We start from the raw sequence: 72089 nt of genomic DNA on the forward strand, positions 1-72089 counted from the left end.
TCCTACATTGCTGTTGAATTCGACATATAAGTAAGTAATTATTCTGTTAATTCGAATTACATGGATCTTGGTTTGGGTTTTTAGATAAATTTTTGAAATTCCGCTGCGTTATAAACCTATAAAACCCAACATCTGCTTCATTGGTAGAGCTGGATACTCTAACTCAATTATGTTCGTTAACACTCCATAAAAGTCATTTTCACCCTCAACATATTATGTTCCCCTTACGCAGACACCGCTATTCATTGTAAGTTGATCCTGCCCATATTTCTGAGTAAGAAATTTGAAGCCGTTTACATAGTATCCCTTATATGTGGTGACCTTTCTACATGGTCCCTTTGCGAGACGCGGAATAAACGGATTAGTACAGACAGTTGGATCTTTCACCTGTGGGGAGTTAGAAATTTGTAAGATTTATAAACCTTATTATAAAAATGAAAGTCCATTGTTATAAGTACATACATATTGTTCGAACCAAGAGGCGAAATCACTTTCCAGCACTCTCAATTTCTGTTTCACTTATGCCACTGTTCCTTTCGCGCAACCGGCCACAAAAACCCTTTAAATGGAAGAGGCCCAAACTACATCAAATTCTAGCAAATATGTGAAATATTACACTATATTTAAATGCTTACTTTCGATGATCTTCGATTTCGGAACAATTTAGAAGAACATAGGTCCGAGCAGCGATGATCTCATCGTCTTCAAGATATCTCCTACCGCTACCACGTAACGGCTTTCCCTTAGGTTTAAAAATTCCCAGTCTGTCGGCATCGTCATCGATATCCATATCACAAGTTTCATTTCTTCCCAAACGCACGGGTAACATCGGATCACCTTCAGCAAAATAATAGGATGCAAATTTAGCGATTTCTTCTTGCAGATATCCACTACTAATGCTCCCTTCCACCCTGCCTTTATTAGTGACCCTTTTTTTCAATTTCCTCAAATATTTGTAACCAGATATTAATATTAGTAAGCATTTCCTATAATCATATATGTATTGAACAGATGGATTCGAGAAAAAACCATGACTAATTGATTACCTTTCAAATGGATACATCCAGCGATACTGAACCGGTCCTGCCATCATAGCTTCATACGGAAGATGCAAGGGGAGATGCTCCATAGAGTCAAAAAAGCTGGGTGGAAATATACGTTCCAACTTACACAAGATTTTTGGGATCTCAGTTTCCATACGGTTTAGATCTTTCTGTGACAGTGACGTGGAAGTCAACTCCCTGAAGAAGATACTTAACTCTGTTAGAGGCTCCCACACGTTTTTCGGAAGTAGCTCCCGAAGGGCGATTGGCAAAAGTCGTTGCATAAAAACATGGCAGTCATGACTTTTCATTCCATGCATTTTCAGCCCCTTTAGATCAACACATCTAGACAAGTTTGACGCGTACCCGTATGAAAACTTTATTTTCTGAATCCACTCAAGCAAAACTCGTTTTGAATCCCTATCCAAAGCATACATTACCTTTGGAAATCTCCCAGTTGCCGGATCTTTAGCTAACCCTGGCCGATCACAGATGTCGTTCAACTCTTCACGAGATTTTGCATGGTCTTTTGTTTTTCCGGGGAAATTGAGAACGATATTAAAAATGTTATCGAAGACATTTTTTTCAATGTGCATGACATCGAGATTGTGACGTATTACATTCGTTCTCCAATAAGGCAAATCCTAAAAGATACTTTTTTTTATTCCACCTATGATCTTTTGACAGTAAAGCATTAGTAACTTTTGCACCAGGCTCAGATGCCTTCTTAAACCCCAGTCGATCAATCTCTGCTAACAGTTCATCTCCAGTTCTCACCCCTGCAAACCTTTTGCCGATCTCTCGTTTCCCCTTACGGAAATCAGTAACATTTCGACGAAATTGGTGATTCGGATGCAAAAACTTGCGATGGCAATCAAACCACAATTGTTTACCGCTTTTATCCAGTGTGAATGCATCAGTGTTATCCATGCAGTACGGGCATGCTTTTCTACCAGCATTGCTCTAACCAAACAACATAGAATAAGCGGGAAAGTCATTTATTGTCCACATAAGAGCCGCTTTTAGTTGAAAATTCTGACGCTTATGAACGTCATATGTCTGGACTCCACACTCCCACAGTTGGTTCAACTCTGCAATCAGCGGCTGTAGGAAGATATCCATTAGGTGTTTCGGGTTTCTAGGCCCCGGTACCAAAACCGTTAAAAACATAAACTCATCCTTCATGCACATGCCTGGGGGGAGATTGTACAACGTCAAAATAACCGGCCACGAGGAATACTGCTGCCCAAAATTGGTAAATGGCTGAAACCCATCGGAGCATAAGCCTAATCTAATATTTCTCCCTTCATCGGCAAACTCAGAATGCAGTTCACTAAAACGTTTCCAAGCCGGAGAGTCGGACAGGTGGCACATCTTATCACCATCCATCTCGTGGTCTGCGTGCCACGTCATATGCCGAGCAGTGGCTTTCGAATCGTACAACCTCTGTAGCCTCGAAGTTATTGGAAAATAGAACATTTTACTATATGGCACGTTAGCCTTTCTTTTTGTGGATTTTTCGTGGGTCACAGGTTTCCACCGCGCATAATTACAAACTTTGCAGTGCGTTAGATCCGTGTCCTCCCCCCAATAAATCATACAGTTATAGAAACAACAGTCAATAACCTCAACCGGCAACCCCAAACCTTTGACCAGCTTCTTAATTTTAGCAAAATTCGTTGGCATCTTGTTGTCCTCCAGGAGCAGCTCCTGTATCAATCCGCAGACGTCGTCAACTAAAGCTACTGAACCCTTATGTCGACACTTGATCTCCATCACTTTAGCAGATGCAGAAAATGGAGAGTGTCTGCTATTCCCAGGCCATATGTCTTCTTCAGCCGCACGCATCATATCATAAAATTTTTGAGCTTCAGCATTCGGGAGCTCATCTTCAGGAAACGTTATTTCTGGACCGGCCGCATCAAGAATCATTCTTTGAGCGGAACTGAACTCACCTGGCCCCTCATTTTCATAGTCGAACTCAACATCCTGCTCTGATAACTGTGGAAGGGGAGGGGGTTTCAAAACGCTCCCCTCGCCATGAAAAACTCATACTTGGTAACCTTTCCCAAACCCATTCTTCAATAGATGGAATTCCACCTCATCGACATCCCGATAGCTTGTATTTCGACAACCTCTCTTAGGGAAGGGGCATTTTTCTGTACTCCACTCATACAAGACGGATGCCGTAATGCAAACCGGACAAATTCCTTCACATGCTCTTTATACCCTGTGGTTAGCAGCCCGTTTGTGTGGCTCCTGTACATCCAACTGCGGTCTGTCTCCATTTCTGTAGCGCGGATAATTAGAGGTGGGGTTTTCACTCGAGATAAGCAAAGTCAATGTAATTGACTGCTGAAAAGGTAGGGCCATATCCCATTCGCAAAACAGGCGCCCCGTAACTCGACCACGATATATGCCTAGCAACGGAGAAAAATATTTGGCAGCCTTCCGGCGTCGTTCTCCTTTAGTGCGATATTTAGTATATGTGTTGTAACGCTAATTATATATTCCACGAGGAATAAGCGTTACAAAACATATACTATACATCCACCCGGAGAACAAACGCTGGAAAACAACCGAATATTTTTCTACCACTACTAGACATATATGGTTTTTCGTGATCGAGTTACGGAAGCACCAGTTTTGCGAACTGTACAAACTGTACAATCCCGTGTTGTTCAATCTCTTGCACTCACGGGACGGGAACTCTATGGCTAGGTTTACAATTTTATTCGGTGCGAATAAAAGCGAGGTTTATTTAGGTTGAATATTGTAAATAAAAGCTATTTCAATTAAAATAAATCAAAATAAGCGATAAAACCTACTTGTTGAAGGGCAGAACCGCAAATAGAAGGTGAAACGCCCGGATCACTCAGAACAATGGTGCGCGGCTATCAAGGGCTATCAGCGACTGTCAAACCTATATATATCATAGTAAATCAAAACACGTATTAAAAAAAAATTAATAAAAATTCGGCAGCACTTCCCCTAAAAATGAGCATCACCCATTTTTCAGGGAAGTCCTGCAATCAAATCACAATACACAAAACCACAAATTTTAACGCAAATAATATAAACAGTAATTTATTAGCTTAAATTATTATCTAATCCAATTAACTAATATTAAATAACAAACTAATAAAATTGTTAAAATTAAACAACATATAATTAATACATTTATCAAATGAATCTAATTTAATCAACCAATATTTATAAAAATATTAACAATCTACTTTATTCAACAAATTAAACAATTAAATCTAGAAATATCTAACTAACAATTTTAATCAAATATTAAAAAACTCCTTAAAAAATAATATAATATCACTAAAATCAATATATTTTATTATAATAATTCAACTTAATTCAAATATTATTTTTAAAATATAAAATTAACCATATTAACCTAAAATAAAAAAATTAACCCTAAAACTAAAATAACCAAATTTATCATAAACCTATAATTAATTTAATAATTGACTTAACCTATAATAAATCTAAAAAACAATAAAACCGAAATTTAACCAAATATATTAAATAAATTCAATAAATCATCCAAATTTATAATAAACAATAGAACTGAAATTTACCAAAAATAGGAGCGGAGACAGCGGAGCGGAGCGGAGGCAGCGGTGGAGCGAGGCTGTTTTTCAAGTTATTTAATTTATATTAGTTAATATATAAAAAACTGAAATTAAATTTAAATATAAAAAAAAGATCAAAAAACTTACCGGGGAGGAGAGGAACGGACGGCGGCTGGGAGAACTGAACGGCGGCGGCGGTTGCTCTGAACGGCGGCAGTTGGCACCGGAAACAGCACAGAGAAAAACGGCGGGGAAGGAGGGAAACGGCGGGGGAGGAGGGAAGCGGCGGGGGAAGGAGAAACGGCGGGGGAAGGAGGGAAAAGATGGGGAGGAGGCGGAAAAAAATTAAGAAGAGAAAGTGGGAGAAGAAACTGCGATTCAGGTTTTCATTTAACACAATTTTTGCGACGGACTTTATTGTCCGTCGCAAATATTGTGTTAAATGAAACGAACCGCTTTGGTTATCACAATTAGCGACGGATTGTACTTTCCGTCGCTAATTGTGATAACCAAAACGCTGCGTTTTGGTGCAGACTCTTATTTTGCGACGGATGGTTTTCATCCGTCGTAAAATATTTGGCGGTCTTATTTCCCTCCATTTCCCTCCTTATTCCCGCCAATTTAGTGACGGATTTGCGATGGAACGTCCGTTGCTAAATTGGCGGGAGCTATCCCGCCTAAAAAATGGCGTTTTGGCGACAGAATAAAATTTTGTCGCCAAATCCGTCGCTATATATTGTAATTTGCGACGGAATTTGCGTCCGTCGCAAATATCCGTCGCAATAAGTGATTTTTCTAGTAGTGCTTGTGGAGCAATTAAACAATGTGCTTGTGAGTAAGGAAAAAGTATTGCTGAGTATAATTCTCAAGATAAACTGGTACAGTTTCTAATGGGGTTGGACAAAGACTATGAGTACACCATAAACCAAATACTACTTCTGGATCCGTTGTCTAATGAAAACAGAGCTTATTCTATGATTTTATCTGTGGAGAAACAGAAACAAATTATCTACACACATAAATTGCATTGGAGTTGAATATAGGCTTGATTCTTTAAAATATTTGCATTCAGTAAACTTGAATAGTTGCAAAACTGCCGAAACCAATATAATCTGCAACAAACAAATTGAAACCATAACAAAAAAATTGAATAAATCAAGAAGACTCCATAATATAGAATTCACCAAAAATCAAAACGTGATCGCCCATAATAATAAAATCTTGAGCGAATCCGAGAAAACAGCAACACAACAAAATTATTTTCATAGAGACAATAGAACATAATCAAACACACCAAAAACAAACATAAGCTCCATAACAGGGTATTTTATTGAAAGCAAAACAATAAATAAAAATACAAACGGGTGAAAACGGTGATTTTTGGCTTTCACCGTCCTCACCTTTAAGAGTTAGGTGGAAACGGAATCTATGAACGTGCAAAGTTGAGAGAGCACCGGTTGATGCATTTTATAATAGTTATTCATCATAAATTTTAATAATAAATTTTTAAATAATTTTACTATTACTTTTCAATTTAATTAGTAGTCAAAAAATATTTATTAATAATTTAATTTTTAAAATATTTATATAAAATTATTTTTCATTTAAATTAAAATTTAATAATTTTTTTAAATGTGACTTTTTTTTAAAAAAAAATTATTAAAAGAACATAAATTTAGAAAGAAAAAAAAAAGAACTTGCAAAAAACAACTCAAATCTACTTGTTGCAATTTAATCCAAATCTTTTAATTTTTATAATAATAGTCAAATTATATTTTTATGTTGCAATAATAATCAAATTGCTGATCAAATTTGTTATTTTTAATTAGACTATTAGGTTATTATTATTTTTTGATGAATAATGATATATTAAAAGTCACAAGAAGTAGTGACAAAAAAACTCAAAACTATTTATAACATTCGCATAAAAAGTGCAATTTGACTAATATTTTAACGAAAAAAGTACAATTTGTCTATTATTATAAAAATTATAAAGTTTAAATTAAATTATAAAAATTCTTAAAGGTTTGATTTTTTTAAGGATAATGTCAAAAAAAATCACGAACTTTACATGTTTTTTCATTTTAATCACGCAATTTAATTTTTGTCATTTTCATGCACGAACTATCATTTTTTTTAAATTCATACACGGTACTCAAGTGTCACGGCTCTATTATTGTAATTTGCTGAGGTAGAAGTCATTTTATACCAATGAATGAGTGCCACCTCAGCGCCGTGTATAAAGTTGAAAAAAATGGTATTATAAATATGAAAATGACAAAATTTAAACTGTATAATTAAAATGAAAAAATATGTAAACATTAACTCATTTTTTTATAATAATTATTAAAAAAAAAAACATAGGCAACAGATTCCAAGTTTTGGTTTGTAAATGGATATAACAATTCTTGCTGGGAAATGTGAATCGTCGGAATTTGAAGATTTGCTTACAAATATTGCCTATCTACACATACATTTTGTCTCTTTTGCGTGTCTTCGAATATCAATTCTTAACTCAATTGCAATGTTTTTAAAACCGGACCGGAATGGAAACCGGCTTCGTCGAGGGTTCATGGTTCAACCGGTTCAACCGGGTTGGATCGGATTTTTTAATTTTGATAAATATAAATTATTTAAATAAAAAATATATAATATTATAACTAGAAATATGATAAAATATTTAAATAATACTATTTTTTAGATTTTTATATATAAAAATTAAAATATAATTATAAATAATTAATGTTTAAGAGTATATAAAATAATTAGTCTATATAAAAAAATCAATTTTAGTAAAAATAATTATTAAAACAAAATTATAATTTTTTTAAAATTTACAACCATAATATAAAAGTTTAATACTAAATATTAGGATGATATGTTTTAATGAAAAAAATATTATTAAACTTGATTTAGTTAAATATAATTATAATTGGTTAATTTTTAAAAATATTTACAATAATGCTTTTTATAAAAAAAATAGACAGCTTTTAAAAAAAAAATTAATTAATAATTATTTAACTGATAATTAATAATTTTTTAACTGATAATTAATAAGTATATTGTTTTTTAGAATAAAAATACTAAGTGATCAAACTTTAATGAATATTTCGTATTGAAATTTTTTATTATTCTAAGTATAATTTAAACAATAGCTATATACCTCTAAAAAAAACAATAGCTATGTAAAATAAAAAGTGTGCTGAAAAAAATATTAAAGTGTAATTTAGAAAAAAGTGTGCTTATAGGTTGTAGACTTGTAGTGTCTTGAGAAAATAAAAGAGAAAGAAAAAGAGTTAAAAACATCACATGAAAGAAAATATAAGACCTGGGCAACACTTATATTTTGGCTTAATTACTTAAAATCCACTCACCTTGAACTTTTTTTTCGTTTATACCCTGACCTAGGAAAAAATTCATTTATACCCTGACGTATGTATTTATGTTTCACCTCTACCCCGAGACACTAAATTAACCTCTTTTCATTTGAAAAAAAAATTAAAATAGTTCTTCATTTTTAACCTAAGCTAATTAGAGTTTAATTAAAAATGAATTTTTCTCTAAATGAAGGACTATTTTAAACTTTTTTCTAAATGAAAAGAGGTTAATTTAGTGCCTCGGGGTAGAGGTGAAACATAAACACATACGTCGGGGTATAAATGAATTTTTTTCTAGGTCAGGGTATAAACGAAAAAAAAGTTCAAGGTGGGTGGTTTTTAAATAATTAAGCTCTTATATTTTTGGGACAAAACAATGTTATTTTTGATCAGTTTATTCAAAAACCGGATTCTACCGGTTTGAATGGAAAACCGGATTTTACCGGTTTAACCCGTTTTTAACCGATTTTTAGTATATAGGAGTTTTAAGATATAACCGGACCGGACCGAGTGCCGGTTCCCGATTAATCCGGTCCGACCGTCCGGTCCGGTCCGGTTTTCAAAACATTGCTCAATTGACCCCGAATAATCTAGTAAAAAGTAAAATCTACAAATATGTGAATTAATAGATTGATTCCAGATTACAATTTTTAAACTTATCGATTTGAATAAATTTTAAAAATTAAACATATCAACAGTTATTGATCCAGGTAAATCAAAATATTAATAAAAAATGTTTATTAAAATCTCAGATTTACATTTGAAGTTGGTAACAAATTGTAGCAAATTCTCATTAACTGAATTAGAAGTCTCAGCTAGCTTTTATACTAAGCTGATTACAAGAAGAAAAGATTACTTCTACACTAAGCAATCTACTCTAATTCTGTTACAATTAACTAAGTAATAAACTCATGAAAAAGGCGTGACTATCCAGCTAATATCCAGCTCAGCAATCTAAGTGACTCTTCTCAGAATCCAATCAGAGGATAGCAAGATAGTTGACAGCAGAAAATACTTATGCTGATAAATATCAAAAATAATAAAATTTTAAACCGAAATTAAAGAAATTTTTATGTAAAAATAATTAATAATAAATATAAATTGGTGTTTCGGAAGGCAAAACGATTGCATTTGATTCAAAAGCAACATACAACACGAACAAAGCTCATACGTACCGATTTTTAGCTCATTTTTAATGAAATCTGGCCCAAAAAATGTCTAAATCGCATGCTTTGAATTTGAGCAAAATTATAAAACTGGCACTATCCAGATTTTAGATCAAATTCATCAGGAATTCCAATTCTGCAAACATACCTGCATCAAATGATGGAATTTTAAATCATTTATGACATGTCTATGGTCAGACCACACCCTGTACTCTCCTTTCTTTGTCTTAATAATGTCACATCCCTTGTACCTCTCCCTTATATTTCCAACTACCCCACTCATAATAATAATGAAATTCCACATGGTGAATTAATCTAAAATGTGTTTGTACTGTAACTAACGTACGTAATATTGAAAAAATTAATCTAAAATGTCTAGTGGAAGTTGATATATATGATGAGATGGATGAATAATTGTACATACCAAAAACCAAAAGAAAAAATGGAGATTGAGAGAATTTCAGAAAGCTTCATCAAACCCTCTTCACCAACACCTATTCAACTCAAAACCTATAATATTTGTCTAATAGATCAATTTCTCATGTACGGTGTCGACATTCCATTGCTTTTCTTTTACTCCATTAATGAAGATTCCATTTCCGAAAGCTCTCATTTGCTCAAACAATCTTTATCCGAGACCCTAACGCATTATTACCCGCTTGCCGGAAGGATTAAAGACCATCTTTCTGTCGATTGTAACGACGAAGGCGTATATTACGCAGAGGCTCGAGCTAATATTCGTCTTTCTGAATATTTTAGCAGATCTGATTTCATTGTACTAATGGATAGCTTCATGCCGAGAGAGGTAAGTTGTCGCGAATCATCCCCCGGATCGTTTGTCGTTACGATTCAGGTAACTACCTTTGCTTGTGGTAGCATTGCTATCGGTTTGTTTTGCTCTCACATGGTCATGGATGCAGCTTCATTGACTTCATTCATAAAAGCTTGGGCTGCTTCAACCTTATCCAACCCTAACCCAAATACTAAAGAAGCTATCACAGATACTCCCAATTTTGACGGCGCCGCTATTTTTCCCCATTATGATGCGTTTCCGAGAGAAGCAACCATGTCGTCTTTCGACGGACCTTTTCTGAAACCGGGGAAGCTTGCTTCAAGGTCATTTGTGTTTGACGAGTCGAGTCTTTCTTTACTTAAGGCGCAAGCAATCAATTCAAGAGTTGAAAACCCTACACGGATTGAAGCAGTTACTTCATTTCTTTTCGAATGCATCTCGGAAATTCTAACAGAAAAATCAGGTATTAGTAAGCCATTTGCATTTACATATCTTGTGAGTTGGAAACGAAAAGTTATACCGCGGCTACCGGAAAATTTATTCGGAAATTTTATTTGGATGGCGTCTGGTTTATCTCCTCCTGAGGAAACTAAACTGAGTAGCTTAGTATGCAAAGTGAGGGAAGCGATTTGGAAAATCAACTCCGATTTTGTGAAGGATAACATACAGAGCGACGGAGCATTCTCGAAGCTGGCCAAGACGATTAAAGAAACACGGAAAGAATTTACGAGCTCGGAGTTTCCGAACGGAGTGAATTTTGTTATGGTTAGTAGTTTATGCAACTTGGGACTATACGAAGTTGATTTCGGATGGGGAAAGCCTGTATGGGTGACTTGCGTGGATGTGCCGATAGATGATTCAAGTAATGTGCTGTTGAATTCAATGGTGATTATGGATTCAAGAATTGGGAAAGGAATTGAAGCATGGGTTTTCATGGATGAACAAGAATTGAGATTACTGGAGAAATATGAAAAGCTGATTGCACTTGCTTCTGTTAATCCAAGTCCTCTAAAAATCAGACCTGCTAGTTTATGAGATCATCCATGACCTACAACTCGGCAGAAGACATGATAATCCGCTTTTGTTTCAGTGTTAATGGTTGGAGTTTCCTAAATGAATATTTGCTATATTGTCTTGCAATGTCCTCTTTAGTTTTTGGCTTGTAATGTCATAATGATTTGTTACTATTTTCATATTGATAATTATCATATTATTATTTTCAATTTAATTATTTATAACAAAATTATGAGCTTAATCATTAAAAGTAAAATATCACTTCTTTCCGACTTTATCCTTTAAAAGACGTCAATTTTGACCTAATTTCAATAAGTGCATTTTAATTTTAGCCAACCATTCCTATTAACCAATAAAAAAAAGTCAAATCTTTTCAATTTGTTTCATTTATGACTAAATCTAAAAAAAAAAATCAATCGCTACATATTTATTAAAATTAGACTATAGTTGACGAAATCAAAAAAGTTTGTTCATAAATTTAAATAATTTAATCGAAAAAGTTTGTGATTTTAAATATTAACTTAAATATTAAATATAATAAATAATCAAATCTATTAATATATAAACATATAAAATTATTTATAAATTGATAATTTAATGGTTCAGTTTGTTTATTAATATTTTTAATTTAAAAAAAATAACTGAACCGAATAGAAACGTAAATTGAAATCCCAACTTGTTCGATGTGGTAATTGCACCTGCGTCTCTCTGTTAACTCACACAATTGCATACCATGAAAAGTGAAAACATAATCTTTGGCTAGTCGAACCTGAGAGCAGGAGAGCACACCGTTGAAACCTCAGAAAAGGAGACTACAAACAACAGCTTCGACACAAAGAAAAGTGATTCCTGGAACTTTTAAGGCTTACATATATTCAGGTACGAGTTGTATAAATAAATCTGCATCGAATAGCACATCAGAGGGCAACCGAACCGTAGAACACAACTTCAGCCGGTCCAGTCATATATACATGATTATCTTCCTCTCTCCACTCAATTTGTAATGGTCCCCCAGGCAGATCAACTGTGCAATTCTGTTTCATGATCATCCACAAGTATTAGATAAAAAAAATACAGGCGAACTCTAAATAAGTTGATCAAGCAAACTGTACAAAAATATGCAGTTCCATTCAACGGAAACCTCGAGGAATACAAAAGAAGTTTACAGACTTGCTAAATTATCATTTAATTGGGAATAAATTATTTTAATTGCCTAACTGTAAACTGTTTCCTAAATTCTTCAAAAATGAATTACCCAAAAAAAGGAACAAAATTAACTTGAAAAAGTTTATATATTCAGCACAGATATTTATTCGGAACTAGACGTTGCTCATCCTTATCAGAGTCCGATCATATTTTACAGACTTGTTACAACTTACCCTCCCAGCACGACCCTCAAGAACAGCAGCGACAACTGTTGCACATGCTCCAGTTCCACAGGCCAAAGTTGCTCCTGAAGCATAAAATAACTGATTAGCTCGCCACACAATTTCTTGGAAAGGATCAGGACATGCAACAAAATCTTGTCCAGCTAACCATTAGCTATGAAATATCTTCAAGAAAATAAAATTTTCATATATGAAAACGAACCTGCTCCGCGCTCCCACACTCGCATTTTGAGATGTGAGTGGGAGTGAACTTGCACAAATTCTGCATGATAAAATCCAAAAGGAAAGATTAACCATAAATCTAATAATAAATGATTGTAAAAGTGGACAACGGCAGAGCACAGTCAACAGCAAAGAACCAAAGTTGTTTAAGATGGATATTCGCAATAAAATTTTACTGTTTCATACACTTCGTTGTTGCATATCCAATACAGGTCTTCTTAGCCAAAAATTCTGTTTATAAAAATTGCAGAAGAATACTTGTACAGTTTTGCCAGATAATGCCTAAAAAAAAATATTTGCAAATGACTGCTCGTAGCACCAGGCACAAGCTTGAAATAATACAAGGCGTTAAAAAAAATCATAAGATCTGACAAGCATATCTTATGAATTAGAGCATAACCATTAACAAGTGAAGATGAACGTAGGTATGCATGTTTGTATGAGCATGCATAGGCCACAATGACAATGTATTATGCAACCTCTGGCTAAAAATGTTGAATGTTATTGAAATTGAAGCATATTAGATGATGCTTATTTTTTTCTGGACCATCACCAATACCTATCCATAATTTTTGTAATTTTCTTTATGGAAAATAAGTTAATACGGAGTACTTTTTATGAAAATTGTCACTGCAGGATCTAGATACAATAATAATGAACTAATTACTGACATCATTTTATGGACTCCAAACTAAAAGAAAATGCAGAAATTTCAAGCAGTCGTCACGTCTACACTTACATCAGGATAAATATATAAGGAAATTTTTGAATATTTTGCACCATAAAACTTTTTAACGCATAAAAATACAAGAGAGAATGGCAAGTTGTTCAAGTTGCATGACATTGATCACATAAAAGATGAAACTAACCTGTGTTTGTTCGTGCTGGGAACACCGCATGATGCTCAAACTTGGGGCCAATTTCAGCCAAGTTTAGTTCATCAACCTGCAAATCCTGTTCAAAATATAGACATGATGAAAAGTAAGAACATGAAAAACAAAGTGACAGCTCAGCAAACAATAAAGTGTCTTGCAAATGACCAGCTTAAATTTTTCAAGTCGTCTTGCTTTAATTTGCCCTTTGGAGCCCAAGCCATCAGGTTCAGTAAAACCATAATGAAAAGCCATACACATGAAGGTATTTCATTTTACTCAGCAGTAAACTATTCTCTAAGAAATGGTGTGCGTTCTCTAAGCTAACGCTTTTCGGATTGGTGCGCGTAAATCGTAGTCTTTAAATATTCAGAACAACAAACTAATAATTACAGCTAGAACTTGTTGGATACTAAGCCTTATACAATAAGATCAATTACTTCCAACATAAATACTAGTCCCATCAAATGTGAAACAAAAGATTGCGAAAACACTCACCTGATTATCTTTGCTTCCAAAAGTTATACAATGAGGATTTCCCATACTAACACAAGTCAGATTCCAAGCTACACCATCAACATTCAGTTCCGCTTTAACAACAGCATCACCTTGATTCGCCGCCAACGTCGTAGGCACATCCGACGCTTTAAGTATAGGCTCACCCATATCAACCTTAACCTTCTTATCCTCCTGAATTTCAGGAACAATCAAACCAGCACCAGTATGCACAGTAAAACTCTGTTTCCCTTCCAAATTCTCCAACTCCGCGACGAACCTAGCAAAACACCGAACGCCATTACCGCACATCTCCGGTTCACTACCGTCCGAGTTAAATATCCTCATGGTATAATCAGTGCCGTTTGTCCCTGGCATTACAAATATCACTCCATCTGCACCAATTCCAAAGTTCCTATGGCAAAGCCTCGCCGCCTGTTCCGGCGTAACCCTAGGTTCCATTGAATCCCTATTATCAACCTAATCAAAAACAATATTTCAAAAGTTAATAATTATTACTGAAAAAATAATCAAAAACGATTATATTCAAATTATTTACCAAAATAAAGTCATTGCCGAGTCCTTGATATTTGACAAAGTGAAGAACTCCGCTCTCTCGTTTATCAAGAAAAGAAGCGGTTGACACTTTCTCGGAAATTTCAGTTCTCATAGAAACGGCCGCAGCAGATACTGATAATAATAACCTATAATTAGGTTTAAGAGAACACAGTTTCAGAGACGAGACAGACCGGAAACCGGCGATGGAGGATAACGAGTTACGAGTTGACGGCGTTAATGTGTTAGAAATGGCGGCGGCTGCTGCTATTGCCATGGCTGCTAAGTTTGTTCAGTTTTTTTTTGACAGTGCGCTGACGTTAGATATGGCTCACGCTTTTTAGGGTTTTATTTTGTACCAATGTAGTGAGCGGGTCACTGGTTAGACCCGCCCAAGAAAGGAAAAAAACCGCCAAAAGCTGACATGAAAAACTATAGATTGTCTCTGTCTCTTGCTTTACGCAGAAATACTCACAGTATAGCTTGGGGAAATGTCGATAGACCCGAATTTTCGCCTATTTCATCGGACATTTCATTACAGAATTTGGAAATTAGCTTCACGAAGAATGTTCATAAACTATTCGACGAAATGCCTGACCAAGATGTTTTATCGGTCACGACTTTAATTGGGCGGTTTGCTAGGCGGCATCAGTATAAAGAAGCTATATGTGTATTTTCGAGAATGTTTTTGGTGAATATTAAGCCGAATGAGTATACATTTGCTACTGTTATTCACTCGTCGACTGTAATTAAGGATATTTATTCGGGAATGCAGTTTCATGCTTGTGCGATGAAGATGGGGCTTCATTCTAGTGTGTTTGTGGGTAGTGCGATGTTGAACTATTACGCCAAGTTGTGTTCGATTGAGGAAGCTCGGATTGCTTTTGACGATATTCGAAATCCTAATGTTGTGTCCTACACGACTTTGATACATGGTTACTTGAAGAAAGGGAGGAGCGTTGATGCTCTTCGGCTTTTTAAAGAGATGCCTGAAAGAAATGTGGTGTCGTGGAATGCAGTGATTGGGGGGTTTAGCCAAATGGGTCACAATGAAGAGGCTGTAGATCTTTTTGTTGAAATGCTGAGAGAAGGTTTCGTGCCTGATCAATCTACATTTCCTTGTCTCATTACTGCAGCTTCAAATATTGCTTCACTTGGAATTGGCAAAAGTTTTCATGCTTGGGTTGTTAAGTCCTTGTGTAGCTCTAACGTGTTTATTGGAAATTCTTTAGTTAGCTTTTACGCAAAATGTGGAAGCATGGAAGATAGTCTCTTGGTGTTTGATGAACTTCCTGATCGAAATATTGTATCATGGAATGCTGTAATTTGTGGTTTTGCACAGAATGGAAGAGGAGAGGATGCGGTAATCTTCTTTGAGAGGATGAGAGTTGCAGCAAGATTGAGACCTAATAGTGTTACTCTTCTTGGCCTTTTATGGGCTTGTAATCACGCTGGTCTTGTCGAAAAGGGTTATTCATACTTCAACCAAATAAGGGTTGAAGAACCTGGCATGTTGAAACCTGAACACTATGCCTGTATGGTTGATTTACTCTCTCGTTTTGGTCGTTTGAACGAAGCAGCAAGGTTTCTTCACGATCTGCCTTTTGATCCAGGAATTGGGTTCTGGAAAGCATTACTTGGAGGATGTCATATCCACTCAAATACAGAATTGAGCGACTTAGTAGCTCAGAAGATCATAGCTTTGGATCCTGAAGATGTTTCATCATATGTAATGCTGTCAAATGCTTATTCCGCTGCTGGAAAATGGCAGAACGTGTCAGCGATAAGGAGGGAAATGAAAGAGAAGGGATTAAAAAGGATTCCAGGTTGTAGTTGGATGGAAGTTCAAAGCAAAATTCATGTCTTTGTTAATAGCGACAAGAGTCATCACGAAAAGGATGACATTTACAGTTTCTTGAACTTTTGTATTGAGCAGTTGAGAGACACTGAAAACACCCCATTTTTAGTAGACTATTAACATAAGCATTTTAATCATTGTTTCCTAAGGAAGGAAATTGCTTCATGCCATTTATAGAACTGTGATGATTGATGAGTCAAACTGAGCTTATTGCAAGAATGGTTTGATACCTGAACCTATGGCGATGCTAACTGAAGAGCACATTCACGTCAGCCACAGGGACATTGATCGGCAGGTATGTCAGTTGAAACAATTGTAAATGCATTGGCCATGGTGTATTATATGTAAACAGACATACAAAATGAAATGCTAATAACCTTAAAGTGATTTCTATAAGAATATTATGGTACAGAGCAATGATCATCTTGGACCTACTTAAGGCACAACAAGTATTTTTCCTAATTGAAAACTATTAGTGGTGATTAAACTACTCCAACAAAAAAGGAGTTTTGTTATATTTTTCATATGTTAAGGGCGAGGCTCAAACAAGGAGGAAAGCCTACGCAACATGGAATACTTCAGGAGTTATATGTAAGCACAGATCCGAAAATTTCTGAATAGGTCAATCTTTCGAACTGCTGCTGAATCTATGGACAGGCAAGAGATAATCCAGCGAACTAAAACATCTTAGCAACTGGAATGGGAATAGCCTAAACTGTGAGAATGGATTGAGGGAGAGCAATACAAGCTAGTGCTGCTAGGCGAAGTGGTTTAAATCTGTTCAAGTATGTTCTGCATGGGAAATCGTAGTTTTTGCTCTGACTTTGGTAGAGTTCTCGACAAATAATTGCGTTTTGAAGTGTGTAAATATGAGATCTCATCATAATTATATGAACTAAAATTAGGCAACTGCTTTGACTGTTTCTTGACCGGGTTTCTTCGCGAAACTGATAGGATAGCAGCATGAGACGGAAACCATTTTGTAATCACTTGATGTTTTTGCACATTCTCCGTTAGCTTTTAGCTCCAGTTTCTTGCAAACAGCAAAGAACAATGTACATCTTTTCAGACATACTTCTATCCAAACTATTGTTTTCTTGACAGAAACAAGCACTTTTTGCACCTCAACTATAAAAGAAGACTAATGAATTTGGGATAAAGGATTGTTTAACTCCCTGAACTTGGCACCAGAGGTAAATTAACAAAATATGAACCATTTCTAACAAAAGAATCCATAAACTTCCCAATTTAATTCATTTTTACTTTAAATATATAACACGTGCAGAAAAATAAGAAATATTATTTTCGTAAAAGATAGGTTTATTTTATTTTAGACCTTTCAAATTATAGACTTATTTTTAATTTCCAAAAGTAATTAATTAATAAATATCTAAAATGTCTTTAATTAATTTAAAAATTTGATTAATTAAATTAAATTAGTCTAGCAGTAATCATTAATGCTTTTTGATTCAATATGAAAAATAATTTCATAAATGAATCATTTTAAACAACTAATTAACCAAATTGTATTTGAAAAATGAATATATTAGATAGGGTTAATTTCATAAAAAAATCACGACCTTCACACGAAATTTCATTTTAATCACGATCTTTAAAAGCTGTCATATAAAATCATGACCTTTCATTTTTTTTTTCAAATCTATCATTTCAGTTTATTATTTTTTTGGTTAATTCCATAAAAAGTCACGATCTTTACACGAATTTTCATTTTAATCACGACTTTTAAAAATTGCCATATAAAACCATGACCTTTCATTTTTTTTTTCAAATCTATCACCGACTATTTACCTTTCATTTTTTTTCAAACTTGCCGGATTATGGTGGCCACGGCATCAAAAATACACCAAAAATTAGTTTGGTGATAGATTTGAAAAAAAATGAAAGGTCGTGGTTTTATATGGCAATTTTTAAAAATCGTGATTAAAATAAAAATTCGTATAAAGGTCGTGATTTTTTATGGAATTAACCTTTTTTTTTACTAAATTCTTCATTATATCATTAATTCAATTTCCAAATTATAAATGACACCAAATATTATTATCTTTCGGTTAGTGTATGTAGGATTAGTAATTTTTCGTTAGAAAACATATACTATCGAATTTTACTTCGGTGATAGATTTGAAACAAAATAAAAGGTCGTGCCTTTAAATGCCAACTTTAAAAAAACTGTGATTAAAATGATATTTCGTATAAAAACCGTGATTTTTTATAGAATTAACCTTATTAAATAAATGGGCTTTTTACTCAAATAACCAACATTCATGTTTGATTTACTTTTATACCAACACATATTTGACATTTTAAAACTACCATGCAAGGGAGAAATTATTACTTTTATACCATTCACATAAATAGAACCCTAATAAAACAAACCCTCATAATTACAATTATTTTCTCTCTCCTCAAATTTCTCTCTCCTTTCTCTTTCAATTCACCTTTCACACAAATCTCTGATTTCACTACAAAAAAAGAGATGTAAGAGGACCAAAAAAATAGTTCTCTATTCATAAGAAAATGGTCCTCTAATGTTTTGGGGACAACTAAATTGGTCCCCATACTTCGTCCCTATTGCCTCCGTCCCCAATTCTTTAGGGGACGAAAAGAGAAAAGTTGTCCCCATTTTTGGGATGATTGTTGTCCCTAACTACGGGGACGAAAGTCATCTCCTTATATAAGGACCACTTTCGTCCCCATTGAATAAGGACGACTTTCCTCCCCATTGAATAAGGACGACTTTCGTCCCCATTGAATAAGGACGACGTTGGTCCCCATTGAATATTTTTACTTTTTAATAAAAATATTTAATAAATTCATTAATTTATATTATAAAGATAAACAAATAAACAAATAATAAATTTATTTATATTATAAAGATAAACAAATAAATAAATAATCTGAATATTTATTTTTATTATATCATTCAGAATTGAACAAACAATAATCTACTAAAATTAAAAATTATGTCTCACGTACAAAATACATGTTTAAAATAAATCTACTAAAAATTATTCAAAAAAATACACTAAGATAATAATGTAATCTTCATGAAAATTATGCCACTGTTCCGCCGCCTAATTACACGTTGTCCTGCAGAAAAACACCTTTTTAAGTCAATATAAAAAAAATTCAAAAGAAGGAGTTAATATAAGCATGCATAAAAATGGCAGACTAAACTTATTTTCTATAAGAACTACAAAAGTTTTGCCATGAGAAAATTGCTGAATAATTACAATTTACGACTTCATGGTCAAATTAAATAGAAAAGAGTAAATGCAGTAAATTAAAAATGGATTAATATAAATAAAAGAAAGAATACGTACCGCCAATTGAACGTCTCTCATTTGGAAAATTGGGCAATTACTAGTGGCTGCAGCCAAATTCTATTGCTTATCAACCATCAAAATTTATCTTGTAATTTGTCTCGAAACTTATCTCCAACCATCAAACACATTTGGCTCATCAAATATAAATTGAGAAGAAGGAAGAGTCTCATCTGAATCATGTGTATCAATTATCCTTTGATTAGTTGGATGTTATTTTAGTGTCGATAGTAACTTTTTACTTATGCTTTTGCATTTGCCTGTCATTTATGAAAAAAAAAAAGACAACATATTAAAATAATTTTTTTAATCTATTGTAGACACGAATAATAGCAGGGCAATGAGAATGGATACCATTGCCAATTTATTCAGATTCTCATTTTTCATTAAAAGCCATTTCATAAGTAATTGATTTCAAATCTCATGTAACTTAATTCATGAAAAAATAATCCAACTTTACAGTACATAACATGATGAATGTATGCAAGCACATAATTAAAATGAATCGCACGAGTAATATAAATAAATTTAAAAACACGTGCATTAGTAATTGTGTCCAAGATTAAAAAAAAATAGAAGGTGGTAAATTGATTAGATACTGAATTTATAAAAGCTTAACCATCCTAAATTAAAACCATTTAAATCTTTGTCATGCATTACAACCAGTACCTAACTTAGCCTTTTTACTTCTTATTTCTTGAAAAGATGATCATTATCATAGATATCAAGTGCTAAGCATGACCATAATCCTAGATAATGTGGAGGTAATAATTCCGTACAACAAGTCATACTTGACATAGAAAATGATAGAAAACATTTATGAAGTAGAAAGTTGAAAGACTGGTTCCTTGATATATTTATACATTTACATGCATTTAGCAAAAGAAGACATTATACCTACTAATTTAATGCAAGTTTATACTAAAATTTAATCTATAATAGGCATTTCTGAAAACTATTTGCGGCAATTCTCATAATTGATTCTATGAGAGAATCAACCCATTGTACGCTTAAAAGAGTTAAAACATTTCTTCACCATACCAACACGAGCTACAACAGGGAGGCAAACTGAAATCATCATATATATAATGAACCTCATTATAGCCAAGTTTCCACAACTAAATAATGGTTTATGCATAATAAACATCGTCTTTAAAACACGAACATTTCATGAAAAATTTCTACTGCGGAAATAGTTTAAAACACGAAGATTTCATGAAAAATTTCAGATCAAACTACAAATTATTAGGCAAAAAAAGAATAGACAATTATAAAGACTAAATATAACAGTTGTGTGTGATACTCCAATTTATTAACTAATAATCAAATACAGAGCCAACAAACATTCAAAATCATATACAAATAAAAATAACTCATGAAACACACAAAATTACTCCTACTAAAAAACAAGAACATATATCTCCAGCCATTACCATAATTAGGGTTTTAACAAATAATTAATCCGTGGTGGTATTTGCATTAACGGAAAATAATCATATTATGGCAGCACTCACTAAATTAAATCACAGAATCAAAGAGGATAGAAACAAACTTACAAGTGGTGATTGAATGTATTGGCCAAGAGAGTTTTCTATATAACAAAACTGGTTCGCCAATTTTATTGTGCCCACCGATTTCCTAAATTAAAACTTTGATCTCAATCCACCTTCTACAAAAATTTAAACAAAGATTATGTCTCTTATTAGAGTAAGATCTTGTTTAATAGAAATATACTGAAAGATTACCGTGATTTTGGTAAGAAAATTTTGAAAAGCAAAGTTTCAATGATGAATAAACTGTAGAAATTCACTCCTAATGGGTATAAAAAAAGTGCCGCCTCCTTTTTAGGTTTTTTTTTCTAAGTCACCGCTTCTTTTTTAGTTTAACTAATTAACGTGGGTTATATATTGGTAATTTTATCCTTAATCATTAGGACTCTAATTCACTATCCGATTATTAAAAAAATTCGTCCCCTTTTATTTGTAGACTTAAATTCTTAATTGAATAAGAAAAGTGGTCCCCAAAAATGTTATAACGAAAGAATTGGGGACAACTTTTGTAAAGGTCTCTATTTTTATTCAACTTTATCTTTTGGAGACTATTAAAATATTATGGTCCCTGGATTGGGTTGTATTGTTATCAACAATTACTACTAATCAGGTGAGGCACACCACCGCCGCCGTGATAAGGCCAATTTATTTGTTGAGTTTGAGACTTTGGATCTTCTTTCTTCTCCAGCACGGCGCCTATGCTTACGATGGCAGAGTAGATGCTCAATTTTTTTCAACTGTTCTCTACCCTTCTCAATCAATTCTTCAATGTGGAAGATGAAGAATGTGGAAGTTTTGTGATTAAGAATGTGGAAGTTTTGTTCGTCTCCTCCGCCACCACTTATCTGCACCGAGCCGCTGCCGCCGTCTGTTTCTCCAACAAGTAAGTACCTTTAGTTTAATTTGTGAAATTATGTACTGAAAATCTACATTGTAATGAAATAACCATAAAAAACCGTTTTTATTTTCTGTGAATAAACACAAACCGTTTCCATCCTTTTTGAAATTCAATTTTTTGGCCATGAATCAATTTTAAATTGTGTTTGTTCCAATAAAACTTCATAAACTCCATAAACGATTTAACCATTTATACTTTTAAAATCACATGTTCAAGGTCATTATCATAATCACACAAATTTGATCACAAACCACTTTCCCTACAAATTTATTGGATCCTTCCAATAGAACTCCATAAACAATTTAAACTCTGATACTTTTTAAATCATTTGTTAAGATTATTATCATAATTGCACAAGTGAAATCGCAGCAACCATACCGTAAAATTATGTCTTTTAAATGCACTTCTTTATTCAAGTTGGGGATGATGATGACCTTTCATGCGGATGGGTTTCACTAAATTTCCTTTTGTTTTCTTTGGATTTAAATTTCCACGGTTTTTTTTGAGTAAATTTTCACATTTAATTAATTAATAAATAATGTTGAAAATTGAAGGTTTGAAAGAAACTTGAACTCAAAAAATTTATAATTTAGAGAGAGGGTGTATCTTCTTCGCTTTCCTACAATTTACTTGGCAGTAAGATTACTACTTATTTAAGAAATTTTGATTCTATCCATTTAAACTTTCCAATCATTTCTCTTTTAATTTCCACTTTTCCATTGCAAATTCGTATTTCCCATCATAATACTGTCGATTTGTGTTGTTTAGAATTAAAATTTTATTTTTGATCGAAATAATCAATAATCCTTTTCATAAAAGGTATCAAATTTTGTATAAAGATAAATTTGGCGTGATTATATATCATTTATTGGCACTTTCTCTTTAAAGCATCTTAAATAGTCTTCTTTATTTTAAAGAGTATTTTAAAATAATTTAAAAGTAAAAAATATTTAATACTTCTTAAATTTAAATGATTGTAATTTTTATAATTTAAAATAAATAATTAAAAAAGAAATGATAAAAATAATATTTTGTGACTTTTTAGAAACAAATAGAAATTTATTTTAACCGTTTAAACTTGAAGAATTAAATTATTTTTTATTTTTTTCAAAATAAAAAATTCATTGAAATATTAATTTATATTTTATTTTTTAATAAAGAGTATTTATAAAGAGTTCACAATAGATGCTTTTAAAGAGTGAAGTTTATATATTTGGCAATATTATAAATTTGGATGGAATATGAAGTTATTCAACACCGTGTGATATTAAAATGGTCACTTCTCTCATTTACACAGATAAGTACTTTTCTATTTTTTTTCTATTCAATTTCAATTATAAATTGATGATTAATATTTATGTAGTATTAGTTTTATGATTACTATTAGAACTTTTGTGCATATATATTGATTAACTTTGTCCTTTTGAATTTGCTAGATAGCAAGCATTAAACAAAATAAGTTTAATGACAAATTTATTTTTAAGTTTAAAACTTTTGGGTTAGATTTGATTCTTATTAGCCATTTTCAATTTGCACTTAAATCCAAATTTGAAATTTCCACTCGGCAATTTCATTTAATACAAATAAATTTAATTAATATATATTTATATTTATCTCTTTTTAAAAAAAAAATAAACTTGTCATAGCGTGATTTTAATCAACTATACTATTCAAGTACATTATTTCAATTTTGTATTAGTCCTTTATCTAAAACTAATTAATACTATTATCAACTTTTGATATTTTAAATAAATATTGAGATATTTGATCGTTTAGTAATGTTTCCATATTCAATTTATCTAGTATGGCGGTAGTACAAAATCTAATTTTCATGGCCGTTTCTATAGTTACTTTGTGTTTATTTATTTTATCTACTTCACTATTGTATGAATATCATTACTATTCATTTAATAGTGATAAGTTGATAAAATAATATTTATTTTAAAAAAAACAAAATAACTATAGACCTATTTTAATGGCAAATAATTTGTTTTATTATTTTTGCTTCGATTTGGCTTTTTCAATTGTGGAATAGGCACGATGGTTCCTTGGCAGTGGATGCACTAGGACTACAACAGCAATGGAGGAGTTGTTAATTTCAGACATCGTCGTCAAGAATGCTGGAGTAGTTTTAGTTGATATCTTTGATCTAGTTTTTCGATTTTCGAAAATTAGATTTTAATTGGGTGGCCCATTCGGTGGCTAAAAAGCCCTTGTGGATGACTGCTTTGCAGTTCTCATCATTTTATTTTGGAATGCTTACTCAATAGTGTTGAGAAGTTATTTCCTATTTGTATATATATCTTTCTTCATTTAATGAAGTTCAATCTTTGACAAAAAAAAAAAAAAAAAAAATTATGGTCCCCTATTTTCGTCCCCTTACCTTCCAATTTTTGTAGTGTTTGTTCTTCGCACCAATCCGCCTCCGCCGTTCCATTTTTGCCGCTTTGCCTCCGCCGTTTCGCCTCCGCCGTTTCGCCTCCGCCGTTTCGCCTCCGCCGTTTCGCCTCCGCCGTTTCGCCTCCGTCATTTCGCCTCCGCCGTTCCGCCATCTTTCTTTTATCATTTTGATTTCAGATCTGAAGTTTTTAATTCTTTTTTTTTCATTTTCAGATCTGTAATTTGTTTATTTTTTACTGTTGTTTTCACCATTAAACATGTATAAAGATTATCTTTAAAGAATCTAATACTCATTTCATGTAATGTAGAATAATTTTGTGATTTTATGGAATAAAATTCTGTTATTTCTGCATTTTTCTTGTGTTTCTGCGTTTTTTTTATTCTGCAGAACGATTTGTTGATGATGATTGATTGCTGAATTATTGCAATGTTACAGTGTTGTTGATTTTATGTTGATATCAACTGATTTTTTTTATTTTTACATTGACAACTAATAAAATATTGTCTGTGAAATAAACTAAAAAAATTAAATTAAATTAAATTGAGACTAGATAATGATATGATAGCATCGGGGAAGAAGACATATAATGATGTTGCATTATTGTAATGTTACAATGTTGATATGGTGTTGATTTTCGGTTGATATTTTGTTGATTTTAGCATTGGTGAAGTGAAGCAGACAATAATGATGTTGAATTATTGTAATGTTACAATGTTGATCTTATGTTGATATAGTGTTGACATGGTGTTAACATGGTGTTGATTTTGGTATTGGTAAAAAATATAAATAATGATTTTGAATTATTATAATATTACAAATTTAAATTTATGTTGATATTATGTTGATTTTGTGTTGGTATTTTAGATTGGAAAAATAATTTATTAATCTTTGGTTAATTTAATGTTGATTTATTATTGATATATATAAAAAAAATATATGATAAATAATAATTGTTGATTAATTATTAGCAAAAATAAAGGTAAATAAATATTAAAAATAAAAATTAGTGTTAAAAAAGATTTACAAAATTAATACTATCCAGTTTATTAAATATTGTTGATATTATGTTTATATGGTGTTGATATTAAAATTGACAAAAATGTCAACAATAAATAATGTACACATGTTGATTTTATATTGATTTTGTGTTGATTTTAAATTGATATTTGATTAATTTTAATGACAAATAGTATATACATGTTGATTTTATGTTGATTTTGTGTTGATCTTCAATTAATTTTAGGGATATGCGCATGTTAATTTTAGGTTGATTTTAGGTTGACATCGAGTTGATTTTGCGTTGATTTTGATTAATATAGCTTAAATAATTGTACATCAATAAAATTCAACATTGATTTTATAATAAAGTTTGTACGTAGAACATAATATAAGAAGCAAAAAAACCAACCAAATTTCAAAAATGCCGAAATGAATTTAGTACATTCTAATAAATTAACACTCTAGAAAATGAAAGTTATAAAACAATGGCTGAATACCAATAGCATATGTTTATATAGGGAATTACAGAACGTTTATCGAGAAAAAACACACAAAGAGATCAATCATTCAAACAAATATGTGCACTCCACATTCCATCCTGCTGCTTTTCAAATAAACATCTATTCCGCAAACTTACAGGAGGCATTTATTTCACAGACAATAATATCTTGTTTGTCAATGTTAAAATAAAAAAAATTAGTTGATATCAACATAATATCAACATAAAATCAACAACACTGTAACATTACAATAATTCAGCAATCAATCATCATCTACAAATCATTCTGCTGAATAAAAAAAATGCAGAAATACAACAAAACACAAAAAGATGCAGAGTTAACAGAATTTTATTACATAAAATCACAAAATTATTCTACATAACATGAAATAAGTATTAGATTCTTTAAAGATACTCTTTATACATGTTTAATGGTGAATAAACAGTAAAACATAAACAAATTACAGATCTGAAAATGAAAAAAAAGAACAAAAAAATTCAGATCTAAAATCAAAAAGAGAAAAGAAAGATGGCGCGGCGAGACAAAGATGGAACGACGGAGGCAAAACGACGGAGATGGAACAGCAAAAACTGAACAGCGGAGGCGGAATGGCGGAAGCGGAACGGCGGAAGCGAAGGAATAAGAACGTGGATAAACTCTGCTGGACTCGTGGAGAAGAAGAAGGAGCCGCCAAAATTCAAGAGAAAAAAAAAGAAACAGTAGAAAAGTAAGAATTCAAAGAAATTAGGTTATAATTTTAATTTTGGATGGTATGAAATGTAAACTTTGACTTTGCACTGTATAAAAGTAAATTTGGGCCAATTTTCAGTATATTGGGTAAAAAGCCCTAAATATTACTAATATACTTAATGTAGATCAATTAAGTCTGTTTTTCGTGTGCCGAGGGAGGTAGTATTTAATTTTTTTCTAAAGAAAATTAGTCCTTATCTCTGTTTTATTGACTACTTATGCTCTATCCCTAAACTCCGATCAGCAGTGACCTCCGATCACTTGCCTCCGCCTGTCACCAGCCTCCAGTCCCCCAAAATCCGGTCACTATCTCGTCATCAGCCGCCAATACCGCTCGGCTGATTCTGTTGGCATCTGTAGGTTGATAACAAATGATTGCCTAAATTAGTATTTTGATCAATCTGCTAATTTTTTTGTATAGGATATTGACCATTATTATCAGGAAATTAATTTGCATTGCTTTGTTAACAGATGAACTTAAAATTAAAAAATTTAGATTTGGTTTTGTTTCTCTAACCATTATTTTTTTATTATTTCTTTAATTTGGACTAATGTGAGTTTATTGTGATGATACTGTATGATTGTGAAGATGTATATCTCTGTATGATGCTAATAATTGCTGTAATGATTGTTGTTATGTCTAAAATATGTTAATGAGCTCATCTTTTTTCTAAAAAGGTTATTAAAATTTTATATCTTTTGCTTCTCAAAAATCTTTAAGTTTGCCTTTTTTGTATCTTTTGTGTCAAGTTCAGGGGAAGAATAATTCTATCTCCTTTTGAAATTATGGACTTTTCTGGCAATAATTTGTTTTTAGCCAAAGTTAAATTCTTGCAAAATCATCCTTAACTTTGAATTCTTTTCTTTTTTATTATTCAATTGAAGGAATTGCAACTCAAACATAAAACTGAATTGGATTAGATTCTTGCATTTTTGGACTTTCTAAACATGGAATGTTATATATGCATACGCTCGATTTCTCATTTTATTTAGCGGACTTAAGTGTTTTTTTATTGTTTCTTGTAGGTTTGATCATACAATTGAACTTTTTGAGACTTGTGATTTTGAATGGGGAGTATCAAGGAAGAGAAACTCCGATTTTGCATTGACAGAGGTGGTACTTTTACTGACGTTTATGCTGAAATTCCCGGTAAATCTGATGGCCGAGTTTTGAAATTATTATCTGTTGATCCTGCGAATTACGATGATGCTCCTGTTGAAGGAATTCGTAGGATAATTGAAGAGTATACGGGCAAAAAAATTCCGAGAGCTTCAAAAATTCCGACCGATAAGATTGAGTGGATACGTATGGGTACAACTGTGGCCACAAATGCACTTTTGGAGAGAAAAGGTGAAAGAATTGCACTTTGTGTGACTCGTGGCTTCCGGGATCTGTTACAGATTGGTAACCAGGCTCGCCCCAATATTTTTGATCTCACTGTTGCGAAACCCTCAAATCTTTACGAGGAAGTCTTAGAGGTTGATGAAAGAGTTCAGCTTGTTCTTGATAATGAGGAAATTGACGAAAATTCTTCATTGTCTGTAGTTAAAGGTGTCTCGGGTGAACTTGTTAGGGTCTTGAAGCCACTAGATGAAGAAGCCTTGAAGCCGCTATTGAAAGGTTTATTGAAGAAAGGGATTCACTGTTTGGCTGTTGTATTGTTGCATTCTTATACATTCCCACAGCATGAATTAGCTGTTGAAAAGCTGGCTGCGAGTTTGGGTTTCAGACATGTTTCGTTATCCTCTGCCTTGAGTCCCATGGTTAGAGCTGTTCCGAGGGGTTTAACAGCTAGTGTGGATGCTTACTTAACCCCAGTTATCAAAGAGTACTTATCGGGATTCATTTCTAGATTTGATGAAGGCGTAGGGAAGGTGAATGTTCAATTTATGCAATCGGATGGAGGACTTGCACCTGAAAGTAGATTTTCAGGGCATAAAGCTGTTTTATCGGGTCCCGCAGGTGGAGTTGTTGGTTATTCCCAGACTCTTTTTGGGCTGGAAACAGAGAAACCGCTTATTGGGTTTGATATGGGTGGTACATCAACTGACGTTAGCCGTTATGCTGGGAGTTACGAGCAAGTCCTTGAGACCCAGATTGCTGGTGCCATTATACAAGCACCTCAGCTTGATATAAATACTGTAGCTGCTGGTGGTGGATCAAAGTTGAAGTTCCAATTTGGTGCTTTTCGCGTAGGACCTGAATCAGTGGGTGCTCACCCTGGTCCTGTTTGTTATCGGAAAGGAGGGGAATTGGCTGTTACTGATGCTAACCTTGTTTTAGGATATGTTATTCCTGATTATTTTCCTTCGATTTTTGGCCCTAATGAAGATCAGCCATTAGATATTGAGGCAACTAGAGCAGAATTTAAGAAACTTGCGCTGCAAATAAACTCCTACAGGAAGAGCCAAGATTCATCTTCAAAGGACATGACAGTTGAAGAGATTGCATTGGGATTTGTCAATGTTGCAAATGAAACAATGTGCCGTCCTATTAGGCAATTGACTGAGATGAAAGGTCATGAGACCAGGAACCATGCTCTTGGTTGCTTCGGTGGTGCTGGGCCACAGCATGCTTGTGCAATTGCTAGGTCATTGGGTATGAAAGAAGTACTCGTTCACAGGTTTTGTGGGATCTTAAGTGCTTATGGCATGGGATTGGCGGATGTTGTAGAAGAGGCACAGGAGCCATATTCTGCTGTCTATGGTCCTGAGTCGGTCTTGGAGGCTTCTCGCAGAGAAGATATTTTATTAAAACAGGTGAAGCAGAAGCTACAAGGGCAAGGATTTAGGGATGAAAACATTACAACAGAGGCATATTTAAATTTGAGGTATGAAGGTACAGATACTTCTATTATGGTAAAGAGACACGTAAATGAAGATGGATTAGGCTGTGACTTTGCTGTTGAGTTTGTAAAGCTATTCCAGAAGGAGTATGGATTCAAACTGCAGAGCAGGAACATTCTTATATGTGATGTAAGAGTTCGAGGTATCGGAGTTACTAACATATTGAAACCACAAGTCTTACAGTCTGCTTTTGGTTCTCTAAAGATTGAAGGCCACTACAAGATTTTCGTTGGTGATGTATGGCATGATGCACCTCTTTTCAAGCTTGAAAATCTGGGGCCGGGACACGTTATGCCTGGCCCTGTAATCATCATGAATGGAAATAGTACTGTAATAGTGGAACCCAACTGCAAAGCGACCATAACAAAATACGGAAACATTAAAATTGAAATTGAATCTAACTTAAATACTGTGAAAGTAGCTGAAAAAGTAGCAGATGTTGTGCAGCTTTCAATATTCAATCATAGGTTTATGGGGATTGCTGAACAAATGGGGCGGACACTGCAGAGAACTTCCATATCAACAAATATCAAAGAAAGGCTGGATTTCTCTTGTGCCCTCTTTGGTCCTGATGGGGGACTAGTTGCTAATGCTCCCCATGTTCCTGTGCACCTCGGCGCTATGTCCAGTACAGTCAGATGGCAACTCAATTACTGGGGTGACAATTTGAACGATGGTGATGTGCTAGTTTCCAATCATCCATGTGCTGGAGGTAGCCATCTTCCTGATATAACCGTCGTCACACCCGTATTTGACAAGGGGAAACTGGTTTTTTTTGTTGCAAGTAGAGGGCATCATGCAGAGATTGGGGGAATTACTCCAGGAAGTATGCCTCCATTTTCGAAGTCTATATGGGAAGAAGGAGCTGCAATTAAAGCATTTAAGCTTGTGGAAAGGGGAGTTTTTCAGGAAGAAGGAATTATCAAACTTCTCAAGTTCCCTTGTTCAGATGAATCATCATTTAAAATCCCAGGAACTCGCCGGCTTCAAGATAATCTATCAGATTTACATGCGCAAGTAGCTGCAAACCAGAGGGGAATTTCCCTTATCAAAGAATTGATTGAGCAGTATGGTTTGGAAACTGTTCAGGCATACATGACATATGTGCAGCTTAATGCAGAAGGAGCAGTGAGAGAGATGCTCAAGTCAGTTGCTGCTCGAGTTTCATCCGAGCGAGACATTTTTGGAGAAAATAATTCTATAACCATTGAGGAAGAGGATTACATGGATGATGGTTCAGTGATACATCTAAAACTTACTATTGATTCAGAAAAAGGGGAGGCGTTTTTTGATTTTAGTGGGACTAGCCCTGAGGTATACGGCAATTGGAATGCGCCCGAGGCAGTAACAGCTGCTGCAGTCATATACTGCCTTCGCTGTTTAGTGGATGTAGAAATTCCTCTCAACCAGGGTTGCTTGGCCCCGGTTAAAATTCATATATCCCCAGGCTCGTTCCTGTCTCCCAGCGACAAGGCGGCTGTGGTTGGAGGCAACGTTCTTACGTCTCAAAGAATAACTGATGTCGTATTAACTGCATTTCAGGCCTGTGCTTGCTCTCAGGGCTGTATGAACAATCTCACTTTTGGGGACAATACTTTTGGTTATTACGAAACAATTGGTGGTGGAAGCGGAGCTGGCCCCACCTGGAATGGAACAAGCGGAGTGCAGTGTCATATGACTAATACACGTATGACTGATCCGGAAATTTTTGAGCAGAGGTATCCTGTTCTTCTGCATAAATTTGGTCTAAGAGAGAACAGCGGTGGAGATGGAGTTCATAAAGGGGGTGATGGGCTTGTAAGGGAGATAGAGTTCAGGCGGGCAGTGGTGGTAAGCATTCTTTCCGAGAGGCGAGTTCACGCACCAAGAGGCTTAAAAGGAGGCAAAGACGGTGCCCGTGGCGCTAACTTCTTGATTACAAAAGATAAAAGGAAAGTTTTCCTTGGAGGTAAGAACACAGTAGAGGTGCAGAGTGGAGAAATTCTTCAGATTCTAACGCCAGGCGGTGGTGGATGGGGATCCTAGTTGATCTGAAGAAATTACTGCATTTTTCATCGTTGCAAATGCTCCCTTTGCTTCTAAAATTTGTATGTACTATATTATGTAAGTAGGTTTATTAATCTGAAAGCCTCTTTGTTCTTGTTCATTTTTGGTTCACATGCAGTTCTTATTTATTTATTGTTGTCCAAAGCAATTCTTATGTTTTTGTAAATGCTTGGTAAATTAATATGTTTTCGTAAATGCTTGGTAAATTAATATGTTTTTTAGACAACTTATGTTCATTTTCGTTTAAAAACGATTTGAAGTTAGGCTTGTATCCGAATTCAGTGATATTTTACTGCAAATGATGAACTTGGATTACATTGAGTAAATTTGACTCGGTCAGTTGATTTTTTGTACACTTCTTTAATGATGCTTCTGCTCCCAGCACAACCACATATGAGTTCTTAGTGATGGATTTAGTTGTTTCAGAAATGAATATTTTATTGTCAAATCTATCTCTGCTAGAGTTGAACAATAAACTCACTTGTAATTTTATTATTCATTTTGGTTTTAGGTTGTACATAATTTGTAAGAATAATTACTATTTACTCTTGAGTTTAGATCCGAAGTATTATCACTTCGTGATTTTAAAAAAATCAACGGTTTTTCCTCATATGCTTGATTAAATTAATTATTTTTTTCTTTAGTCAGTTCAATCCGTTTGTAGTGTGTCTGTGTGCCACCTCCCCCTTGATTAATTAGCTTAAGTGTGCTTAAATAGTAGTTTTTAGGGTTTACAAGTGATTGAGTTGTGCTAGGAGAATACAAGTGAGTGGTTAGATAGGTTATGAACACTAATTAGAATAATTAACAAATTATATTCTAATTAAGTGATAAATGTTAGGCTTAATTACTTAAAAATACCCCAACTTGAATTTTTTTTTTCGTTTATATCCCGACGTAGGAAAATTTTTAATTTTATCCTATTTTGGGTTTTTCGTTTTCAACTCTACCCGGAAGTACTAAATTGTTCTTTTTTTATCTGGAAAAAAGATTAAAATAGTCCCTTATTTTTAACTTATATTCTAATTAAACGTTAATGTTATTAATTACATAAAAATACCATCTTCTTTAAAAAAAATTAACTAATAATAACTATTTAATTTATATTAATTATCATTAATTTTTTTCAAAATTTAAAAACTTAACAAAATTAATACATAATTAAAATAATTAAAAAAAATCCGATTTTTTTTCCGAAGAAGGAGCCCGACTCCTCCTTCAAATCTGCTTCTCCTTCCTTGGAGGAGAAGCTGCTCCTCCTTCATGGAAGGAGGAGCACGCAGCTCCTCCTTCCATGGAAGGAAGGAGCAGTCTCCTTCCTTCCATGGAAGGAGGAGCACGCAGCTCCAGCTCCTCCTTCCATGGAAGGAAGGAGCCGCTGCTTCTTCCTTCGAAGGAAGGAGCAGATGGAAGGAAGGATTTGCTCCTTCCTTCCATGGAAGGAAGAAGAAGAGCTCCTTCCATGGAAGGAGGAGCATAAAAATTAAAAAATTATTTTTTTTTAAATATTTAATCACGAATTTTTTTATCGGAGAAATATTATGGTAGATCAGACTTTTTTTAAAAAAAAATTAATTTTTTAATTAATGATTAGGATTTATTTAAACATTTTAAAAGTTAAAGGATCTATTTGTATTTTTTAAATAAGAGAAAAGATAATATAATCCTTCTATTTGTTGTTATTAACATTTTTATCCATAAATTATTCAAATTATCAATTGTACCTTTAATGGGGGTAAGAGTTGAAAATGAAAAACCCGAAATAGGGTATAATTGAAAATTTTTCTATGTCGGGGTATAAACGACTAAAAAGTTCAAGATGGGGTGTTTTTAAGTAATTAGGCCTAAATGTCATGAAAAATAGCTGAAGAGTTATTTTGGTGTCTAGAAGTATAAAAGGGCTTCAAGGGTTATAAAGGTTTGGATATGGTCAATTTTATCTATCAAACTTACAAATTGATCCATAAACTTATAAGCCATTGCGATTAGTCCAATTTCTTAGACTTTTATCATAACCCCTTTAGATTTTTATGCCCTATTTGCGGCTAATTACACTTTGATCCTTCAAATTTATCATTGTGCACTGATCTAGCCCGCTTGAATTCAAACATGTGGATCGTTAGCTCGTCACTCGAATGAGTTTCTCAGAAAATCATCATTGTACGCTTCAGTTTCTTATCACTTTTTACATGTCCGGAAAACAGGTGTCGACAATTGGTCAGATCCATCGAGTTACATAGCATCGGATCGTAACCGCTGTAATTATAGTATTGTCAGGATTCGCACAAGAACTGTGAGTTTGTACTTTACTTCTAAATATTAATAAAAAGGCATTTGTTTTATATTAGGAAGTTTTCTATATAAATTCATATCATAAGAATGTTTTGAACCATTGTATGGTTCCGACAAAACAAGCGTACCTATTGGGCGACAATACGATTGCATGCGACCAGTAATATCGAGCGTGAGTATATGATTAATATAAGTGAGAGTTATATTTCAAGAAGAATAAGTGATAGTCATGGACGGCGGTGGTATCTATGTCCACGACCATAATTGACGATGGTGGTAAGCATATCCACGGTCTAAACTTATTTAAAAAATAAACGAAAGTCATGGACGGTGGTGGTACATATGTCCATAGCCATAAGTGGCGATGGTGGTATGTATATTCACGATTTAGGCTTATTTGTGACTTGGTGGTTATTAGAAATGTGATTTGAAAAATTAGTTATGTTTCGAGGTCTAAAGTTTCATCTGGATTTTGTGTTCGGTTGCATATGCATTGACTATTTTAAACGTCGTATTTCAGTTTTCATTAATGTTTATTAGTAATTGTACGAACCCACTCAGTTTATTGATCTTGATGAGTTTATCATTTCAGGAAAGCACTTTTAGGTTTCGAAGGTAGCTTCCAAATTTCTTGTTCTCGGAGAGCTTTCGTTTGAAGTAATATAAAAAAAGATTTACTTCTAAAAATCTGCAGTAGTATGCATGTGTAAAAATGTTTTGTATGTATAAATTTGAACTATGTTTCAAAGTTACCATGTATTATATATAATTCAATTTTTGTGTTCGAAACTCGCGTTACAAAAGTATGCTTATATAAGAAATGAAACAATTAGTTTTTTTTTTGAATTCATCAAATCTCATTAAATCGAATATGAAACAGTTACATTTGTAAGAAATTCGGGATAATTCGAAAACTAAACCCGATGACCTGACATGGAACAGACAACATGCTGTCTGATTCGCAGATCTTACTTACGTACAAATTAGTTAGATATATGTCTAATGTAATGTAATAATGGTACGTACAAATGTTAAGTACAAAATAAATGACGTCATATCTATAATTGTTAAAAAGTTATACGTGTTTGATGAAAATTGGCGTTACCTGTTGATATCTGACAGGCTTACTACGGGTTTTGGAGCTACCACTCCTATTCCCTAGTGCCAATCACAGCTCGTGAAATCGGGTCGTGACAATACCACCAAATCGTGGAGGAGGATCAAGAAAAAACAGTGTTTGTCACCGACCAAGGCCTATTTGTTATCAGATGATGCCTTTTGGCCTCAAGAACGTAGGGCAACATACCAGCGGCTGGTACATCATATTTTTAAGGATGAAATTTGGGAACACATAGAGTTATATGTCAACGATACGATCATCAAAAGTGTGAAAACCGAAGATCACCCTAAGGATGTTATGAATGTGCCAAGAACTCTAAACTAGTATCATCTTATGCTAAACTCCGAGAAGTGCGTGTTCGGTGTTCCAGTAGGAGAATTTATGAGGTATATGGCCTCACAAAGAAGGATAGAGGCAAATTCAGACAAGATCGGTTTAGTCATGGCTATGGTTCACCTAAATGCATACATGAGATGCTGAAGCTCAACGGGTAAATCACTGCCTTAAGACAATTCATGTCTTGCTCATTAAGAAGATGCTTGCCTTTCTTTAGACTGTTAAAGCAAGTAAAAAAAACTTTAGCTGGATGGAGGAACGTCAACATGCTTTTAAAGAGCTAAAAAAATTTATAACATCGCCACCTCTCTTAACGAGACCTGAATCGGGTGAAATTCTTTATTTAAATGTCTCTTACTCTACCAAAATAATCGCTGCAATTCTGGTGGCAGAAAAGGAAGAGGAACAATACCCTATCTATTATGTCAGCAAGGTCCTACAAGATGTCGAACTTTGGTATACAAAGCTAGAGAAATTAGATTTTTTGTTCATACGACGACCATCAAGCTCCAACATTACTTTTCCATCAGGTGATTGTCTGAACTAACCAAACTTTGAGAAAAATCATGCATAAGGCTGAGATTAGTAGAAGAATTATCGAGTGGGCTGCAAAAATCGGAAGTTTGGGAGTTACATATGAACCAAGAAAGACAATCAAGGCTCAGGCCATAACGTTTTTATAGCTGGGCTTACATCAGGCGAATCTGTTTCACAAAAAGACAGCTTACGGGAGATTAATATAGATGGAGCAATATACGTTAAAGGAGCATGGGCCAGAGTCGTAATAAAAGGCTTTGCACGATCCAGCTGGAATATGTAGCGAGATTGGAATTTCATGTCTCGAACAATGTTGTTGAGTACGAGACTTTGTTTATAGGGCTATATGTAACGAAATGATAGTTGATGCATAAAGATCCTAATTTGAGGCAAAAGATCCTAATTTGAAAAATCATGTGAAGCAAGCCAAGGTGTTTTTTTTTTAAGAAAACGGGCGATCTTAGATGATCAATAAATCCTTAGAGCAGAAGACGAGTTGGCCAAGTTCGCCGCCACCAATAACACAAAAATGATGAAGAACATTCCTTTTGAATTAAGAAAGTCCAGCTTTGAAGACCAAACTGAAGAAGGGAAGATAATGATGATAAAAAATGAGGATAGTTGGATGGCTCTAATAATGATATATTTGTCTAGTGGATCCTTCTAGAGCTTCAAAGTTTGGCATTTATGATGGGATATATAGACGGTCTTACTCCCATCCCTGCCTGAAGTGTATCATTGCAGATTAAGGGTACTATGTCTTGAGGGAACTACACGACAGCTTATGTGGAGCACATTGGCACTTCCACTTTTGTTCGGAAGGCGCTACTACAAGGATACTATTGGATTATAGCAAAAGATGATGCAAATGCGATTCTTAAGCAATTCTTATCTTGCCAACAACATGCCCCCAGTTCCAAGGAAGTACGATTCAGAGATGAAGCCAATAGTTAGTGCATGGCCATTGGCACATGAGGAATGGACATTTTGGGTTCCCTACCTATTGCTAGTGGGTGCAGAAAATTCTTAATGGTAGCTATAGATCACTTCATAAAATGGATTAAAGAAGAGCCAATGGCTATAATCTTCCAGAAAAAAAATCACTAACTTTTTATTTAGATCTATCTTGTGTAGGTTTGGAAATTTGTCGTTAAAATACCCTTTGCCGACAGAAAATGGCGCCGGATTCGTATTCGTCGTCACTTTCCCTAATCTTTGAAGCGGGAACCGCTCCCGCTTCTTTACCGAACTATACCACGAGAACCAACATGCAAAACCCCTTTCGCTCTTACTTATGGAAATGAAGCCGTAATTCTAGTTGAAATTGGATCACCCACACCGAGAACAGAAGACAACCAACTCAACGAGTTAGAGAATGAAACAGAATTAAGTAATAATCTAGATCTTCTAGTAGAGAAAATGAACTATGTTGATATACGAATGACAACATATCGCCAAAAGATGGCTCGCCCACTTAAACACGAAAGTCAAAGAAAAAAACTTTCAGCTGCGAGATCTAGTAATATGGACGATCGAAGTCAAGAAAGGAGAAGTTGCGTTAAGGAACCTACAACCAGATTAGGAAGGATCCTACTCAATCAACAAAGTTATCAAAACTGGTACATTTCAACTTGCCACTTCTGATGGGTGGCTAGTACTACGCATTTGGAATGCGGGCAGTCTGAAGAACATATAGCTGAAGAGAGCATGCAATGTTATTTCAATTAAGCAATATGAAATTTTCATTCAAGTATCGTTTATTTCAATTCATTGAAGTGAGAAATTTCAATTCAAGCATTTTGTATTCAATATTTGAATTCCCTAAGAAATACTGAAAAAATTCAGATTATTAATATACCATTGCATAGACAAGGAAGTTCTAGTTCAAAACTTGAGTTTGAATGAACTCGTATATAAGCTTGATTAAGAGTTCGTGAACTAACTCGTATATGAGCTCCATAAAGAGTTCGCGAATCAGCTCGTTTAGAATCTCAATTAAGAGTTCGCGAACTAATTCGGAATTTAATTATTCTTTAATTTTTTACAACTATATATTTTTAAATAATACTATATAGTTTTGAAAAAAAAAAAGCTAGTGTTCGTTTGTTTCACAGTCGTGTTTGTTTGTTTAGTAGCTAAAAGAACGAATAAGAGCCGAACACGAAACAAACAGGAACACTATAAATTTTAAGTGAACCAAACATGAACACTATATTTAAAATTCAAATGAACATGAACCTACATAAACACCTTATTCATGTAACGAGCTGGAGATAGAAATATCAAAATTTGGGTCGGCTCGGTTCATTTGTAGTCCTGGCCAGCCCTAATTTAGACTCAAGAACTTGAAGATTTGAGCCTTAAGAGGCCAATTATTGTAAAGCTGCCACATCAAAGGCATGGATAAATCACTTAAAAGAACAATAAAGTGTCATCGGCTTAATACATCTTTTACTCCTTAAATTTGTACCCATTGACCCATTTGACAGCTTATTTTTCATTTAACCCATCTGACATCTTAACTTGTAAAATTTGCCTAGTTAACATCTAAAATTATCATTTTTATAATCGTTTGACCTTTCTTATCCAGTTGGAGCAAGTGTTTGGTTGCAAATCTAAAAAGATGCATGGACATATGATTTTAGCTGACGTGTCATACGACTAAGGCATATTTTTGATTCATAAACTTTTACTCTTCCACCCATCCGACCCCTGAATATTCCATTTTCTGGCCCTTTGGTTTTGGTGATATGTCATGGTAGGTGACAATCCAATCAACATTTTTTGCCACGTCGGCGCATTTGCGACTTTTTTTCCCGAGATTAAATAAGCAAAATTTACAAATTGAGACATTATATATATTAAACTAACATGGAGTATGAGTTAATAAGTACAAATTTAAGAGTCAAAACATATATAATTAACTCATCTTAAAGTCCCTTAATTTTTTATTTAAGTTTATCAGATTTTTAAATTTTCATTTGGTCTTATTTAGTTCCTGAACTTAACATTTTTTATTTTATCTAATTTCTGAATTTTTATCCGTTTGAGAACTTAAGGAAGTGAAAAAATTCAAAGTTCAAGGATCAGATAAGACTAGATGGATGTTTACAGATCAGGTAAACTAAAATTATAAAACTCAAAAATCAAATAGACCAAATAAAAATTCAGTGACCAAATAAATTAAAAATATAAAATTAAGGTACCTAAAATGTGTGTTAATCCCAAAAATGTATCGATAATCTTCATCAATCATCTCAAAGCCAAAACAAATTTGTTAAGAAAAAGAATAAGAGAATTAGTGGTCATGTTATGCAATAAATGCAATAAAACATGTGGCCCCCACTGCTCCTTCAACCAGAGTTAGAACCTTTGGCCATGAATTCCAGTTAACCCTGGTTCATATTTAACCTCTCAACCAGGTTCAGCTCCCGCTTTCCTTTTGCAGATCTCTCTCCTTCTCCCTCTCATCCTTTAATTGCAGATTCAATTTTTTAGGGTTTCAAAAATTCAAATTCAAATTCAATTGTCTTTCATTTTTGGTTTCGGAATTAAAAATGGATCAAAGAAATGGTTGAAATTCTCTGCTAAATAAGAATTTTGAAAGATGGAGACACAGAGAATAGCAGAATTGCCGTTAAGGAATATGGATAAACGTCCAAGAAAACGACCTCGTTTAACATGGGATATGCCTCCTCCTCCTTCTCCGGCTCTTCTCCATCCACCTCCTTCTAAGGTTAACGCTCTCAGTTTTAAATTTTTGTTGAATTTCAATTTAGTTGTTTTTTTTTCCAATTTTTGACGCAATTTTGATGTTGTTGATGAAATGTAGGTGCTTTCCACGATGTATTGCGGGCAGGATTTTGGTATTAATGCAAATTTTGCATATCAAAATATGTTTTACAGGGATGCTCCTGTTCCGCTCGCGATTCCGATTCGTAATATTTCACCTCCATGGAGACCTGATGATAAAGATGGCCATTATGTCTTTGCTATTGGCGAAAATTTGACAACTCGCTGTATGTTTGTTTTTCTTATTTGGTTTTAAGTTCGTAATTGGTGTTAATTTGTCTCTTTTCTATAGGTTTTTAACATTATTATCGCCTTTTCCCCACCCGGCCAGGATCAAATGTTTAAGTTAGATGTGTAAAACCTTTGTTGCATTCACATTTTGCACAAATTCATTGCGTAATCTGTTTTCTGATTCTTTCTTTATGTTTTTCTCTCTCTCCCTTTTAATCTGTATTGCAGACAGGATCCTCGGCAAAATGGGTGAAGGTTGTTATTTTCTTTGGTTTGAATTTCATTTCATTTAATTTAGTTGGAATGTTTTGTTAAAGTTAGAAGGCTATTGAGTTTTTATGTTGGCAGTTTTGAAAGATCTTTCGTCACTCTAGCCTTAATGTAGTGGTACCTTTGTCTTATTACTGCAGGAACATTTGGGCAAGTGTTGGAATGCCTTGATAATGAAAAGAAAGAGGTTGTAGCAATAAAAATTGTTCGCTCCATAAATAAATATCGTGAAGCTGCAATGATTGAAATTGACGTCCTACAAAGGCTTGCCAGGCATGATATTGGAGCCACTCGGTAATGATGTTTCTTTGTCTTTTCCTGCCCTTCTTCATTGTAGAAGTTTTAAGTTTTCTTGGTATAAGTTGTTTTATTCTTTGCAGTTGTGTGCAAATACGGAATTGGTTTGACTATCGTAATCATATATGTATTGTAAGTATTTATTGGTATTTCCAATTTGATTAATTTGAAGGGGCAGCAAACCTCCTGCTTGCCTTCCTTTCTGTAAGTTAAAAAACTTGCGGATGAATTTAAATGGTTTTAACAGGTTTTTGAGAAGCTAGGACCAAGCTTATACGATTTTCTCCGCAAAAACAGCTATCGTTCATTTCCCATTGACCTAGTTCGGGAGCTTGGCAGACAACTTTTGGAGTCTGTTGCATGTGTGTGGACAATTCTTGTACCCACTTTTTCTATTTTTTCTATCAATTAGTGCGCAGATACTTTTAGGGGGAGAGGATATGAGCATAACTAATTATTCACTTTGCCTTTTTTTCTGTGATTTCAAAAAAGAATTGTCATCCAAATTTGAATGTTATTTGGACCACTACGGAGTTGGTATGTAGATGATGCTAGTACTTTTCTCATAGATTGCTAAGTAGTTTATTTTCTTGCAGTTATGCATGACTTACGACTGATTCACACTGATTTGAAGCCTGAAAATATCCTACTAGTTTCCTCTGAATACGTTAAAGTGCCAGATTATAAGGTAAATTCTTATCCTATCATTAATTTTTGGATTGGGAGGTCATGTTCACGATCTACACCGTTCATTTTACAATGAACGGTGTAGATTAATTTGATTAAAATTGTATTTTTTTATCTACACCGTTCATTTTGTTATGAATGGTGTAGATCGTGAACATAACCCCCTCAAGTTCATTTCGTACTTGAGGTAATCCCAATCCTAAATTTTTACTTTATTTAGCTTATCACTTTCTTAGTTGTTTTATTTTTGCTTGCACGACTGTCTGAGGTATGAGTTATCCGATTTTAAAATTTGAAATGTGATAAGAGATTCTTGTACCCATTTAAAAATTTGATCTTTTACTTGTCTCTTACTTAGATGTTATAATTTTTGTCATAACCATTTGAGAATGTTATTTCCTGGGCTTACGATGATAAATAGAAATAGTGGAGCGAGAGAAAAGTGAGAGGGTGCTCATATTGTGCCACGTGGCAGATCTTTATAAATTCTATATGATGTTGTGGTACAACTAAATCTCTAATCCATATGATATGGTATATAATTCGTTTTTGATTACTAATTGGTTCAAGGTCCTTTTGTTTTCTCCTTGTTTTGGATGCCAAGGCCTGACTCATTTTTTCTCCTTTTTTTTTAATCCCGATGCTGATTATATGTGACTAATAAGGTTTTCATCTTCATCTTCCTCTAATTTGTGCTTGTCCCTAAATCAGTTTCTTTCACGGTCCACAAAAGATGGCTCCTATTTCAAGAATCTTCCGAAGTCAAGTGCCATCAAGCTCATTGATTTTGGGAGTACTACATTTGAACATCAGGATCACAGCTATGTCGTATCGACACGGCATTATCGGGCACCTGAGGTTATCTTAGGTAATGATCTAAAAATCTAGTATTTTATGGTTTTATACGAGTTTCTTTCCATTGATAGGATATATTCTGCAGGTCTTGGGTGGAATTATCCTTGTGATATATGGAGCATCGGTTGCATACTTGTTGAATTATGTTCTGTAAGTTACTTCAGCTTTTTCTTTGCTTTATTCTATGGGAGGAACAGTAATTTTTGGTACTTGAAGAAAAAAGTTTAAGGTTCTGAAATCACAAAGATTTGTATAGGAACTCCCAGCAACTGTTGAATTTTATGAGTATGATTGTCAGTATTATTTACCTTTATTAATGCAGTTGTAGGAACTAAAATTGTCACAAAGTCCATAGAAGAGATGCATCAAGCACGTGACTATGTAATTCGATACTCTCTTTATTCCAAAATATTTGTCAATGACAAGTTTCAGGAGAAATTTTAAAAATATTTCCATTGTTGCCCTTTAGTTTAGTTAGTGGAGTAGAGATAGCTTTTATTAATATTGTGGACTTTTAGTATATATATGGAAGGTTATTTTGTCTTTTATATGAAATTTTAGTGACTTTCTTAATATGTGTGTTTTGTTAAAAATGGACAATTAAAAGGTGAGGGAGTAGTAGACAGGTACTGATTTGACAAATATGGTTTCTCTGTGATTAGGGTGAGGCCTTATTTCAAACACATGAGAACTTGGAGCATCTTGCTATGATGGAGAGAGTTTTAGGACCACTACCACAACATATGGTGGTCAGAGCTGAGTAAGAGAGATTCTGCTCCTCTCTGTTTATATCATTCTCCAACAGTTCTTCATTTAAAAGAAGCACTAATGTCATTCCTTATTATGTTGCAGTCGCCGAGCTGAAAAATATTTTAGGAGAGGAACGCGATTAGATTGGCCTGAGGGTGCAACTTCAAGAGAAAGCACAAAAGCAGTTTGGAAATTGCCCCGTCTTCCGGTAACTTGTTTTACTCGTGGAAATTTCATGCCACTGACATAAATTTTCATCCCAAAAGGAATTTCAAAATTAATTATGGGCATTTCGGTAGTCAGTGATCTGCAGATAAAAGGCCTGATGTAGCTGTCTCAGAACAATGAAAGTTCAAATTTGTGAACGTTTATTTTCTATTAAAATCTTCCAACCTTGAGGCTTTCTTTTCTTCTCCTAGAGGATGGAAAGTAGAGCTTTAAATTTGGAAATAATGAAGTCAGGATACGTTTTCTTAAATTTCTTACCCATTTTTCTTACCATCTCGCTTTATTTTCTCAAAAAGATAGAACTTAACTATATTTAATTATTTCAGGAATTTGGATTTTGTTCTAAACCATATTCTTATGGAATCATTAGTGTCTTTAAAAAAAAAATTATATATTCTTTCTGTAACATATGGTCAAGTTACAGTTTGTTTTGCATTTTCATGTTCTCCCTCTTCAACTAATTTTCCCCTCGTTTGTTTATTCGGATTGTCCTTATGGTGAAGTTTAACTATTTTCCTTCAATTTGTTTCTGGACAGAACCTTATAATGCAGCATGTAGATCACTCTGCTGGTGATTTAATTGACCTCTTGCAAGGACTCTTGCGATATGACCCAGCAGAGCGTCTCAAAGCCAGGGAAGCCTTAAGACATCCATTCCTCACTCGAGAACCAAGAAGGTGCGGCTATCCCTTATAACTTGGATCTTCCATATGATTGTTATATGATTGAAGTGGTGACATAATACTTTCTTATGTCAAATTTAACATACAATTGTTACCATATTGTAAAGTGTATTCTTTCCCGATTACGTGCATTTCTCTGTGTTATTTTTCTTCTTTCTTCCCCTTCTGTTGGGGGTCCTAATTGATCTGTATTCACGTAGTATTTCTGGCATGTCGCGTCTTAATGATGAGAAACGAAAAAAATTGTTACAGAATGTAATATAGCTATTCTTCCTTTGCTATCTTTTTTTCTTATTTAGAGAAATACAAAATGGTGAATGTGTAGTCATAAATTTTATGAATGATGAAACAACAGAAGGAAAACCGATGGATGTACATTTATAGCTGATGATATAGTCAGAGGATAAAATTTTAGGTGGATTTTAAATAGCTTTTCACATCAAAGTTCTGTCGCTTGCTTAGTTTCTTTCAGTATATGAGCAGGTCGAAAGAACGGTAATCAGTAGTTATACAGCAGCAAACATCTCAATCCTTTGATCATAAGGTTGAAGATGGTATTTTTTATTATAAGAAAAAGAAAAAAGAGCTCATTTATTATGACGGCTTGTCAATTTTATGGGATATAATATTTTATCTATTTGTTGTTGAGGCCTTCATCGTGGTCTTTTTCTTCTCCGAGTTGTCATGGTTGTCGTTGCTCCCCTCACTTTGTTATGCTCATGCCTAATGTATTCCAAATTAAGAATAAAAGGATTTTGTCAACCTTTCTTTAGAGTTTACTAAACGATGCATTATGATGATCAAAAGTTTTTCATAAAAAGAATAATTGTTGGCTGTGAGTTGATGCAATGTGGCAGTGTTGTAACTATGGTGGTGGTGATAGAAAAGGGAGAGAATTGGCGGTGATAGAGATCTAATGATAGTTAATGTAGTGATAGACAATTATAATGATGTTAGTATAATTTTGGTGGAATTTATTTGGTGGGGATGTCGATTAAGTCAATTAAAATTAAATTTTTTCTTGGTTATTCAGTCAGTTGGTCGCTTTGGAAAATTCATAACATATTATTTGACGATGAATTTATGCTTCCTGTCTGATTCTATGATTCATATTTGGGCAAATGGTAAGTGCTCTGCGGCAAGCTCCGAACAGGGGCTGGTCGAAAGTTATAATATCGATGAAATACCGGTGAGGCGTTCAGGAAGAACAATGGGTCTGCTAAAACAGGTGGAATTATCTGAGATCCAAATGATGGATGGGTCTACGGATTCTGGTAATGTCATATGCTTGCTGAGCTTTGGGGTGTTCTTTATGATATGCGCCTGCCTTGATCGTTGGGTTTTAGAAGGGTTATAATTGAGGCGAATAAAAAGAGTGTTCTTTGTTTAGTCTCATTTCACAATGGGGGAAGCTCTAACACAAACCTCGTGTTGAAGAAAATTAAAGGGTGTTTTGTTTAAAATTATGAATGATAATGAGAATGAATGAAAAATGAAATGATTTTTTTTTTTCAAACTGTCATTTTTTTTACTTTTATTTTAATAAAAAGGGTTAATATCATAAAAATTCGGCTTAATTTCTTAAAACCCCACCTTGCACTTTTTCTTCGTTTACATCCTGACCTTGTAAAAACATCATTTGTACCCAATTTTGGATTTTTATGTTTCATCCCTACCCAAAAGCATTAAATTGTACTTTTTTTTATTTGAAAAAGAGTTTAAAACATACTTTTTTCTATTTTAAAAAATACAAATAAATCCTTAAACTTAAAAAATAATCAAATACATCCAAATAATTAATTAATTTTATTTAATTTTATAAAATAATAAAAAAATTATTATTATTTTTTATTTTTTCTCAGAAATATTTTTTTAAAAAATTAAAAAAAATTAAAAAATTAAAAAAAATTAAAAAAAATCGGAAATACTTTTGAAAAAATTTAGGCAAAAATACTTAAAAACCGTCCCACGTTTGACTTTGTTTTCAATTGCACCACCACGTAGGAGAATTTTCAATTACACCTTATTTAGGATTTTCAGTTTTCGTCTGTACCCCAATTGACTAAAATTACCTCTTTTTATTTAGAAAAAGGTTTAAATTAATCCTTCATATACTAATTTATTTGTTTTTTTTTTCAAATGAAAAAAATAATGATACAATCCCTCTATTTAGTTGGTTTTAATAATTTTATCATTAAATTAATTAAATTATCAATTTTTTTATTTTGGGGTACAGATGAAAACTGAAAACCCTAAATAGGGTGCAATTGAGAATTCTCCTAGGTGATGGTGGAATTGAAAAAAATTCAAAGGTGGGGGAGTTTTCAGTAATTTTGCCAAAAAATTAAAAAAAATTATTATTAATTTTAATTTTTTTGAAGAAGATGGTATTTTTGTACTATTATAACATTAATATCTAATTAGTATATAAGTTAAAAATGAAGGATTGTTAAACTCTTTTTCAAATGAAAAGAGTATAATTTAATACTTTTGGGTAGAGATGAAACATAAAAACTCAAAATTGGGTACAAATGGTGTTTTTACAAAGTTAGGGTATAAACAAAAAAAAAATGCAAGGTGGAGGTTTTTTAAGGAATTAAGCCTAAAAATTCACCAACTTTACACGTTTTTTCATTTTAATCACCCAGTTTAAATTTTCTCATTTTCATACACGAACTATTACTTTTTCTTAAATTCATGCACGATGCTGAGGTGTTATGGTTCCATTGGTGTAATTTGCTGAGGTGGAGGTCATTTTACACCAGTAAATGAGTGCTAACTCAGCACCGTTCGTGATTTTTTTTGACATTAACCCTAATAAAAATAAGGCTAAACTCATTCTTATGTTCATGTACTATTAACTTTTATTTTAGTTTGTCCCTGTCAATTCTTTTGCATTTAAGTAGCCATTGTACCATTATTTTTATATACCCATGGTCCTTCGTTTGACTTCCGTTAGAGCGCGTATACAAACGCAATTAACGCCGTTAAGCTAAATCATTCTTAGGTCCCTCTACTGTTAATTTTTACTTTAGTTAGTCCTTATCAATTTTTTTGTATTTTAGTAGTCCTTATACCATTGTTTTTGTATACCTTACCCGACGACTGGAGTCTGGCCGTCCTGAGTGATAAGCACTGTTAAACCTCAGTTCAGTGCCTAATTTCTTCCGTAGCACCCTCTATTAGAGGGCAGACTGCTGTCTTGATCGGACGTAAGCTCCCCTTTCTTTCGTCATAAGGCCACCACCTAATGATGATCAAATCACGATCATTGGGTAGCCCAGTTATAATTCCATATGCAGATTTCATATGAAATCAAGACCCCAAAGTATTCTTCGTCTGTCAAGATAATTATCTAAAGTACTGATTTTTTTCCAGAGAGTATTAAATAAAATAGATTACTTTAATATTTGATAATTATTATTTAATCATCTAAAATTCTAATTAAAATATAACTAATTTAATTATTATTTGATTTTTTCTATTTATATTTTCTATAAATAAAATAGAATACTCCTAATTAACTACGATTTAAAAATTATTTGAAATTTGATATTTAAATATAATTTGTAATTGTTAAAAATAATTATTAACTAAATAACTATATAATATTTTGACGAGTCACACTATGGATTATATTAATTAGGAAACATGAACTTTTATATTTTTTTTAGTGTAATGTATTTGCAGTGTTTATGTTGTATTACTATAAAAACACTATAAAAACACTATATATGCACTATAGATAAATTATAAAAACACCATAATTACATTTAAGAAATCACTATAAATACACTATAAAAACACCATAATTACACGGCTTAATATATCTGCGTGTCCCTACACTTTTCTCTTTTTGCACATAAGATCCTTGCATTAAAATACTCCATCATTAAATCCCTGCACTTTACCTTCCATCATTCCGAGATCCCTCTGTTAACCTTCTGTTAGCGTGTGTAGTACACGCGTCGTTAATGAGACTAGTATTCATTTTTGTAGTTTGATATATACAAATAAAGTCCATGCACTTTTAATTTTAGGTCTATGTATTTTTAATTTAAACAAATAAGGTCCCTTTACTTTAATTTTATAGAAACGAAGTCCCTATAATTGTTTTTATAAAAATATAAATAAAAATTTATTTTAATATATATTTTAAAAATGAGGTTCTTACTCAAGAAATATTCAAAATTAGTTTTAAAAAAAGTTAAAGGTGACATAAAAAATAATTAAGAAATTAGAAATCAATCCAGACTTTCGCCTGATATGTCTCCTCTAAAAATGGAAGTACACAGCTCGAACTTGTAAGCTTATATAACATACTCAACTTTGAAGTTGACATATATCAAGATCAACGTCTATTTACACCTTTAAGTGCGATATTGTTATATTATTTAAAAAAAAAATTTATCTGGATAGAATATTATTTTAATTATCTAATAATAAATATTAAAATTAGTTTTATTTCTCTAAGTTAATGTATATTTTTTAAAATAAAAATTAAATTTACTTTTATTTTTCAAGATAATGAAAAAAATTAATAAATTATATATTTTTTTATTTATAGATGAAGAATAAATTATACATTTAGTAAGAATAATTTAAATATTCAATAAAATAATAGTTAAAAGATAGAAATTTTGACATTATTATTATTTAAATATGTTCAATTCATACCCTTTAAAAAAAATTTAATATTCTACACTTAATTTTAGTTTTATTAAATTAAAAATTAATGCATATTTATACACAATCTCTACATTTAAAAGTGCAGGGACGTAACATTAAAAAATTAAAATGCAGGGATTCAAAATTGAAAAAATTGAAAGTGCATTAATGGTGTCAACACTTGTCTTAACCAAGGGATCTCGCGATGATGAAAGTTAAAGTGCATGGATTTAATGATGGGATATTTTAGTGCATGGACCATATGTGCAAAAAGAAAAAAGTGCAGGAACACGCAGATGTATTAAGCCTAATTACACTAAAAATACCATAAAAACATCAGAACAAATATATAAAAAAGCATAAATCATTAAAATGTTAAAAGGTATTTTAAAAATTAAAAAAAGGCATTTTAGATAAAAAAAAATAAGACCTGTAAATATGTTTAAAAACTATATATAGTTAAACATAAAATATAAAATAATATATAATAGGAAATTTTTCTAAAAATTTTTCTATTAGTTTATTTAAAATAACTTAAACTAATTTATATGTAAATATTGGATCTATTTATGTGAAAAATCTGATTGAATTTTTATTTTTCAAGTTTCTTGCTATTATTGTATAATATATTAAATTTATTTATAAAATTAAAATATAAATTGTCGAATACATTTTAGATTATATATATATACACACTAGAATCATATTAAATATTTCATACTATACTTTAATTGAAAAATTAATTTCTTTTAATTTAAAGATGTGCTATATTAAAAATTTATTAAAAATAACTCTTGTAACAGAAGTCAGACAAAGGACCACATGTATATAAAAATAATAGTATAAGGACTACTTAAATGTCAAAATTTGACAAGGACTGATAAAAATTAAAATTAATAGTATAAGGAGTTAAAAATGGTTTAACTTAACAATATTAATTGCGTTTGTATACACGCTCTAACAAAAGTTAGATAAAAGACTACGGGCATACAAAAATAATGGTATAATGACTATTTAAATGCAAAACAAATTGAGAGGGAAACTAAAATAAAAGTTATAAGAACCCAAGAATGGGTTAGCCTAAAAATAAAGAATCTTTACTGTTATAAATTCACCAAAACGAGTTTTCTGGTGCGAAAATTAAAAAGTTTATTTTCATATGTTTGGTTGAGAAAGGGGTGCATAAAAATCAAATTGAATTTGATATGGTTTGATATTATAAAAGTAAATGGATTTTCATTTCAAGTCTGGTTTCGGACATAATTTTTATAGTTAAATTCTAATATAGTTCGAATAGGAATAATCTAGCTAAAAATCCAACCGAACATTATGTGTTCGGTTTGGTGATAGGAGTAAAATATTCCTATATCTAAAGTCGTTTCCATTACGTTTTGATACATTTTAGCACGTATTTTGAGGTGTTTTGGTGCCTTATCGTATGTGTATGCATTTCAGGAGCATTGGAGCGTAATGGAGACTATTTGGCCCAAAAAGCGGAAAGAACCGGCAAAGAATCGATTCGTCAAAGTCTTAGAGTAAGAAAACGGCGAAGAGGCCTTTTTAAAGGAGGTCACGATCTGGACCTTGAGGGTCACGATCTGGACCAGGCATGAAAATGATACCGAGAGGAATGCTCTAAGGAAGGTCACGATCTAGACCTGAGGGTCACGATCTGGACAAGTGCAAAATTAATTTTCAGCTTTCAAATTTTAAAGGCTCAAGACTTAGGCCCACTTCCTTATTTGGCCAAACACTCTTGTAATAGGTTGTCTTTTATTACCTTTCTAGGAGTATTATATAAACAACTTTATCTCTTCTTTTAGGGTATATGCCTCATTAGTGTAGGAGACATCAATTCTCAGTTGTAATTCCTTTTTTCTCTCTATTTTTAAAATAGGATCTTCATAGTTCTTAGTGTTCTTCATTTAATTTCCAGATTTTGTAATTTGGGTTTTATCTCCATTGATGCAAGCTTTTGGTTTTCCATCTTCATTATCTTACTTATGATATGTCTTCCCTTCTTGCTTAAGATAATTACTTCTATCTCTTTAATGCTTTATTGTTCTTATTATTTGGTTGTTGTTGATTTAGCCATGGTTGGCTAAATCCTCTTATTTTGGGGTTGATATGAATCCTAGTTAATGCATGATTGGTTTTGGGTTTGGGTTAGTTTTGTTCTAATTAATGCTCCTAATACTTGCTTAGACTAGCTACCTAAATATTGTTGTTAGATTAAGATTCACCTTGAGAGAGGCTTTATTAATTGGAAAGAATTAATTAGATGCTTAATTAGTGACACCATGAGAGTGAGTTAGTAATTAAGTGGTCTTTGAGTTGTGATTTATTGTAATTGCTCTAATTGTGTTTAGTGCTACGAGAGTAGGTTAAGCTTGATTAGTTGTGGTTTTATAGCTCTTTGAGGCTCGAGAGAGCGGAAGTTGCGATTTAAAAACGCTCGGCCCTTGTTTTATGATCCTAGACCCGAATACCGAGAATGCATGACCTAGGTGGATTGTCGTCCTCCAAACCTCGTTTATCATTTGAATTCTCGTTAAGTGTTAATCGTTTTAGTCTTTTATAATTGTTTAATTAGTTGTTAATTGGTAAATTAGTGTTAGTTGATGGTCAGTTGTTACTAAAAATCAATCTTTCTGTTGCTAAACGAATTGAATTTCACAATCAATTTCATTCACTTTAAACCTCTCATCTCTGTGGGTTCGACAACCCGGACTTAAAGTCCACTTTATTACAAGTTGGTGAGTAAAATTGCCGAACATTTGGTTTGAAAAAAAAATAAAATCTTAAAATTATGGTTTGCTTTAGATTTGAATAAAATATTGGTTAGGTTTTTTTAAAAATTGAATCAAATTAAATACCAAACTAAATTAGGTTCGGTTTGATATTATTCAAAATTGGGTTTCAGCTTAGTTTTTGACATAATTTTTTTAGTTAAGTTTTAAAATAAAATGAACCAAAAATTCAAACCGAAAACTGATTGAACTGACTGGTCTAGTTCACTTCAAAAATTTAAATCCAAAATTTTTGATCGTTTCATTTTGAAATTTTTGGTTCAATTCAATTTTGATATTTTGGAAAAATTGATTTTTCGGTTTGGTTTTGGATAATAAATTTTTAAGATTAAGTTTTAATATAAACCGAACTAAAATAATCGAACCAAATTAAAAAAACCGACCAAAATAAACGATTTGAGTTGCTTTGGAAAAATTTAAGTCCTAACAATTAGTATCAATTTTAATAATTTTATATTTTTTAGTAAATATTTAAAAAGGGTAATGTTGTAAAAATTTACCAACTTTACGCGTTTTCTCATTTTAATCACGCCGTATAAAAATTGTCATTTTCTTAAACCAACTATCAAGTTTTTTCAAATTCATATACTGTTCAAAAATCCGGCAAAAATTGCTGACGTGTCAATATCTGATTTGTTATGACGTGTCACTATCCGGTTGCCAACTCAATAAATTTTTACCGGATTTTTGAACGATGTATGGATTTGAGAAAATTTGTTAGATCGTGTATAAAAATGACAATTTTTAAATGGCGTGATTAAAATGAGAAAACATGTAAAGTTGGTGAATTTTTATGAGAACAAAGGATCAATTCACCCCCTCAACTTGGCACGAAATATCAAAAAAGTCATATTGGACGTTTTTTGCCTAAAAAACCCGCAACTTGCGTTTTTCGCTCAAAAACCTTCCCCACACTCACCTAAACAAGTGTGTTACACTCTCCAAAAGAAATGGAAATTTTTTTAAAAAATCCTAAATATTTTATTTATCTCTTAAATTAATATTTAACAATTTTAATTTTCAATTACATTTTTTAAGTTTCAAAAAATTCAATGATTAATTTAATATGTAATAAAAAATAAAGGATTTTTTTATACTTCTACCCTCTTTCTTCTTCCCTTCCCCTTTCTTTTCTTCTTTTTTTTCTTCTTCCTCTTTCTTCCGACCACCATCGTCCGCCTCCATCGTCCGCCGCTTAGGAGCAGATCTGCATTTTAAGCGAGGAGCAGAGCTCGTCTGAGGAGCGGTTTGTGACGGAATGGGATCGGACGGTTTCCGGTGGTTTAGATTTAAGTGTTTAAGTAAAATAATTAGACTAATTAAGTTTAATTAGAATTTTAATTATATTTAATTAAGGTTGTAATTGTGATTAATTAGGATTAATTAGTTTAATTAGCAATCTCACTCTCTTTTTGGGGTGTTTTTGTGTCAGAGGGGGTGATTTAAGCGAAAAACGCAAGTTCCCGGTCAATTTAACCCAAAAACGTCCAAAATAACTAATTTGATATTTCGTGCCAAGTTGAAGGGGGTGAATTGATTGTTTGTTCATTTTTATGACATTAACTCTATATACAATTACAATGAATGATATAAAAAATTAATGTTTTATACACTATATTATTTTTTAGAAAATATGTTTATAATTATACATTATTCATTTATTTATTAATCATATTTAGTTAAATTTTTATTTGATTTTCATGTTAATTTAAAAGTCTATTCCCCAATGTGAAGAAGGAAACAAATAATTTGTAACGAAGAGTTAATCCCATTTCAATTCTTAAATGAATTTTGATAAAAGACACAAATGATTGGAATTATCTATTACCATTTTTATTTATTTATTTATTATATTTTAACCAACCAAATCCCCCTTGGAGAAATGATTATTAGGGGGGGCCAAATTACAATTAAATTCGTATATATGTTTATATAATTTCTCTTATTGTAAATTAAAAGTCATGAAATTATATGAGTATACAAAATCATAACATAAAAATATCCAAAAAAATTATAACACTAATATTAATGACAAACTCGCAAGAATATAAAAATAAAATGAAAAACAGGATTATTTTTCAAATACCTGTTTTTAGCAAATCATTTACATTATCTTTGTCTATCTTTTCCTTATTTCCTACGCTATCTATTTCTCTAACTTATTTATAAAAAATACCCACTATATAAATAAGGCTTATCTCATTTTAGGTTAAAGTTTTACATAGCCACTTTTTTTTTCTCTCTCTTCTCTTTCAAAGATCTCTCTTCTTTTCTTCTTTTTTGATTTTCAGTTTGTCTCCTCCAATTACTTTTCCGTTCGTCTTTTCCGGTCGCGCTTCCGTTCGTCTACTTCCGATGGATTTCTCGTAGTTTCTGGTCGTTTTTTCGTTCATCTTTTCCGTTCGCGCTAGTCCGTTCGTCTCTTCCGTTCGCGCTATAAATTTCTCGACTCGTTTTTAGATTTGTGTAATTTTTTAGATTTTTTTGTAATATTTAAACATTTTGTAAATTGAAAATCGAAAACCGAAATTGGAAACCAAAAAAGGTATTTGTGAAATTGAAAGAAAAAAAAAGGATACTTTTTTCGTAAATAAAAAAGTCAGAAAAGAAAAGTCAAAATTTGGCAGGTAAAATTGTAAATAAATTACCAAAATATATATTTTAGGAAAGGTTTAATGTCAAAAAAAATCACGAACTTTAATTGTTTTTTCATTTTAATCACGTAGTTTTAAATTTTGTTATTTTCATACATGAACTACCACTTTTTCCCAAATTCATACACGACGCTGAGGTGGCACTCATTCATTGGTGTAAAATGACCTCCACCTCAGCAAATTACACCAATGGAATCGTGACATCTCAGCACCGTGTATGAATTTGGGAAAAATTGGTAATTCATGTATAAAAATGGCAAAATTTAAATTGCGTGATTAAAATGAATAAACATGTAAAGTTCGTGAATTTTTTTGATATTATCCCTTTAAGAAATTACTACTTGAAAAACAAAAAGTCAAAGAGTTTTAAACAGTTGTAACACCATATGCTATCTCATTTCTGCATAATGAGAAATTTTTAAATACACTCAGTCCATCACGTTATTTATGGACTAAGCCTATTAAACACATGTATAATCAATCATCAATTTGATCACATACAGGGGCGGAACCAGAACTTATCATTGAGGGGGTCGGAATTTTTTTTAATAGAACATCTTTTTTTCGATTTTTCTTTATAATTTTAAAGGGTTAGCGAATATTATTAGCTATTTTACATATTTTTAAGTTAAATAATATATCATCTATTTTGGAAAAAAAATTACCCTTGCATCAATTTATTATATTATTCATCAATTAATAAAATGATTTAATTTATTAAATATTAATTAATTTACTTTCATTCTTATATAAATTTTTAATTACATATATTAATGAAAACTAACTTTTTTCTTCCAAAGAGTTGTATGACAGTCATTTAGAAGTAACCAATAAAAATAAAATCCAAAACGTTAGTACACATGTTATAACACATTGAAGGATAAAAGTAAAATGGGCCCTAAAATATGAAACATAAGCCCATAACACATTAACAGAGTTGCTAACCCTAATTTAAAAGTTGCAGCACCAACGATAGAGGCATAACTATTTACTGAAGAAGTTGCAAATTAGAGGGTCACGGCAGAGAATTTACGCACTGGTCCTTCACACCTCGCCGGCGAAGAGGGTCGGCCGACCCTCTTCGACCCCCCCTCGTTCCGCCCCTGATCACATAGCACAAACAGTAACAAAACAATAAGCAATTACTTTTTAAAAAATTATTTTGTGCAAAAAAAGATAGCATAACACATGCATAATTAATCACTAATTTAGTCACAGTAGCACAAACAGTAGCAAATAATGAGCAATTATTTTTCAAAATTTATTTTGTGAAAAATTAGAGGAAAAAGAAAAAGAGGACTTACTGTTTAAATGAATGCCAGATATTAATTTTTTTTTCTATCTAAAAGTTGTACTAAACGTTCTTTCAGAGAGCTAAACTCATCTTAATTGAATCGATAGTAAATGTTATAGCAATTTATTTTTCAATACAAAGAATCAAACATCATTAAAAAAACTCATATTCCTTTGCTTCATGATTGAAATGCTCCTTTACTTGTTGCTCCACCTTCAATAGAAGGAGGAGCAGCATGTCTCTTCCTCCTTCCATGGAAGAAAGAGCATCCTGTGCTTCTCCTTCACATGGTCGGAGGAGCATAGATATGTGCTTCTCCTCCATGAAGGAGGAGCAGCACGAATTTCTTTTTTGGAGAGAGAGTCGAAAAAAATTATATATTTTTACGGTTTGTATTTTAAAAATTATTGATAATTAATATAAATTAAATAATTATTATTAGTTTAATTTTTTTAAAAAAGTGTTTTTGTACTATTAATAATATTAAAGTCTAATTAAAATATTTTAAACTTTTTTTCCAAATGAAAAGAGTTCAATTTAATGTTTTAGGGTAGAGGCAAAACATGAAGACTCAAAATAGGGTAAAATGAGTATAAATGCAAAAACGTTATAAGGTGAGTTTTTTTTTTTAAAAATAATTAGCCTTTTTATATTATTACTTAAAAGATATTTGTAACATTAAAAGTATTTGCATATAATATGATGGTATTGTAATATATCTATTTGCTTATCATTTTATCGATTGTTTATAACTATGAAAACCAGTGTATGATCTGAGGGAACGAGCTACCTATTGGGCGTCAATAGCACTTATGTGATTACCGGTGTCAGGGTAAGTTATAAATAACTATGAACAATATCGTTATCGCATCTTTTGATAGATATGAGGTTAACTCTTTTGAATTATCTCGCGACCTGTATCCAATGAGTAACTTGGTTGAATTATCTCGGGACTCATATCGATCGTTGAATTTAAGACATGGTATCAGTTAACTCAGTTAAATTATCTCGGGATTATACCACATGGCATCGGTTAACTCGGTTGAACTATCTCGGGACCGTATCACAAAGACTAAGAAAGTCAATATCGTTTAGTATCAGTATAGTTTGTATAGATCAGGATGTGTATCAAAATTACGGTTTCGATCGTATATATATATATATACAAAACATAATATACATATATAAAACATATGTACAAAACATAATATATATATATATATATATATATATATATATATATATATATATATATATTATGTTTTGTACATATGTTTTATTAAATGCGGTGTCATTTTTACCATACCATTAGTAATGTGTAAACTCACTCAGCATAGTCTGACCCCGTCAATGTTTGAACTTTCAGGTACCTAGAGTCTGGACATGCAAGACTTCCACTCCTTATTTCAGAAGTCTTCTTTTTTGCATGTACATATGTGACTTCTCAATAGAGCTGTAATAGTCTATGGTAGACCGTTGTAGCCTGCGACAGTAGAGTATCATTATGATCTCGTTTTTATACCTGCTGTCTATGTATATACTTTTTGTAGGCTAATTATATGTTGTTTTTGCCATGGTGTTAGCTGCCTATTTTGTGATCTGGTTACACCAGTTTGTGTATATGGTTATAGTTGGGCTAGTACATACGAGGTGACGGAAGCTACATGCCCATATGTATTGAATCAATTGACGCAGCGATAAATATATGTATGTTATTATATATGCTTCTACTTTAAATTATTGTTATATATATGTTTTTTGTGAAAAAGTTATATTGGTTTTAGGCTTGCTACGGGTTTTGGAGCTACCACTCCCATTTCCTAGCGCCGGTAGCGATTCGAAAATCGGATCGTGACAACTGCCCACACATTTCACTTCCCGGTAGGAGTGATGACAGTCATTCCTCTAGACGTGTCACTTATCATCAAGCTGGAGTTTGGTGGGCAACATGTACCCTTTGATAGTGGTGTTCTGAACTACCTCTGTCGGGATGACTACATCTTCGAGATGTTAGGAGTGTTGTCGGATGCCAAGAGTCGTACCTTGTAGTATGTTGACTTGTATGACTACTACTGTGGACGCATCTCGAGGAGCAGTTATGATGTCGATCAGATTGCCCAAGCCTTTCTATTATATCTTCTGATCAATATGAGCCTACCAGTTTAAACAGAAACCAATTTGGAGTCCGAAAGAGGTCAGAAATGTCAAAACAAGCTCTTGGATTAGAGAGTTGACATAATGGTACATGACATCAACTTGACTTGGCGCCATGACCATGGTGCCAACTTGCTGATTTGGCGGCCTGTGGTTACTTCTTGGAAGTTGAGGGGAATGATGTGGCAAGTGGATATCACCAACTAGACTTGGCGCCGTGGAGGATGAGTTGGCGGTGGCACTAACTTGCTGTTGGTTCTCCAAACTCAATTTTTTGTCCCAAAGTATGTAAAAACACCAAAGAAAATTACAATTAAGCCTCTAGAAGTAATGATATAATTCATAAAAAAACGATTAAAGACACTTTGAAACTGATCTAAAATCAGCTTTAATGAAATCCATAAAAAAAACATTCAAAAACACAAACATCGTAAGCATGCATTCTAATGATTTGAAATTAAAAATATATGTAAAATAGATATAAATAGAGATACTAATGTGAATAAGAACTGATTCAGGTCCTCAAAAGTAACGTTTTGAGTCATGAGATTGTTTTATGGTATTACAGATGTACAATCTAGCGTAGATCACAATAAAACAGTTGATTTTTGAAGATCTGAAATGTAGAGGAGGACCCTCCTATAAAAAATTAATTTTTTTTAAAATATTGTCGGAAAAAAAATTCGTATGCAACGGGGATAAGATAATTATTTAATTAATTTTAATTTATATATTTTATTTATCTGTATATAAAATAAATGAAGAAGAGGGTGAAACTGTTTAAAAAAATTCATAAACATAAAATTGGTAAATATTTTAAAAGTTAAGTTGAAACGATTTAAAGTTTGAGGGTATAAATATTTTTTTATAAAACATCTGAGAATTTATTTGGACTTTTTACCTTGCATTCGCTAAGGTGGCATACGTGTGACATGCTTCTTTAGCGCCACGTAGGTGCTAAATATGCAAAATCAATTCAAAATTGAGAGTTGGACAAAATCGAGACGAAATCATGCGTTTTAGGACAAATTGGATAAAATTAAAAGATTTGAACTCTTGTAAACTTTCTTCAAAGGTTTGGAATTTTCTGGTTATTTGGCCATTATTAATCATTTATGTAGTATTTTAATAAGTAAATTACTATGAGGTCCCCCATATTTGACATAATTCACACTTTAATCTCTCATGTTTGAAATCAAACGATATGGTCCTTCAATTTTGTTTTCGGCAACAGTTTAATCCCTACGTCCATTTTTGGTGTTAGTCAACGGAGTCAAAAGACTTAGGAGTAAATAAGTTTTCAAACATGAGAAACGGAATCATTGGCAAAAATAAATGTGAGAAATTAAATCGTTGAGAAAAATAAAAGTGGAGGACCATATAGTTTTGTCAACTCGGTTGACTAATACCAAAAATGGATGGAATGAGCAAATCGTTGACAAAAATAAGAGCGATGGACCATATCGTTTGATATTCAAATAGAAATAAAGTGTGAATTATGACAAATATGACAAATCTCATAGTAATTAGCTCTATTTTAATTATAAATTTTGGATTTAATATATAATTCCATAAAAAAGTTGGCAATCAGGTCTTTTTGATCTCTGAAGTGTCTAAAAGGGCCATCAAAGGCCCTAATGTTAGATATTTTGGTAAATGAGTCAATTAAACCTACAAATTGGCTCATAAACTTCTAGGTCATTAGGTTTAGTCCAATATCTTAGACTGTTATCATAACCCTTTGAAATATTATGGTTATCTTTGATAAATATGTTTAAGTACTTCAAGTTTTTCTCTGTACGTCGACCTAATTCTCCTAAATTCTGCCAAGCGGATCACTAGCTCGTCATCCAGACGGGTGTCTTTAAAAATCATCATTAGAGACTCCATTCCCTTATCATTTCTCTACCTATCAAAAACACTAAAAGCATCTTTTTGTGACATGGGTCATATGAAATTCGTATCTGTATCCAAATATAAGATCAATGGTTTCTCATTGTAGTCTCAAAATTGGTGGATTAGTAAGATAAGCATATATCTTTTCGGAAGCTTGTTGACATTAATCGTTCTACACAATTAGCTGGTCTTTTCTGAGCAATTTGATAATCGTTCATACGTTTGAAGTTGGGTTTAAGATGAACTACTTGATATATTGCAATCCTTTAATTGATTCTCTAATTTTCATCTCCATCTTAGGCAGTAGAATATCTTAGATTATTTTTATTTTTTCTTGTTCGATCTTGATTCCTTGATTACCGACTAAATGACATAGCATCTTTCCTTATGTGACCTTTTTCTTAAGGTTGAGTCTCAAATTATACTTTTCAGCTCCTGTTAAGAATTTATCAAATACTTCCCAATAGTGTTCTTTTGTTGCTAACTGATGGATACCAAATTCTATCATAATTACAGTGCAGCCGAGTCGCACAAGATGCACTATTCAAGAGAATATCAGCTCTCGCCTGAAGGGCAAGAGCCAAACAATATCGACAACCGAATTTGTGGGATTCGCCTTTACCGAAGATCAAAAAATGAATAACCTGAATCCCCAAGATGAGCCGGAATTCCTGAAGACTCGGATAAAACATGTGTAATACCCCAAAATATTTAATTATCTAATTGGACCATGTGTCCAGTTTTGATTCGCTAGAGTGGCGATATCAGAAGAATTTCTGAAAAGATAAAGTAAATAAATTTCAAGTAGGTCGGTTTCAGGAAATTAGTTATGAGAAATTAAGGTTATATTTCAATTCTAAAGTTAGAATTGGAATCAGAAAGGAAAAATGTTAAAGAAAAGCCCAAAATAAGATATAGGGACCAAAGTGGTAATTTAGCCACTTTGTGTCGAAAATAGAAATATTGGATTTTGACGGGAAAGTATTGATATCGAGCTTTGTATTATTTATCGGGTATTAATAATACGTATAAGTCGTAATAAAAGAATTTGTCGATTTAGCTATGGACTAGATCGTACAAAAGAAAAGTTTAAAGGATAAAGTATAATAATAAAAAAGAACAAGGACTCAAGTGAGCTTTTAGCCAAATCATATATAATTAAGGAATTATGAATGAAGAAAGAACGAGAGAAGAAAAGAAAGCTCCAGAAGTTAAAATTGTCGATCACGATCGTTTCGCCGCCGTTTCTCCGTTCGACGTCCGATTCAAGAGATTTTCGCGTCGATCTCTTCGTAATCGAAAGCTCTATTAATCTCAAGCTTCATTTCAAGGTAAAATTTTCGAGAATTGGTGCTAAATTCGAAATTAAGGGCTGTTTTGAATAGGATATATGAATTTGATGATTTGAGCTTATTTTAGCGTTTTTATGAAAAACGGAAGTGCGGGTTTTGAAGGATTTGTGGTTGTGAGAGTGTGGAGCATGGCGGGGTGCGGCGAAACGGCCCGGAAACGGCGTTTCCGGGCCGAGCATAGCGAACAGCTATGTGCCCGCATAGCAAAAGCTATGCGAGCGCATAGCCATGCTATGCGCCCGCATAGCCAGACTATGCGAGCGCATAGTCACGCTATGCGCCCGCACAGCGGGTCCGGGAGACCGAAATGGATTTTTAACCTAATTTGACCCCAATTTCGATAATATTGAACATTAAACCCTAAAACTCAACTAAAGACCTCGATAAGTCAAAAATGGAGATTTAGCTCGACGTTTTACGCGAGTAACAGTAATGAAAAGCGTTTAGGGAATTATGTAATTCTTGAATAAAAGGAATGGTATTTGATAAGTCGTGGATACGACTAAGAATTTCTGAATACGAGAATAATACTAAGAATGAAACCAATACTTAAATTATGAAAGTATTATACGTATAAACACATGATCTGTGTCTAACTATTAAACATTAATTAATATGTATCAGACGTACGACCGAGCAGTGAGGGCACTAGAGGTGTACTAGTACGAGCATATTACCACGTCGATCTTGTTATAGAGTGGATAGCGGTCACTGTGAGTTGCACTTTACTTTCACGTATTAAATATTAAAGTTATTTTATATGCATATATATACTGTTTACACGCATCGCAATATATATAATTGATTGAAATGTTATATGTTTTATTAATTTCCATATACGAGAACTAGTATGTGATCCGAAGAAACTAGCTACCTATTGGGTGTCAATAGGCTGTGTGATCACCAGTATTGAATCAGTCTAGTGTATTTGCATCTGAGAAATGATTATATATGTATGATATGATATGAATTCGATACGAGAGTGAACTCGGCTACAGTGTAGTCTGGAAGTCCCTGTATCTAGTGGGCTGGGCCCACCAGTGAGTTGGACTCACAACTTGAGATTTATGATTGGGTTGAATGATATATGATTATTCGAGAAATGTGTTGCATGCTAGGATATTAGTTTCGTACGGATCAAATACATGTTTATATGTTTTATATTATTGTTTTCTTGAAATGCGATGCTATGTTTCTATATTAATACTGTTAGTAAATGTCAACTCACTCAATATTTTTCCAAATACTGACCCCTCACCTTTGATGTCTTTCAGGTGCTTAGTTTGTGGACCTAGCTAGAGACCAATTTTGAGGTCCAGAAGTCAGATGTGTATGTATAGTTTCTGACTTCTGTGAATACTGCTGTAGTGGTCATGTGTCGACAGAATAGTAGCCTAGACAGCAGTTCATTTTGATTGTATATATTATCTGCTGTCTTTGTTTTATATGATTTTGATAGGCTACATGTGTTTTATATGTTGTTCACGACACCAGATGCCGGTGATATGTTTGGATACACTAACTGATGCATATAGTACCACGAGGCTAGTTCGTACAGGGTACGGTAACTAGAGCCCGCGAGGTTAACATAACAGTTAGTGTAAATGTTTACATATGATATATATTTGCTTCTGTTGTGTTATGCTATTTGTTTATATTATTTGCGAAAAATTAATAGTGATTTGAGGCTTGCTACGGGTTCCGGAGCTACCACTCCCGTTCCCTAGCGCCGGTTGCGGCTCTATATTTTGGGTCGTGACAATGTTGGTATCAGAGAAGTTTGGTCCAGTTACCACTGCTAGATTTGTCTGATTGTCTGTTGACTGGAAGTATTCTGTCAGTAAGTATACCTAGGAACTACTGCAGCTTTGAGTTGGACCTTGGTTGTCTGTAATTGTGTTATATGTGCATTAGTAGTATGTGGCATTACGCGCGCGAACCAGGACTATTAAGCTAGTAAGTGAATAGTATCTGCTTATATGGACGACTAAGGCAACGAAATATTTGTTGCTTACGTTAAGAGATAGGTAATGGTTATATGTTTGCAAATTACGAACGACTAAGATAATTAAGTGTTTATTTCTTGCTCTGAGATTATTAGGTGACTATTTGCTTGCGAATTACGTGCGGCTGGATTAAATGCTAGATGTTTACAGCATTTTATAAATGCATATTGGGATTGCGTGTGAAATGGGCTCAGATGGTCGCTTACGTTTGAAATTGTTTCTTTTCAGCATGTCTGGGAAAAACGGAGCTCAGTCGCATGCTGAGGAAGAACGGGAGGAAGCGCCTCCTATATTTCAAAACGGGTTTCATAATGAAGTAGGCGAACCATCTGGGGTCCATCAGAATGGATTCCACGCAAATACTAGAGCATCGCCAGAGATATATCAAAATGGTTTTATGTCTGTGTCGGAGATAGGTAGTTCTTCTAGAAACAAAGTTAGAGTGCATTCGCCGGAGATAGAATACAGCGAAGAAGAGGAAGAGGAACCGGAGGAAGATCCGGAAGAGGATCCTGAAGAAGATCCTGAGGAGGATCATGAAGAGGATCCAGAAGAAAAATTAGAAGAGGAGGCAGAAGAGGAAGATCCTCAGGAGAAAGAGTATGAAGAAGAATAACAGTTAGATGAATTAGATGTCGAAGAGTGCAGAGGTGACTATTTCTGGTCTGGTGTGCGGAGATACCGCAATTTGAGGGAAGATGCAGACATAGCCAACGGTCAGGCGCAAATAGCCCTAAACCAGGTTAGGAGGTAGATGCGTTCTTTTTCTAGAGGGATGTTAACTGTAGGAGCGTACTCTACTGATTTTCTGCGGATGCCTGAAGGAGTCCCTGATCTGAACGAAGACAATAGAACCATTAATCGTAGGTATGTCAGGGGTTTAGGACCTCAGTTTGATGAGCTGTATGAGCACGTGGACGAACATTTTAGCACACTTACTACGATGGCTCGTAGGATTCAGACAGAGCATGAATGGGCGGGCGATCCGGTACGACCCTTTTACTTTAGACGTGAATACCACCCAGACTACGTCAGTACGTCCTCCAGAATTAGAACCAACCCTTATTTTGTACAAAGAGGCGAAAGAAACTCTGGTAGAACAGTTAGGGGCCGTCGCACAGGCGTAGTTATTAGGGAACCTAGCGTTCCGCATCAGGCACCTCCAGGTATTACCGACTTATATGCTTTGAGTATTATGTTTATGTGTTTGCATTACTGTGTATACATAACTGCTGCATTGCACGATAGAACAAGATTCGCCTATAGAATAATACCTCGGAAAGCGAGAACCTATAGGAAGCGTTGTAGTTAAACACGCGCCTAATAAAAGAACATATAAACAAAACTTACAAAAACAATAATATACACTACATAATATATTTGTGGTGAACGTAATTCCAATACTACGTTCTAGAAGCTGTAAAGGAAAAGATAGATTATTAAAAAGGGGAACCGATGTGGAACATCGACACCTGCGTTTGTAACTGACGTGGTACAGAGTGTCGGAGAAGTGGATATGGTGATTACAGCAGTAGAAAATTTTAAATTTAATTGAGTTGTCGGAGATATGGAGAGAGAAGGGATGTGATAGGGTAACAGTCTGTAAATGACAAAAAATTACAGCAATACAAAAATTTGACAGCAATATAAAAATTTGAAATATACCCAATAATTATAAAGAAAGCCGTTAATAGTCGCAGAGCGTATAATCTAGAGTAAACTTACGATTTTATGAAAATTTTGGAAAGTTTTTATGATTTTTCAAGGTACAATTGTGCTCAGACATCGCATATGATAATGCATAATCACGATAGGAATGCATAAGAAAATGATTTTCAAAATGTAGATCATGCATCATATCTTTACAATGATAAAGAAAATGCGATTTTTGAGCAACTCCTTGGTGATGAGAGGTGTCATCACTCTGAGCTACAATTGTACCAACGATTTCAAACGATTTATGAAAAGTGATTTAGAAAGAGCTGCGCAGCCAAAAGAAGTTTTAAAAATCGTTTGTTCAGTAAGTAAACTCGGATGTAAAGCCCTGCGACAAATAGTAAAAGATTCTTAACAAATAAGAATAAAAATTATAAGAAGAAACTCCAATAACAGAATAAAGCCATGTTAATAATTATTGCAACAAAGCTAGTGGAGCTAAAGAAGAATGTGAATAAGGAATTATCGCCAGAGAACATACGCAGATAAGCTGCAATGCACTGGAAATACTTAAGGATACAGTATTTATCCTTATAATAGAATAAAGGATGGAATGACAGAGAGTCATGCTAGACGAAAGAAGCGTAATAAATATATAAGAATGATAAATATAATGATTATTCTTATGTGGAGATAGATGAAGTAGCAATCCAAAATCATAATTGCAGAAGATAGATTAAAAGTATGAAATACGAGAAGATGGTAATATGAATGATGAACATTAAGTGATATTTAAAGGATATACAACCTTATCAATACCAGTGTTCAAAGACACAGAAATAGAAAGGGAAGAGATACGAAACGACGAAACAGACGATTTTGCAAAACGTGAAGGTTTAAAATTAGATAGATCAAGAGAGATGATGATGCTATATGACTGATATTAGGTAGAGTTATTAATATCAGCATTAAGAGTTACAAGTTGCGTTAACAGAAAGGAGAAAGGTTAAGTGTTAAATTCCAACATAAGGAGAAAAACACTCGTATAAGCGTACGTGTCAGTAAATGTAAGAATTGTGAATATTATAAAATGAAGTATAATGAGGAAACTCATATACCCTCAATTTTTTTTACAAGATGATTAGAGACATGAAAAGTTTTAGAGATGAGTCAGAAGGATTATCAAAAGAGAGCAGCAATACCAGAACTATTATAAATAGAGGAAACATGTAATGAATACAGTAAGTAAAGAATAAAGTGATACTTTATTGCTATTGGACAGATAGGAGTGAATTGTATTTAAAAAGCCACTATGTGATAAGAACGAGAAATGATACCTTGGGAAATGAGAACGAAGTTATGAAACTAGTCGAAAGTAAGAAGAAGAAGTATAAGACGAGAGAGGAAGTTGATTATATAGTAAGAAAGAATGACGGTTAAGGAAATAAATAAGTTATTAAGGACCTGCCGAATCTATTAAGGATAAAAATTAAAGATGAAGTTAGTTAAAGGTTAAAGATAAGAAAGAAATTCACTGAAGGTTAATTAATGATAAAGATTCTCGAAACAGTTAAGCGTTAAAGAAATATATGAGAAACATATGAGGTCAACGAGAATAAGGAACTATGATATAAAGAAGAGACAGTTTTTACTGATAAGTCAATAAAAGATTCGAGGTGAACCTCAAAGGAGCAGCTAGAGAGAAGAGAAAAGGATAAGAAAATGAGTAGTACTAAAAGGTAACTGTACAAGTTATACGACTAAAAGTAACGTGAAATGAAACGTTTAAGACAATGGTAAGGGATTCAAAATTACGACCAACAGAACGACGGGAAGCTCACGAGAGATTAAAGAAGCAAAAGAAAGAGAAACCGAAGATAGTAAAGAATGTATCAAGTTTAGCTACATTAAGAGAAAATGAATACTTAAAATAATGCAAGTCGAGAAAGATTGGTTAATGAGAAACGAAGTGTCAGACAATGATAAAAAGGAATGAAAAATAGCAAGAACCAGTTAAGAAAGGAAAGTGAAATTTCAGATAATAGTAAAGCTCATAACTGTAGGTTATGATTACGAGAGATAACATTCATAGGAATATGAATAAAGTAAGTACGTCAGTAAGGATAAAATTGGCACGTCGTGATCCTTCACGTATAAAGGAAACAAGTAACAACCTTTGGCTACTAAGAATGAAATGATGAAATGAGAAAACATTAGGTTATGATTAGTTACAACCAAGTAGTAACGACGCAAGGATTATGATGTTAAGGATGCATCTACAGCGACATTATTCTGGAAAGACGACAGATGAAACAAGGATGACAATGAGAAGATTCTCAACTATACAGCGGCAGGAAGCTATGGTGAGCAAAAATAGATAATTGATTAATGAGGTCACATCCATACGTGGAAAGCTAGAAGTTTAAGTAAAAAGGAAAAGCTGCGATCAAAATGTATTAATGGACGTCCAGGAAATTATAAGGATAAGTTAAGATCCCAAGAATATTTATGAAAATTCGAGGACGAATTTTTATAAGGGGGGAAGAATGTAATACCCCAAAATATTTAATTATCTAATTGGACCACGTGTCCAGTTTTGATTCGCCAGAGTGGCGATATCAGAAGAATTTCTGAAAAGATAAAGTAAATAAATTTCAAGTAGGTCGGTTTCAGGAAATTAGTTATGAGAAATTAAGGTTATATTTCAATTCTAAAGTTAGAATTGGAATCAGAAAGGAAAAATGTTAAGAAAAGCCCAAAATAAGATATAGGGACCAAAGTGGTAATTTAGCCACTTTGTGTCGAAAATAGAAATATTGGATTTTGACGGGAAAGTATTGATATCGAGGTTTGTATTATTTATCGGGTATTAATAATACGTATAAGTCGTAATAAAAGAATTTGTCGATTTAGTTATGGACTAGATCGTACAAAAGAAAAGTTTAAAGGATAAAGTATAATAATAAAAAAGAACAAGGACTCAAGTGAGATTTTAGCCAAATCATATATAATTAAGGAATTATGAATGAAGAAAGAACGAGAGAAGAAAAGAAAGCTCCAGAAGTTAAAATTGTCGATCACGATCGTTTCGCCGCCGTTTCTCCGTTCGACGTCCGATTCAAGCGATTTTCGCGTCGATCTCTTCGTAATCGAAAGCTCTATTAATCTCAAGCTTCATTTCAAGGTAAAATTTTCGAGAATTGGTGCTAAATTCGAAATTAAGGGCTGTTTTGAATAGGATATATGAATTTGATGATTTGAGCTTATTTTAGCGTTTTTATGAAAAACGGAAGTGCGGGTTTTGAAGGATTTATGGTTGTGAGAGTGTGGAGCATGACGGGGTGCGGCGAAACGGCCCGGAAACGGCGTTTCCGGGCCGAGCATAGCGAACAGCTATGTGCCCGCATAGCAAAAGCTATGCGAGCGCATAGCCATGCTATGCGCCCGCATAGCCAGACTATGCGAGCGCATAGTCACGCTATGCGCCCGCACAGCGGGTCCGGGAGACCGAAATGGATTTTTAACCTAATTTGACCCCAATTTCGATAATATTGAACATTAAACCCTAAAACTCAACTAAAGACCTCGATAAGTCAAAAATGGAGATTTAGCTCGACGTTTTACGCGAGTAACAGTAATGAAAAGCGTTTAGGGAATTATGTAATTCTTGAATACAAGGAATGGTATTCGATAAGTCGTGGATACGACTAAGAATTTCTGAATACGAGAATAATACTAAGAATGAAACCAATACTTAAATTATGAAAGTATTATACGTATAAACACATGATCTGCGTCTAACTATTAAACATTAATTAATATGTATCAGACGTACGACCGAGCAGTGAGGGCACTAGAGGTGTACTAGTACGAGCATATTACCACGTCGATCTTGTTATAGAGTGGATAGCGGTCACTGTGAGTTGCACTTTACTTTCACGTATTAAATATTAAAGTTATTTTATATGCATATATATACTGTTTACACGCATCGCAATATATATAATTGATTGAAATGTTATATGTTTTATTAATTTCCATATACGAGAACTAGTATGTGATCCGAAGAAACTAGCTACCTATTGGGTGTCAATAGGCTGTGTGATCACCAGTATTGAATCAATCTAGTGTATTTGCATCTGAGAAATGATTATATATGTATGATATGATATGAATTCGATACGAGAGTGAACTCGGCTACAGTGTAGTCTGGAAGTCCCTGTATCTAGTGGGCTGGGCCCACCAGTGAGTTGGACTCACAACTTGAGATTTATGATTGGGTTGAATGATATATGATTATTCGAGAAATGTGTTGCATGCTAGGATATTAGTTTCGTACGGATCAAATACATGTTTATATGTTTTATATTATTGTTTTCTTGAAATGCGATGCTATGTTTCTATATTAATACTGTTAGTAAATGTCAACTCACTCAGTATTTTTTCAAATACTGACCCCTCACCTTTGATGTCTTTCAGGTGCTTAGTTTGTGGACCTAGCTAGAGACCAATTTTGAGGTCCAGAAGTCAGCTGTGTATGTATAGTTTCTGACTTCTGTGAATGCTGCAGTAGTGGTCCTGTGTCGACAGAATAGTAGCCTAGACAGCAGTTCATTTTGATTGTATATATTATCTGCTGTCTTTGTTTTATATGATTTTGATAGGCTACATGTGTTTTATATGTTGTTCACGACACCAGATGCCGGTGATATGTTTGGATACACTAACTGATGCATATAGTACCACGAAGCTAGTTCGTACAGGGTACGGTAACTAGAGCCCGCGAGGTTAACAGAACAGTTAGTGTAAATGTTTACATATGATATATATTTGCTTCTGTTGTGTTATGCTATTTGTTTATATTATTTGCGAAAAATTAATAGTGATTTGAGGCTTGCTACGGGTTCCGGAGCTACCACTCCTGTTCCCTAGCGCCGGTTGCGGCTCAATATTTTGGGTCGTGACAACATGTCTCCTCAAGGATTCGCCCAAGAACCGAATCTACAGAATATCTTTCCTATTTATACACAAATTTCAACTTAAAAAGATAAGTTTATTCAGGGATATATTTCTGAATAAGACTTTTACTTGAATAAGGGATCTCTTTCCTATTCAATCTCAAACCCTACTAAATAGGAATCACTTTCCTATATGAAGTCTACTAGGTATTCATTCAACTACTATATAAAGAATTTAAGGTATGCCTAAAAGCACAATTATATTCATATGCTAAAAATGCTGTTCATGTCTAAACTAATTTATGTATCAGGGAGTTAATCGGACTGCAACCGTCTGGTTAGCTTCTACCCTTTGCAGGTTATCAACCGGAACAGAAGGCAGACTCGATCACGAATTTAATCATGGTGTCATTGACATATAATTTTGTTCAAGAACTCAAAAATATTAAATAATTTTTATTTTAGATTTAAAGAAAGAAAACAAATTATTTTTAATAAATATAACATAAAACATATTTGAATAATTACACAAATTAGTAGATGTAAGATGTGATTAAATAGAATAAATAAGATGTTTTACAAAGATTAATAAAATGTTTATATTAATTTGTTAAAGATTAAAATTTTATCAATTCTAGCCTATCTAACATCTCATTAATTTTATCTATTTAATAGGTGTCTTTATTATAATTATTTGATACATAAATTAATAGATGCAAGATGTGATTAAATAGAATAAATAAAATATTTTATAAAAATTAATAAAATGTTTATATTAATTTGTTAAAGATTAAAATTTTATCGATTCTAGCCTATCTAACATTTCATTTGTAAATTTTATCTATTTAATAGGTGTTTTTATTATAATTATTTGATATTTTTCTATCCAGTTGAAATAAATGTTTGGTTACAAATTGAAAAAGGCGTGTAAACAACTTTTTAAGCGGATGTGTAATATAGTTAAAATATATTTTGATTTTTAAATTTGTATTTTCATCCATCCAACCGCTCTATCTTTTAGTTTAACCAATTTACCCCTTATTTTTGATGATGCATTGAGTTAAATGGCGGCTCAATCAACATTTTTTACCACATCAGTCTATATGCGTCTCACTTTCGCTTCCAAAAATTAAACAACTAAAATTTAAAATTTAAAATTTAAAATGTTATATAGATTAAATTTTTAAGATGAGAGATGAGAAAGATAAATAAACATAAATTCAGGAGCCAAAAATTATATTAAACCAATGAAAAACAATTAAGGTTGGCATATGCCATGTTTATGAGACCATGCAAATACTCCCTGTCCACATGCTGCTCCCACGTGCCATTCACGTTTCTGCAACAGTATGACTGCGTGCTTTTTCTTAACTATGTCGTATTAACTGTCTTATATAAGCTAATAATTGGTTAATAAAAATAAAAATAAAAGCTAATAAGCTTTATTATTTCTAAAAAAAAGAGGTTTTTATACAAATATCAAAAAAATAAAAATATTTATAAAAATATAACATGCATTTTTTTGACAGATATACAAAAGATATTGATAAAAGTACAATATTTTTTTATAAATAATTACAAAAAAAAATTTTATATAAATATTACAAAAATACAGTTTTATATAAAATTTAAATTTCCCAGTTTTTATATTTATTTAGTACATAATACGAATGATATATATAAAATATTTTATTATTTAATTGTTGAGATTTAATAAAAAAGTTTTATATAATTCATTAATTTTATATATAATCCGTATATAATATGAATTATATACGTTTTTTTTAATCAGATCTGAGAATGAAAATATGAAATCTGAATAATGGAAAAATTGGACATGAAACTAAACTTAAAATCTAAAAACAAAATGAATAGATCAATATATACAACAATAAATCCTAAATATATACATACAAATAATATATCTGTACATATTAATATTAGAGCTATACATATAAATATAATTTTAAGATAATACATTCGAATGGCGGCAATGTGAAGGAGATAGCAGGGCATCGTGGGCCTGAAAGGGACAGTAGAGTGGGCTTGGGTGTGGAGGGCACAACGGCGGTGGCGTGGACATGGAGGGGACACCGGCGGCGGCGTAGGCATGGACGGGACAAGCGGCGGCCGCTATAGAAAGATGGTTGTTATGTGATTTGAAAAATAAAGTTTGGTAATGGGTGATGGACATTAGTGGAAGGAAAAAAAAAGAAATTAAAGTTTCATAGAACAAAGGAGAAAAAAAAAATTGTATTTTTGCTAATAAAAGAGATAAGGTGATATGTTTGAAAATATAAAAAATATTTTTATAAAGAGAAAGATAAGATAGTATGTTTGTAAATATTTTACTTTATTGTAGTACACAATATATATATTTTAAAAAAGATCTATGATTAAATTTCTTTTGTCCCATTTAATAAATATTATTATTATTAAAGTTATATACATTTAAAAAAATATATAATTTTATATTCATTAATATTATTTATATTTTATTTTTATTAATTATGTATTTTGATAATTCATAACTTTTTTTATTTCAAATAATAATGTAAAATATAATTTTTACTATTCTTTAATAAAAGATATAGTGGCAATGCCACAAACAATATTTCTCAAAAAATTTATTTCTAGCCCGAAATAAAAACTAATTGTGGAATATTCAAGATAAAGATATCTTGGGAAGTGAAAAGCAGTTGTTGAACCACTAGAATTTTTTGATGTTATTTAGAGCTCAGCACTTTATTTTGTCAGTTTTTAAACTCAGTTTAAATTATCCATAAAAATTAAAATTAGTTTAAATTAGTATGTGATAAAACTAGTTTCAATGGTCTATTTTATCAAATACTCATAAATTA

At 32.9% G+C, this 72089-nt stretch overlaps 5 protein-coding genes and 1 long non-coding RNA gene across 7 annotated transcripts; 4 read left to right on the top strand and 2 right to left on the bottom strand.

Annotated features, from left to right (window-relative positions):
* The first annotated feature begins 9571 nt into the window (after positions 1–9571).
* Positions 9572–11194, top strand: LOC126666073 (stemmadenine O-acetyltransferase-like). Its single transcript, XM_050359036.2, has one exon. The coding sequence runs from the start codon at positions 9580–9582 to the stop codon at positions 10999–11001; it is 1422 nt and encodes a 473-aa protein (XP_050214993.2). The 5' UTR covers positions 9572–9579; the 3' UTR covers positions 11002–11194.
* Positions 11195–11639: 445 nt separating this feature from the next.
* On the bottom strand, positions 11640–14789 carry LOC126662541 (diaminopimelate epimerase, chloroplastic). Its single transcript, XM_050356356.2, has 6 exons — positions 14517–14789; positions 13961–14437; positions 13460–13544; positions 12571–12630; positions 12360–12433; positions 11640–12014 (listed from the first exon to the last, which is right to left on the bottom strand). Exons 1-6 carry the CDS (start codon positions 14787–14789, stop codon positions 11898–11900), a joined length of 1086 nt encoding a protein of 361 aa, XP_050212313.1. The 3' UTR covers positions 11640–11897.
* A 147-nt stretch (positions 14790–14936) lies between these two features.
* On the top strand, positions 14937–17442 carry LOC126662525 (pentatricopeptide repeat-containing protein At5g42450, mitochondrial). Its single transcript, XM_050356355.1, has one exon. The coding sequence runs from the start codon at positions 14937–14939 to the stop codon at positions 16488–16490; it is 1554 nt and encodes a 517-aa protein (XP_050212312.1). The 3' UTR covers positions 16491–17442.
* A 1835-nt stretch (positions 17443–19277) lies between these two features.
* LOC126681351 (uncharacterized) lies at positions 19278–19960 on the bottom strand. Its single transcript, XR_007641374.2, has 2 exons — positions 19712–19960; positions 19278–19478 (listed from the first exon to the last, which is right to left on the bottom strand). It is a non-coding gene; the product is annotated as an uncharacterized LOC126681351 (long non-coding RNA).
* Positions 19961–26946: 6986 nt separating this feature from the next.
* LOC126655444 (5-oxoprolinase 1) lies at positions 26947–31802 on the top strand. Of its 2 annotated transcripts, none has more exons than XM_050349639.2 (2): positions 26947–27169; positions 27836–31802. In XM_050349639.2, the coding sequence occupies exon 2, from the start codon at positions 27878–27880 to the stop codon at positions 31679–31681; it is 3804 nt and encodes a 1267-aa protein (XP_050205596.1). In that variant the 5' UTR covers positions 26947–27169; positions 27836–27877; the 3' UTR covers positions 31682–31802. The 2 variants fall into 2 exon arrangements, with proteins under 2 accessions (XP_050205596.1, XP_050205602.1); XM_050349645.2 differs by having other exon boundaries at positions 26947–27165.
* Positions 31803–39317: 7515 nt separating this feature from the next.
* LOC126664607 (serine/threonine-protein kinase AFC1) lies at positions 39318–44061 on the top strand. The gene is made up of 12 exons (XM_050357086.2): positions 39318–39723; positions 39820–40006; positions 40239–40265; positions 40421–40574; positions 40661–40709; positions 40825–40939; positions 41174–41265; positions 41976–42132; positions 42205–42269; positions 42782–42879; positions 42972–43077; positions 43635–44061. Exons 1-12 carry the CDS (start codon positions 39595–39597, stop codon positions 43791–43793), a joined length of 1338 nt encoding a protein of 445 aa, XP_050213043.1. The 5' UTR covers positions 39318–39594; the 3' UTR covers positions 43794–44061.
* Positions 44062–72089: the final 28028 nt, after the last annotated feature.

This window comes from Mercurialis annua, linkage group LG1-X (assembly GCF_937616625.2).
Source record: "Mercurialis annua linkage group LG1-X, ddMerAnnu1.2, whole genome shotgun sequence".
Taxonomy (NCBI): domain Eukaryota; kingdom Viridiplantae; phylum Streptophyta; class Magnoliopsida; order Malpighiales; family Euphorbiaceae; genus Mercurialis; species Mercurialis annua.

What these genes read in the sequence shown, in the direction of transcription:
- LOC126655444 (XM_050349639.2), top strand. Translation starts at nt 27,878, where the DNA reads ATGGGGAGTATCAAGGAAGAGAAACTCCGATTTTGCATTGACAGAGGT.
- LOC126662541 (XM_050356356.2), bottom strand. Translation starts at nt 14,789, where the DNA reads ATGGCAATAGCAGCAGCCGCCGCCATTTCTAACACATTAACGCCGTCA. An exon ending in TCGGCAATGACTTTATTTTG is followed by an intron (nt 14,438 to 14,516) that starts GTAAATAATTTG and finishes GTTTTTGATTAG; the next exon opens with GTTGATAATAGGGATTCAAT. An exon ending in AGTGTGGGAGCGCGGAGCAG is followed by an intron (nt 12,434 to 12,570) that starts GTTCGTTTTCAT and finishes TTTATGCTTCAG; the next exon opens with GAGCAACTTTGGCCTGTGGA.
- LOC126662525 (XM_050356355.1), top strand. Translation starts at nt 14,937, where the DNA reads ATGAAAAACTATAGATTGTCTCTGTCTCTTGCTTTACGCAGAAATACT.
- LOC126666073 (XM_050359036.2), top strand. Translation starts at nt 9,580, where the DNA reads ATGAATAATTGTACATACCAAAAACCAAAAGAAAAAATGGAGATTGAG.
- LOC126664607 (XM_050357086.2), top strand. Translation starts at nt 39,595, where the DNA reads ATGGAGACACAGAGAATAGCAGAATTGCCGTTAAGGAATATGGATAAA. An exon ending in ATCGTAATCATATATGTATT is followed by an intron (nt 40,710 to 40,824) that starts GTAAGTATTTAT and finishes TGGTTTTAACAG; the next exon opens with GTTTTTGAGAAGCTAGGACC. An exon ending in GGAAATTGCCCCGTCTTCCG is followed by an intron (nt 43,078 to 43,634) that starts GTAACTTGTTTT and finishes GTTTCTGGACAG; the next exon opens with AACCTTATAATGCAGCATGT.